The sequence below is a fragment of the Salmo salar genome, chromosome 02 (assembly GCF_965601325.2).
Source record: "Salmo salar chromosome 02, fSalSal1, whole genome shotgun sequence".
In the NCBI taxonomy this organism is placed as follows: domain Eukaryota; kingdom Metazoa; phylum Chordata; class Actinopteri; order Salmoniformes; family Salmonidae; genus Salmo; species Salmo salar.
This window is the reverse complement of record NC_138292.1, coordinates 88,561,754-88,633,842: the sequence shown is the minus strand read 5'-3', so window position 1 is coordinate 88,633,842 and position 72,089 is coordinate 88,561,754. Positions and strand designations below refer to the sequence as shown.

The window sequence follows — 72,089 nt, the reverse complement described above, 5'->3', positions numbered from 1 at the left end:
CTTTGCTCACTATTTTCGCTCCTGGCTAAAACTACATCCATAACTATCGGTTTCCTCATTAGCACGGAGGAGTTTCTGCAATCAAATTGCATGTGCATCGCCTTCGTGCCGCAATTTTATTAAACACAGAAAGGGGCCTATATTGGAGACCAAAAGTCGTCTGCCACACTGCTTAGAGTTTCAACAACATGAATAACTTATTTCTAGCCTACGATCATCGATGTCACTACTAATGTGAAAACAAGACAAAATATGTCTGTTCTTGCTCATTTTAAGACAAATGTCAAGTAATCATTACATTCATTACAGACGTCAATTGTTGTACAACATCGTGGCTGCGCTGTTGGCATCACTTTTACAGTGGATTACCGCTGTTGTGGGCCATTAATCATCTGTCTGACTTTGTTCACACAGGAGAGAGACGTGACTATCGTGGATCCTCTGGGGAGCCTCAACAACCTCATGATGCTGACGAGGCAGAGAAGAGTTTCTCCAGATCAGAACACCTCAAGAAACACCTGCAGAGATCCACAGGGAAGATATCTCACTGCTGCTCTGACTGTAGGAAGAGATTCACCTCCTCATCAGGCATTACAATTCATCAGAGAATCCACACAGGAGAGAAACCTTATATCTGTGATCAATGTGGGAAGAGTTTTGGTCAATCTGGTAGTACACCAGAGAACACACACAGGAGAGAAATCTCATAGCTGTGACCAGAGATAATTTGATAAAAGATCTCTGATCAAATATCAGAAAATACATGAAGGAGTTGTTTCATGATATCAATTAATTAATGTCACAATGTAGAATGTTTTAACATTGTATGAGTATTTTAATGATGTTACAATGTACAATTAACGTTTGTCCCCAGTTCTATTGATTTCAACATGATATGGATATTAGCCTCAGGGGGAAAATCCAGGCTCTGAATTGAAAGAGTTACTATTTATGTGATTTAACAAAAAGTGACTAACAAAAAAAGCGTTGTGTTACACTTACCACAAAATGTAGCTAGCTGTTTACCACGTTGTTGACCCACTGGAATCACAATGCAACACTTCAAAATGTAGCTAGCTGTTTTCGACAAATTGTCCTCTAACCAGTGATGTACACATTATTCCCAGATTCCGTGTGGTTTTTGAGCTGTTAGTTTTAACAGGACGTGCAACCTCATCTTCCTCCTCTCGGCACAATTGATTTCAACATGATAGCGATGAGTTATGACAAATAAGTGTTGCGTTCCTTTGTTTAGTGACCCCTAAATTTAAATGCATCACTCCAAAATGTAGCTGACTGTCTTCTGCAGGTTGTCCTCTAACCAGTGAGGTAAAATATATCTCCCATTTCCATGTTTGTTTAGTTTCAACAGCACGTACAACCTGATTTCCCCCCCTAATTGATATCAGTGATTTATTGCTACTTGTCAAAACAACAGCGTTTTTGGTGCTTGTGCAGTTTATAAGGTGCTTGTTTAAGTAATATGATTATTGTGGCAGATGTTTTCAATATCTCACAAACTGTTTCTGCATATTGGTTATTGATTTGGACACGTTCAAACTGTGTTTTGAAATTGGGCTATCCCACCGAGCATAATGTCATTGAAAATAAGACTATGCAACCAAATATTTCATATTTACATTTCATGTAACATTTAGTAATGATAATTATTCAGGCAACCAACTGACAATTTATGGGTACAATTATATTGACATTGTTGCCCTGCTTTTAGAATATCAGGGTTCATTCTCACATGTGCCAACCCAAATGTACTAGAGCATGACATTGGGGACTGGGCCCCGATCCAACAACATGCCTATCTAGTGAACCCCTGCAGTGAGGTGGAAAGTTACTACGGATATTGCAGGAGTTTCCTCTTGAAATCAGACATGTCCGTGGTAAGGACAACTTGGTTGTCTCAAGGGTGGGCAGTCAAAAAGTTTGTGTTTTGCGTTTAGCCAGTGAGTTGCCATGGATCACAATTTATTTTGGCTGCACGTTTATCCGTATTGGAGATGAGTTTTGTTTGGGCTCGTTCCAAGGGGACGAGAGTTCTAGAAGCTAATGAGTTTTAGGAAGACGAGAGTTCTAGTGGGGAAAAAACATTTTTTCTTATTTTTAATTGTTGACAGCCAGTAGACACCATGTTTATATTAGTGAAGGTGAAGCATTGTAATTGATTATAATGTGAAATGGAAGTTGTTTTCTGTTGATGGTGAGCAAACTTTTAAGGTGTTAGTCTTTGGTTTTTCCATTTTATGTTTTGAGGTTGGACTTTAGCACGTCTAGCTCGTTAGCAGGTATAGCTCGTTATTCTTCCGTTTTTTTTATTCTCTTATGATTGTGTACAAAATATTTATATTTATTTTCTTTGTTTTTTCCTGTGAAGCCCTTGTGTTGCATCCATGTCTGACATGTGCTGTATAAATAAAGCTTGATTTGAAGAAATTAACCCAATGACCAATCAACAGACTTTTGGTCCCTGCTAGTATGGAAAAACAATATCAATCTCACTTTTCCAGCCTGCTGAAGGCGTGGTGGAGTGGTAAACACCACCCCCGGCTCTACCAGGGGCTTGAGGTGGTCTCCATAGCTCTGCTTATGTCATGTTCTGTGGCCTTGCTGTTCCATTTCTTGACTGCCCCTGTAACACAGAAACACATTTAGTCATATTATATAAAACACTCCAAGTAATGGATATGGAGCATCTATGGCCTCAGTTACACCTGGCACCTAAATGTGGCTTCTGTCATCTGATCGCATTAGGTTTAGATCTACCAGGATGGGCCTTTGACATAGTCTGGAGACAGTCAGGCCACTGAATATGCATAAGCAATATCAAAAGATGAGTGGGGAAAAGTACATTTTACACAAGTGACCTTCATAATAAATCCAATCAAATGTTATTTGTCACATACATGTGTTTAGCGGGGGTAGCGAAATGCTGGTGTTCCTAGCTCCAACAGTGCAATAATATCTAACTAAATGCTTGTGTTCCTAGCTCCAACAGTGCAGTAATATCTAACTAAATGCTTGTGTTCCTAGCTCCAACAGTGCAGTAATATCTAACTAAATGCTTGTGTTCCTAGCTCCAACAGTGCAGTAATATGTAACTAAATGCTTGTGTTCCTAGCTCCAACAGTGCAGTAATATCTAACTAAATGCTGGTGTTCCTAGCTCCAACAGTGCAGTAATATCTAACTAAATGCTGGTGTTCCTAGCTCCAACAGTCCAGTAATATCTAACTAATTGCTTGTGTTCCTAGCTCCAACAGTGCAGTAATATCTAACTAAATGCTGGTGTTCCTAGCTCCAACAGTGCAGTAATATCTAACTAAATGCTGGTGTTCCTAGCTCCAACAGTCCAGTAATATCTAACTAAATGCTGGTGTTCCTAGCTCCAACAGTGCAGTAATATCTAACTAAATGCTGGTGTTCCTAGCTCCAACAGTGCAGTAATATCTAACTAAATGCTGGTGTTACATCCCTGCCTGGTATGGCAACTGCTCTGCCTTCGACCGCAAGGCAATACAGAGGGTAGTGCATACAGCCCAGTACATCACTGGGGCCAAGCTTCCTGCCATCCAGGACCTCTATACCAGGCGGTGTCAGAGGAAGCCCCCCCCCACTCTCTGTTATCATCTATGCATAGTCACTTTAATAACTCTACCTACATGTACATATTCACCGTCTCACCTCATACTGTATTGGAGCAGCAGCGGCTGACTGCCCAGTTCAACATCAGTTCACCGTCTCACCTCATACTGTATTGGAGCAGCAGCAGCTGACTGCCCGGTTCAACATCAGTTCACCGTCTCACCTCATACTGTATTGGAGCAGCAGTAGCTGACTGCCCGGTTCAACATCAGTTCACCGTCTCACCTCATACTGTATTGGAGCAGCAGCAGCTGACTGCCAAGTTCAACATCAGTTCACCGTCTCACCTCATACTGTATTGGAGCAGCAGCAGCTGACTGCCCAGTTCAACATCAGTTCACCGTCTCACCTCATACTGTATTGGAGCAGCAGCAGCTGACTGCCCGGTTCAACATCTGTTCACCGTCTCACCTCATACTGTATTGGAGCAGCAGCTTGAGATTCCATCTTAATTCTCTAACTTTATAGAAAAAGGTTTATTCAATAAATCTAGCAACTCCTCTCATACTGGGAAGAAAAAAAAAATTCAGGCCTTAAGGGCAGTTTTATTTCAAATGTAGAACCTGGATGGAGAAAATCCAATAAGCGTTTTATAGTTTCATCCGTAGGGTAACTTACCCTAAAGTGGACACACTCACATCAGTTTCTGAGACAACTGCCCAGACTTTGTAGACTGTTTAATAATGCTTAAACCTCATCTTTATCAAATGATCCATTAAAGATACCAACTCAAAACATACGTTCGTCTACATATGGGTTGTTTAAATTGTATCTAATTATATTCCCAGTATTACTTAATCAAATTTCTACTAATCATTATACACACATACAATTCATCATATTTTCATATATTCACAGAATCCACATAAAATGTAAGAAATTCTCAGGTAGTCACGACAACCATTCCATTTGATTTTTCAAGGACTCTCCACAGCTACGAAGCAGCTCTCCATAAATACTCCCAGCAGAACAAAAAATAAACTTTTGTTTCCCAGACAATGACCACACACCCTTGACTGCAGTTCACAATGTCCACAGCCTTTAAATGTTCTTCTATTTTTCTGTCTTATTGGATCATGTTGTCAGGCATGGTTTGTCTGACAGATGTTATTTTTATGTAAAATATTCTGTAACAAGTGTTGTTTTTGTGCTCAATGGTGGATCTATGGTGGATCTATTCATAATTATTTAAGAGTGGTCTCTCTAACCTCCCAGAGACCACGGCAAAATCAAGCCTCCCAGGAACTATAGACCTTCCGCTGCTTTCTAAAATATTATCCCGCTTATTATCCACATTTCAATCATCTGATTAAGCATATTTCTATATGTTACTATCCAGACGACAGATTAAGACTCATTTCCAGTCACAACTCTCATAACACAGTCACACAATACTATTCTCAAACATAACTAATTAATTAGTTGATTTTCAACAATATTTTAACCTGCAGGAATATTTTCACATTTCTGTGTCATGGTTAGTTCCTAGAATAATGTAACTCATACATTTACATCTTTCAATACTTATAAAATGGGGTCCAGGTTTATAACAATTACAGGTTTAAAACAATTACAGGTGCACCTTACTATCTTATAAATGGTCTTCACTAGTAAACACAGATTATAGTTTTCATCCAGTTCCCACAGATAGCAGCCTCAGAGCCTCCCTGTTTACACCTCCACATAGGAATACACACTCAGAGCCTACTGACTGGGCCCTGTTTACACCTCCAAGGTGCCCCCCTCACACAGGAATACACACTCTGAGCCTACGAGGGTTTTATAAAAACTACACTTTGCGTGTTTCGCTCACCTCTTTTTTAAAAAAAAACTAGGTTTGAGATGTGGTATTCACTCGGCTCGCTGCCTCTCAGGTCAAAGGTGGGTCCATCTGCTCCGTTCCCAAAGTGTGGTCTCCCTGAGATCCCAAGTTAGAGGGATCCCTCGTGCACTATTTACCCAGGTCGTCAGGAGCAGTAGCCAAGTGTAGATTAACATCCCCAAATGTGGTTAATTTCTTTCATATCAAATGTAGAGACAAACTTATCACACAAGTCAGAGTTATTCTGAAACTAAATCTTTATTCACTTAATAATAAGGGAGCAGATCAATACAACACACACATATAAAGTGAATCAATTGAGTGCTCTACGATAATGATGGCTGGTCGACGAATCAACCCCAGATGATTTGTTGAGAGCCACGAGACAAAAGTACAAAGGTCTTTTACAGCCAAGATACATCCCTTTCAATCTACATGACAAACAACAGATGTATAGAATGGGTCACAAGATTAATGATTTGTATGAAAGATAATTATAATTCACAGCAGACAGTATCTGCTGTAAAAACAGTACTCTTTGTGTAGAGACCAGGGTCTGGCCCTGGGGTCATCTCTCCCTGGTACCATATAGAACAGAAACATTAACTCATGCTCTGGAATGCGGTCTCTTTAGGTTTTATCACCCAAAAGACATTGTAAATCTCCTGTCAGTGTTTTCTCCCAGAGGCCCATCCTCAGTAGAACACACAGGCACAATAGTTCTTAGAACCCTCTATTCTGTTGCATAAAACAACCATTTGATGCAATAAAAGTATTATAACATAATCTTGCAATTTTGCTCTCAGTGTCTACTGAAAGTTGACTAGTAACAACAACTGGGACATAAAAGACACCCACCATGAGACCCACTAAATCTGCCCAAGAAGAGGCAAACAAAAGAAAAACCCACACCAAACTTAAAGACAGGAAGCAAACCAAAAAGGTGGAGCAACTAAAGGTGCTGACTCTCCACATCTATCAAGACAACTGGAGCACAGGGCCAGACACTCTTAAATAGAACCTGGACCAGCTCAGGTGAAACACCTTCCCACTAACAAGATGGACAAGCCAGCACAGGTGTAACACATACTGACTAAAGAGGTGACACCAATCAGTCCACCCTACGTGCTAACGAGCTATATGTGCTAATGAGCTAGATGTGCTAACGAGCTATACGTTGCCTTCTTTGGGTACAGCAAGCACAGTTGACCCCCCTCCCTCTGCACCATCCCCTGACCTCTATACTTCTGACACCAGGCTCTGTGAGAGCGGTCGTAAATTCCTATGAGGAAATTCTCTCCTCATGGCCACAGTATAGAGAACAAAGGATTCTTCCACCTCACAGAATTGGAGAACCGAACGACATTTATGTTCTGGAGAAGGTATAAAAGATTGGTGAAGAATCCAGCTACGAACTGGTCCGTTTGGTACAATTTTGTGAAACTCATGAGAGACAATACGGCCATATTACCATAATAATGTTTATATACTAGCCTCAGCTATGAGACTTACATCTAAATGGTTGTATAAAATTAATAAATAAGGATAAAGCTATTTGGAATATGTTGGGATGCTTGTAAGATGTTAATGTGAGAGAATTGTATTTTCTGTTTAAAGTTTTACAAAGTCATCGGCACGCCCCCATGAACAGACGAGACCTGGCATCATGAGACAGCTTTTTCTGTCATTCCGAATAAAACCCCCACCCAGGGTTTCTATCACCAGACCAGGCCTCCACTCCATTACGAGTTGGCTAATAGGTTTGACCATGCATCCCTCTACTGAACTTTAACCATACCACGTGGTTAAACTATTAGACTATCGATACAGAATAATAACAAGTCTTTGATATTAATTACTAGTCTGCAGCTAGGAATTCAGTATCATTGAACGCGAAGACCGATGAAACATCCATTCTATAACAATATTAATGAATGTCACTTTGAAATATCCATTCTAACCGAGAGAGAGAGAGAGAACGCGAGGACAAAACTCTCCAACAGAACAGAACTTTTCAACAAAGATCCCGACGACACACTGAGCGTAAATATATATATTTATTGCAATTGTTCCCGAATGAGTGAGCGTTCATGTGCAAAGGATTAGCATTTCAATTGTTAATTTTTATCAACTCTGTAGTGCCTTCTCAGCTGACCCACACTCCCCTTTTGTCTAACAAGCCGCCATGCCGGTTTAGCCCACTAGGGCACATTCTCCTATCATTTCCTTGTAACCATATCTGTCTGTTTTGCATTTCTGTTGAATTATTTAGATTAGTAAATAAATGACAATTGCTGTATGGATGACTCATAGTGAAGACTGGGTTTGTGCAGATAACCAACAATTTACGACGTTTGGAATGAGATTGACGTGAGGTAAATAATAAGTCATTAAATCAGAAGACTCATAGATGAGATATTATGATATCTGAAAGTTATATTAGGAAAATTATAACTTTGTAATCTGAATATTTTCCTTGGTGCCCCAACCTTCTAGTTAATTACAGTTACACGATTAATCAGTTTAATCCGTAATAATAATTAGAGAGTTATTTGATAAACATGTCTTCAAGTTAATGATGCCAAAGACACAACAACGTGCTAACGAGCTATACGTGCTAACGAGCTATACGTGCTAACGAGCTATACGTGCTAAAGTCCAACCTCAAAACATAAATGGAAAAACCAAAGCCTGTAACACCTACCCCATTAAGACAACAAATATATCCTATATTTTTGTTGGACAAGTTTGCTCACCACCAACAGAAAGCAACTTCCATTTCACATTATAATCAACTACAATGCTTCACCTTCACCAATACAAACATGGTGTCTACTGGCTGTCAACAATTAAAACAAGAAAAAAACCTGTATTTCTAAATAATAATATACAATTGTATAATCTTTTTCAATTTTTTCTTTCTATAGAATAAAACTCACTAGCTTCTAGAACTTTCATCTTCCTAAAACTTACTAGCTTCTAGAACTAGCTCCTTAATATCCATAGTAACTTTCCACCTCACCGCAGAGCTTCTCTCTCTTTTCAGGGTTCACTAGATAGGCATGTTGTTGGATCGGGGCCCAGTCCGTCCCCAATGTCATGCTCTATTACATTTGGGTTGGCACATCTGAGAATTAATCCTGATATTCTAAATTGTCAGTTGGATGCATAAATAATTATGTATACTAAATGTTACATGAATTGTAAATATTAAATATCAAAACCAAATGTACACTCCTTTGTTAATATGTGTTGGCAATAATTAACTTAATGGTGAGGCATGCTTCTTCAGTAGTGGAATAAAGACAATTAGCATTTTAATGTTGTAAAGAAATACTGAAGTGATGAGGGATTGTTAATAAAATTGATTATAGACTAATATATTATACTGCATCCATGTGTATAGGCAGCAAGTACGTTGAAATTAAGTTGTTTTCAAGTCATTGAAAAAAACAACCCGAAAATACATATTTTTAACTTTCAACTAAAACCGAACGTATATTGGACTTCGGGCATAGTCTTCTTCTCAACGTATTTTCAATTACATTTTGCTAGGTGGGATATTTCATTGATATCATGAAACAACTCCTTCATGTATGTATTTTCTGATGGTTGATCAGAGATCTTTTATCGGAGAATCTCTTGTCACATTGACCACAGCTATAAAGTTTCTCCCCTGTGTGTGTTCTCTGGTGTATAGTCAGATAGCCAGATGTACTAAAACTCTTCCCACATTGATTACAGGTAAACAATTTCTCCCCTGTGTGTGTTCTCTGGTGTATTGTCAGATAGCCAGATGTACTAAAACTCTTCCCACATTGATTACAGCTAAAAGGTTTCTCTCCTGTGTGTGTTCTCTGGTGCACTGTCAAATGGCCAGATTGACCAAAACTCTTCCCACATTGACCACAGCTATAACGTTTCTCTCCTGTGTGTGTTCTCTGGTGCACTGTCAAATGGACAGATTGACCAAAACTCTTCCCACATTGTCCACAGCTATAACGTTTCTCTCCTGTGTGTGTTCTCTGGTGCACTGTCAAATGGACAGATTGACCAAAACTCTTCCCACATTGATTACAGCTATAAGGCTTCTCTCCTGTGTGTGTTCTCTGGTGTACAATTAGATGGCTAGATGTATTACAACTCTTCCCACATTGATCACAGATAAAATATTTATCTACTGTGTGTGTTCTCTGGTGTGTAATTAGATGGCTAGATGTAGTACAACTCTTCCCACATTGATTACAGCTATAAGATTTCTCTCCTGTGTGTATTCTCTGGTGCACTGTCAAGGAGTTTGACACAGTAAATTTCTTCCCACATTGATCACAGCCAAAAGGTTTCTCTCCAGTGTGAATTCTCAGGTGTACTTTCAGTGCATCTGATCTTGAGTAACTCTTCCCACAATCAAAACAGTGGTGAGCTTTCTCTCCTGTGTGTACTCGCTGGTGTATTTTAAGTTCCGATGAAGATTTGCAGTAAGATTTCTTCCCTGTGGGTCTCTGCTGGTGTTTCTTGAGGTGTTCTGATCTGAAGAGACTCTTCTCTGCCTCGTCAGGTTCATGATGTTGTTTAGACTCCCCAGAGGATCCAAGATAGTCACGTCTCTCTCCTGTGTGAACAACAAAGTCAGACAGATGGTTAAAGGCTCACAACAGCAGACACCCATTGTTTATTTGAGGTAAAACGGGATGCCCAGAGCTTACCCATGAAGTTGTACAACAATTGACGTCTGTTAAATTATTTGACAATTAAGACAGTAAAGTTAGCAACAAGTAATGTTGTCTTGTTTTCACATTAGTGGTAGCTAGAAATAAGTTAATAAAGTTGTTGAAATCCCAAGCAGTGTGCCAGACGACTTTTGGTCTCCAATATAGGCCCCTTTCTGTGTTCAATAAAATCGGGGCATGAGGGCAAAGCACACACAATTTGATTGCAGAAACACCTCCCTACTAATGAGGAAACCACTAGTTATGGATGTAGTATATCTGGTAATGAGGAAACCGCTAGTTAAAATGTAGTATATCTGGTAATGAGGAAACCACTAGTTATGGATGTAGTATATCTGCCTGGAGCAAAAATGGTGAGCGAAGATTTTAGTTTTCCACAACTTATTCTGAATATTACAGCGCACTATCATCGCAAGATCAGGAGTGCTACTCAAGGAAACTCACATTAAGTTCTGTGTCGCTATTTACTAATTCACCACCGTGGTGGAAAACTCAGGGGAGTTCTCATAGGCTGACAGCAAAAATAGCCTCCATTTATATGTTGCTTATGAGTGTATTTCACATTACTTTTGGATTATAATTGTAAGGCTCGTTTGAATGTCCTGATTAATATGTTTGTGTTATTGTCGCAAATCAACTGATTTATACTTTAAAAAACACTTCAACCAGTAAAATGCTCTATGGCTAGCTTTCCCATCAGCCTGACAATGAGGGTTTGTACACTAAGTGTTTAACAAATTGGCCCATAACTTCACCAAACAATAACATAGACCTACTGTAGAACCCATAACTTCACCTAACAACAACATAGACCTACTGTAGGACCCATAACTTCACCTAACAATAACATAGACCTACTGTAGGACCCATAACTTCACCTAACAATAACATAGACCTAGGACTATAAATCATTTAATATTTCAGGTGAAACATGGAAACTATAATGTCTTTGTCATGACATTTCATAACCTGATCACCAGATAATTTTGTGAATAATCCCACTAGGCTACTCTGTAATGTGTTGTCATTCTAAATGTCCTGAATAAAGGAAAATAGCTCTGTGTGTTGTACAATAGCCTATCCATCAAAGAACAGTTCTCTACACATTATGAGCTAAGTATCTCTGTGTCCAAACAGACTAACGAGACCCTACTGGAAATAAATCAGACAATAACACATTATAAATATCAATTTGTTAGGGATGTTGGATCCAACATGGAGCATGGCATAACTGTCTTTACCAGAGTAATGAATGAAGAAGCACTTTGGTTGTTGTTGCGTGTCGTGATGTTTGTCATGTGACTGTCATTCAGAAAATGATTTCCTGGATCAGCTGATGATAGTTGAACATGTGACTGTAACTAAACAGCTTAAGTATTATGTGTAATTATTGAAGAACCACATTAATGACAGTATCCATTTGGTTGTTGTCAATAAAGTTAAGGTGACTCTCGGTTAGAACCACTGGATTTAGCAAACCCCTACAGATACTAAATGAAACAGCCTATGGCAGACCACCCAGACCTGACCTCTTCAAGACGTGTCAGTTTTGTCAATTTATTCATTGTCTTTTGTTTGAAACACTCCCGTCAATGTTGAGTAAGGACCCACACCTGATTACACATATAGAATTAGGACTAGTCTGCCTGGCCAAATGTGCCCATTTGGGGATGTCTAATATTACTTCTGATTTTCTTAATGCACCACCACTAATGAGCTGTGGAGCTTCTCAAAGTAATTTTTCTTCACCTCAAACAGCAAGTAAACAAAGTCTAATCAAAATCAATTGCGAATGACAATAGTTCCTCAAAGTAATTTCTTAAAATATTTCCAGCTCTCACCCTTTCGATAACCACTCGGCATAAAAGGGAAAAATGTAATGCTCTGATCCAGTGGAAATGTCATAAAATACCTGATTACTTCTAATCCCTTGAACAAATAGCCTACAGCTGTGTCTGTCCCAAACTAACTGACCGGGAAACTCTGAGGGCCCAGAATATGTTATACTATGTTGCAAGCTTGCTATCACACGACCAAGTTGATAGTTGATACAATGTTTCAGGTTTGTTGTAGACAGGCCATGTGCAGCAAATGTGATTTCTAGGAAATGTATTTTTATCAGGATATTTTCTACCTGCAGGCTGCAATGTTTTTATTTGTTGGCTTTATGTAGGCTATTTTTACATGGTTGGCAATGGCAATAAAAGTTACTTTTAGATTTGTATAATTTTAATTTAGAGAGAATGTTGATGAATCACAGACAATGACTTTGAGATACTATTATAAATTAAATGAAACTGTTCCACAAAAATGTGCATGTGAACAATAACAATAACATACACCTACTGTAGGACCCATAACTTCACCTAACAATAACATACACCTACTGTAGGACCCATAACTTCACCTAACAACAACATAGACCTACTGTAGGATCCATAACTTCACCTAACAACAACATAGACCTACTGTAGGACCCATAACAACTCCTAACAACAACATAGACCTACAGTAGGACCCATAACTTCACCTAATAACATAGACCTACTGTAGGACCCATAACTTCACCTAATAACATAGACCTACTGTAGGACCCATAACTTCACCTAACAATAACATAGACCTACTGTAGGACCCATAACTTCACCTAACAACAACATAGACCTAGTACTATAAATCATTTAATATTTCAGGTAAAACAAGGAAACTAAAATGTCTTTGTCATGACATTTCATAACCTGACCACCAGATAATTTTGTGAATAATCCCACTAGGCTACTCTGTAATGTGTTGTCATTCTAAATGTCCTGAATAAAGGAAAATATCTCTGTGTGTTGTACAATAGCCTATCCATCAAGGAACAGTTCTCTACACATTATGAGCTAAGTATCTCTGAGTCCAAACAGACTAATGAGACCCTACTGGAAATCAAGTAGACAATAACACATTATAAACATACATTTGTTAGGGATGTTGGATCCAACGTGGAGCACGGCATAACTGTCTTTACCAGACTAATGAATGAAGAAGCACTTTGGTTGTTGCATGTCGTGATGTTTGTCATGTGACTGTCATTCAGAAAATGATTTCCTGGATCAGCTGATGATAGTTGAACATGTGACTGTAACTAAACAGCTACAGCATTAAGAATTATGTGTCATTATTGAAGAACCACGTTAATGACAGTATCCATTTGGGTGTCGTCAATAAAGTTAAGGTGACTCAGATCCATTGGATTTAGCAAACTCTGAAATGATTTAGGATTTCTGTGCCCATGAAAACTGTTTTCCCAGCGTAACATAAGGAGACACTAAATGTTACGTAGTTAGAGAGCATTTCAGAGATCTGAATACAAAAAAAACTGTCCGCCAGCAAGATCCAGTATTTAAGTTCAAGTTCATCACATGACAAGCGTAACGTTATGACTATAACTACTGTTCCCTGAAGGAGGTAAACTAGGTACAACATACAATTTATTTTTAAATCAGGATATCTTCTACCTACAGAACGCAATGTTTTTATTTGTTGGCTTTATGTAGGCTATTTTTACATAGTTGGCAATGGCAATAAAAGTTACTGATAGACTTGTATAATGTTCATTTAGATTTAGATACAATGTAGATTAATCACAGACAATGATTTTTCGATAATATTATAAATTAAATGAAACTGTTCCAGTAAAATGTGAATATGAAAATTAATAGAAACGCAGATCGGTAGAAATGGTAAGATACCGCTGGTGTGGTCTATTACCGAAAACTTCAGGAGCATAAAGGCAGCGGAGGAGGGGGGGGTTTCGGGAAGAGTTCTCTTTCTTCTGGTTAGGTTATCTTGACGACTGGCTCCATCTAGTAACTGGTGTATCTGTAATTATTTAATCAAACAGCGTGCTTAAAGCATCAGACAAGTTCTGTACATATAGTTGATTTTATTAAAACACATGGGGCGATTGGTAGAAAGAACAGATGACTCTTGGTTGACCAATAATTATTTTAGTTGGGGACAGCACTAGAACATGATTTAAGGGATCCCGAGTGGCGCAGCGGTCTAAGACACTGCATCTCAGTGCTTGAGGCATCACTAGACACCCTGGTTCAAATCTAGGCTGTATCACAACCAGCCTTGATTGGGAGTTCCATAGGGCGGCGCACAATTGGCCCAGCGTCGTCCGGGGTAGGCCGTCATTGTAAATAAGAATTTGTTCTTAACTGAGTTGCCTAGTTATATAAAGGTATCAATTTCAAACATATTAAAATAGTTTTTTACGATAAACCAGTTTTTTTACAAATCCATCAAGGCACCAACTTTGAGAAGGGTTTAAAACAAAGATTTCAAACCAATTCATGAATGAAATGTAATCTCGGTAAGATGTCTGAACTTCTTAACGAGGTCGCTAGGTTTTGGGTTACGGTTGATACAATAGCTTTCTCTATGAATTTGAGTGGTTACATTTCTCCTTCCCCCATCCCTCAGCTGTTTACAAAACCAAGTATCTGGGCAGCCATTTTGTTTCTGTTTAAAAAAGACACACAACAATCAACCAATCTGCAGTTGAAACAATAACAAAGCAGTAATTGGATGCAAGGACTGACCATCCATGATATCAACATTATAGTTTTAACAATGTTTTGAGGCTATACAGTGTTGATTTACATTGTTTCTAAACATTGGAGTAAAAAAAGCTTATTTGGGGTTGTGATGGAGTACAACAGTTGAACTAAACTCATGAGGCATGTGTTATATTCTTCAAGAATATGAATCAATAGCTATAAATAAATAATTTAAAAGTCCAAAAATGGATGTAGTAATTGCAGATTTCCCCTTTAACACCAAACATCAGTTCAACAACTGCAAAGTTTGTGCCTCTGTTTTTAAGACAGTACTTACTAGTGTTAATTAGGGAACGGTTTCTCAAAACCATCTTATGGCTAAGTTCACCGTTAGAACCATTGGATGCCTTAAGATGCGTTTGGGAAACCGGGCCCAGATATCCAGTTTCCTCCTCTTCTTCCACCTCCTTTTTGGATGTGACAGTCATCTCCCCCTCCTCCTCTTTCACTCCAAAAACTGCATCCTCCTCTTTTTCTGCCTCTTCTTTTACTGTAACATCCTCCTCCTCTTTCACTCTGAACGCGTCTTCCTCTTCTTTCACTGAAACGTCTTTCTCTTCTTCTTTCACTGTAACAGCCTCACCCTTTACTTGTTTTTGTATTGAAACAGCCTCCTCTTCTTCCTCCTCTTTCACGACAGCTTCTTTCTTCGTCCAGCAGACCTCTTCTACTTTAGCAGGAGGAGAGTAGTTTAGTGAACTCATGTTCGGGGATGTTAGCTAGCTAGGCTAATGCTAACTTAACCAGCCCGCTTGCTGACTAATAACAACAACACCATCTATATTACATTAAATCGGATAACATAATAGACAACGGAAGTGGGTTGAAAACACAGTGGCTAATATACACGAAAGCGTCTAAAGAGCTTTATTGGTTCGGCTATTTTGTCTAGCAAGCTACCTAGGTGGCTGATTAACTGTTGCTGCTGTTGAAAGAAGCGTTCCGTCCACTACATTATACGTCACACCAACAGCATTGCCTTAAATTCCCACACCGCCATCTGCTGACTGGAGTGGGTAACGCAGTTGAGTAAAATGTATATTTAATTTTCAGACAACAAGTTAAAGGGTAGGAACCAGTGTAACAACACAGTGTGGTTAAAGACTTAGTAACCTAGTTGTATTGAAGATCTATAAGCACAAACAGTTATGTTTTTGAATGATCACATATGTATTAATTTATTTCGGGATTCTGGGTAATCCACAGCAGATTTATGGGGAGTTGCTGTGGTTGAGTTGAAAATGGAATGGTCCCGGGATAGAAATGTATAAAGTTGACATTACATCATAAAATCCACCTTTTACATTGTACATTAGTAGTTTCTGTTTCTGTTGTTGGTTTGGTGTCAAATAAACCAGTCTTTATATGTTATTTGCTGAATCTCAGTTTTCCATGTGGGTTTTATGCTAAAGTTCCCTCTTTCAAGTTGGAAACTAACTGGAAAATTCATTAGGTAGCTAACTGAACTGGCATCTTCTTTAGGAGTGCTATTTATATCCTGTTAACTATTGATCATTCATCCACACTGTATCTTCTTTAGGAGTGCTATTTATATCCTGTCGACTACTGATCATTCATCCACACTGCATCTTCTTTAGGAGTGCTATTTATATCCTGTCTACTACTGATCATTCATCCACACTGCATCTTCTTTAGGAGTGCTATTTATATCCTGTCGACTACTGATCATTCATCCAGACTGTGTCTCATCAATGCAGGTAATTTATGACAAATGTATAAAGTATATGTTTTATAAACTCATGAACACAAGCCAGTTTATTAGCCCGGTTTTGTCAGTTTAGGTGGATAATACTTCTTCCAGCTACAATAGTCATTTACAACATTAACAATGTCGACACTGTTTTCTGATCAATTTGATGTTATTTTAATGGACTTTTTTTTCTTATTTTCTTTCAAAAACAAGGACATTTCTAAGTGACCCCAAACTTTTGAACGTTAGTGTACATCTACATGATGTATTGTTACACTATGTAGGAGCAGTATAGACTTAGTCTGTTCATTATATACATCTACATGATGTATTGTTACACCATGTAGGAGCAGTATGGAGGTACAGTGGGGGACAAAATTCTTGACACCCTTGATAAAGATGAGCAAAACGACTCTATAAAATAAATAATTAAAATACTGAGCTATATTGTGTCAAAAATAAAGGGAAATTATATTATTTTACACTAATACAATTGCTCAGAGAAAGAGATTTAGTTTAACATGTAATTCTCAAAAGGTAGGGGTCTGAATTATTGCCACCATGTTTTCAATACTCCAGCACCCTCCCCTTGGGAGACTAACGACACTGAAATGTTTTATGAGATTAGAGAACACATTGGGTGGGATCTTAAACCATTCCTCCAAGCAGAATCTCTCCATGTCCTTGATTTATTTTGTCTGCGCTTCTGGACTGCCCTGTTCAATTCAAACCACAGGTTTTCAATGGAGTTCAAGTCCGAAGACTGAGATGGCCATTGAAAATGTTGATTTTGTGCAAAATTAACAATTTCTTCGTGGATGTTGATGTGCCTTGCTGGAGATCCACTTATGGCCAAGTTTCAGCCTCCTAGCAGAGAGGGAAACAGGTTATGGACTAAAATATCCTGGTAGTGGGTAAAGTTTATTTATTTATTTTATACATACATTATTGTTCATCTTTATCAAGGGTATCAATAACTAGGTGCTTATTTTGATATCTAGTTATTTGACTGAGTCAGACATACAGATGTGGAGTAGATGTAGAGTTTGTTTTAAATTGTCATAAAAAAATCTGAACTAATCAACAACACTTGTTGCTCTTTGTACGTGTTGATATAATATTCTTATTTAATGGAGAGAAAAAAACGTTTCCCTAAACCGCTTTATAATATTATAATTCCATGAAGAAGAAAAAAAGTTTTCACTCCTCAACTGCGTTTCCTCCCTCCAGACAGCAGATGGCGATATGTGTCTTTCATGCAATGTTTCTAGTGTGACGTATAATCTAGTGGACGGAACGCTTCTTCAACAACTGCAGCCACCTCGGTAGCTCGCTAGCCGACAAAGTCGGAACATTCAAGTTCTTTAGACAATTTCGTGGTTTAATTGCCACTCTGATTTAAACATACTTATGTGGAAACAACTAGCTACCCCATTTAATGTAATATTTACGTTGTAAGTCAACTAGCTGGCTGGTTAAGTTAGCACTAGTCTAGTCGCTAATGCTAACTAGCTATTATTCCCGACCATGAGTTCACTAAGCTACTCTCCTCCTGCTAAAGAAGAGGAGGTCTGCTGGACGGAGAAAGAAACTCTCGTGAAAGAGGAGGAGGCTGTTACAATACAAAAACAAGTAGAGGGTGAGGATGTTACAGTGAAAGATGAAGAGAAAGACGTTACAGAGAAAGACGCCTTCAGAGTGAAAGAGGAGTAGGATGCAGTTTTTGGAGTGGAGGATGAAGTGAAAGAAGATGAAGACGTTTTTGGAATGAAGGATGAAGAGGGGGAGATTACTGTCACATTAGAGGAGGACGAAGAAGAGAAGACTGGTGATCTGATTAACACCAGTAAATACAGTGAGTACTATCTTATAAAACAGGGACATTGATCTGATTAACACCAGTAAATACAGTGAGTACTTTCTATAAAACGAGGACATTGATCTTTTTTTTTCACCTTTATTTAACCAGGTAGGCAAGTTGAGAACAAGTTCTCATTTACAATTGCGACCTGGCCAAGATAAAGCAAAGCAGTTCGACAACATACAACAACACAGAGTTACACATGGAGTAAAACAAACATACAGTCAATAATACAGTAGAAAAATAAGTCTATATACAATGGGAGCAGATGAGGTGAGATAAGGGAGGTAAAGGAAAAAGGCCGTGGTTCAAAGTAAAAACAATATAGCGAGTAAAACACTGGAATGGTAGATTTGAAGTAGAAGAAAGTGCAAAGTAGAAATATAAATAATGGGGTGCAAAGGAGCAAAATAAATACAGTAGGGGAAGAGGTAGTTGTTTGAGCTAAATTATAGATGGACTATGTACAGGTGCAGTGATCTGTGAGCTGCTCTGACAGCTGGTGCTTAACCTGTTAGGGCTAGGGGGCAGTATTGACACGGCCGGATAAAAAACGTACCCGATTTAATCTGGTTACTACTCATGCCCAGTAACTAGAATATGCATATAATTATTGGCTTTGGATAGAAAACACCCTAAAGTTTCTAAAACTGTTTGAATGGTGTCTGTGAGTATAACAGAACTCATATGGCAGACAAAAACCTGAGAAGATTCCTTACAGGAAGTGCCCTCTCTGACCAGTTCTTGTTCTTCTTGGCTCTGTTTATTGAAAACTGAGGATCTTTGCTGTAACGTGACACTTCCTACGGCTCCCATAGGCTCTCAGAACCCGGGAAAAAGCTGAATGATATCGATGCAGCCCCTGGCTGAAAAACATTAGCGCGTTTGGATAGTGGCCGGTCAGAGTACTATGAGACTCAGGCTCGTGCACGAGGGGATCCCATGCTTTTATTTTCTCTCTCTTTGAACGTAAACACGCTTTCCCGGTCGGAATATTATCGCTTTTTTACGAGAAAAATGGCCTAAAAATTGATTTTAAACAGCGGTTGACATGCTTCGAAGTACTGTAATGGAATATTTAGAATTTTTTGGTCACGAAATGCGTCGTGCACATGACCCTTATTTACACTTCGAATAGTGTCTTGAACGCATGAACAAAACGCCGCTATTTGGATATAACTATGGATTATTTTGAACCAAACCAACATTTGTTATTGAAGTAGAAGTCCTGGGAGTGCATTCTGACGAAGAACAGCAAAGTTAATAACATTTTTCTTATAGTAAATCTGACTTTGGTGAGTGCTAAACTTGCTGGGTGTCTAAATAGCTAGCCCTGTGATGCCGGGCTATCTACTCAGAATATTGCAAAATGTGCTTTCACCGAAAAGCTATTTTAAAATTGGACATAGTGAGTGCATAGAGGAGTTCTGTATCTATAATTCTTAAAATAATTGTTATGTTTTTTGTGAACGTTTATCGTGAGTAATTTAGTAAATTCACCGGAAGTTTGCGGGGGGTATGCTAGTTCTGAACGTCACATGCTAATGTAAAAAGCTGGTTTTTGATATAAATATGAACTTGATTGAACAAAACATGCATGTATTGTATAACATAATGTCCTAGGTTTGTCATCTGATGAAGATCATCAAAGGTTAGTGCTGCATTTAGCTGTGGTTTGGGTTTATGTGACATTATATGCTAGCTTGAAAAATGGGCGTCCGATTATTTCTGGCTGGGTACTCTGCTGACATAATCTAATGTTTTGCTTTCGTTGTAAAGCCTTTTTGAAATCGGACAGTGTGGTTAGATTAACGAGAGTCTTGTCTTTAAAATTGTGTAAAATAGTAATATGTTTGAGAAATTGAAGTAATAGCATTTCTAAGGTATTTGAATAACGCGCCACAGGATTCCACTGGCAGTTACGTAGGTGGGACGATTTCGTCACACTGGCCCTAAAGAAGTTAAAGCTAGTGAGGGAGATAAGTGTTTCCAGTTTCAGAAATTTTTGTCGTTCGTTCCAGTCATTGGCAGCAGAGAACTGGAAGGAGAGGCGGCCGAAGGGGGAATTGGCTTTGGGGGTGACCAGAGATATACCTGCTGGAGTGCGTGCTACAGATGGGTGCTTCTATGGTGACAAGCGAGCTGAGATAAGGGGAAACTTTACCTAGCAGGGTCTTGTAGATGACCTGGAGCCAGTGGGTTTGGCGACGAGTATGAAGCGAGGGCCAGCCAACGAAAGCGTACAGGTCGCAGTGGTGGGTAGTATATGGGGCTTTGGTGACAAAACGGATGGCACTGTGATAGACTGCATCCAATTTATTGAGTAGGGTATTAGAGGCTATTTTGGAAATGACAACGCCGAAGTCGAGGATCGGTAGGATGGTCAGTTTTATGAGGGTATGTTTGGCAGCATGAGTGAAAGATGCTTTTTTGCGAAATAGGAAGCCAATTCTAGATTTAACTTTGGATTGGAGATGTTTGATGTGAGTCTGGAAGGAGAGTTTACAGTCTAACAAGACATCTAGGTATTTGTAGTTGTCCACATATTCTAAGTCAGAAGCATCCAGAGTAATGATGCTGGACGGGCGGGCAGGTGCAGGCAGCGATCGGTTGAAGAGCATGCATTTAGTTTTACTTGTATTTAAGAGCAGTTGGTGGCCACGGAAGGAGAGTTGTATGGCATTGAAGCTCGTCTGGAGGGTTGTTAACACAGTGTCCAAAGAAGGGCCAGAAGTATACAGAATGGTGTCGTCTGCGTAGAGGTGGATCAGAGACTCACCAGCAGTAAGAGCGACATCATTGATGTATACAGAGAAGAGAGTCGGCCCAAGAATTGAACCCTGTGGCACCCCCATAGAGACTGCCAGAGGCCCGGACAACAGGCCCTCTGATTTGACACACTGAACTCTATCAGAGAAGTAGTTGGTGAACCAGGCAAGGCAATCATTTGAGAAACCAAGGCTATTGAGTCTGCCGATGAGGATGTGGTGATTGACAGAGTCGAAAGCCTTGACCAGGTCAATGAATACGGCTGCACAGTATTGTTTCTTATCGATGGCGGTTAAGATATCGTTTAGGACCTTGAGCGTGGCTGAGGTGCACTTGCTGTTTGAGGTGAAGAAACATTTGCTTTGAGAAGCTCCACAACTCATTAGTGGTGGTGCATTAAGACAATCAGAAATACTATCAGACATCCCCAAATGGGCACATTTATAGGCCTACATTTGCACACAGGCCAATTAGACTAGTCCTACTTCTATATGCGTAATTAGGTGTGCGTCCTTACTCAACATTGACAGGAGTGTTTCAAACAAAAGACAATGAATAAATTTACAAAACTGACACATCTTGCGGGGTCAGGTCTGGGTGGTCTGCCAGGGGCCGTTTCATTTAGTATCCGTTTGGGTCGGCATGGGGAATGATTGTATTTTCCCATAGTATGTTGTACCGAAGTTGACCGACGGAAAGGGAGTGTAACTTTATGACTTGTTGGATTCGGGCTAAACTTTGAACATTGAGATATTAAGGACATGAGAGATCAGACACAGAATATATAACGGAGTGAGATCTGTAGGAAGACAGAGTGGCTGTGGAATGTGCTGGGTGGACGGGAGGAGATAACAGGATTGCTATAGGGGAAGCGGATGGACATCTGTGGATTAGGCGAAGGAGGGGTTGAGGTCAGGAGGTCAGGTCAGATCCCCTGAAGGGAGTAATACGGGTTTAGTATCCTGTTACCCTCTTCCTGTCGAACCAGAAGATGTAAGGAGAAGGAGGCGTGTTCAAAGTGGGGTATATATACTTGTGATGGTGAGAACATGTTTTGTCTGAATTACAGTTGTAACGACCGTTTGGGAAGAATTAAACTTGGTTAAGCTTCTCTAGTGTCTGTGAGTTATTTACTCTGAAAAATTAGAACCTAACACTATAATTAGTGTTCCCTAAAGGAGGGAAACGAGGTACAACACCTGTTTGGCCCCACCCCTTCCTGGGTCGGTGAAGAGTGGTATTAAATTTAAGGAATAAACCCGAGCCTCACGCTCATCACCTGTGGAAGGCGGGGCTTCCAGCGAGGGCTGAATGAAAATGCACTCGACCTACGTATCGTTTAGTGGATCCTTATGTTATGCTGGGAAAACAGTTTGTGGGCACAGAAATACTAAATCATTTCAGAGTTTGCTATATCCAATGTTTTTTAACTGAGTCATCTTCTAATCCAAGATGGCGTAACAGTATGACGTGATTGTTGTTGTAAATGTAGTTTTTTTCGTCTTTTTTTGTATATATTGCAAAATATTTCAATCTCTTTTTCCATGTTTAAATTAAATGTACCTTCTGGCAATCTGCCTCACCCAATGTGATACGGATCTGCTATTTTTTAGACCTTATAGCTAGAACCTCCATCAGAAGCTAGCCATCAGGAGCTAACCAGCTAATTAGCTTCTAGCTATTTAGTCATTTTTAGCCACTGCTTTACCTTTTTAGCTCAGACACCAGCCGCTTTTTTCCTGGATAATACCTGCCAGTCTTCACAGCGCGATATCAACCCTGAGCATATCGGACTGTTTTTCTCCACTACATCACCGTATTCCTGCCATAAGCTCTGGACCATTACACTGGATAATCACAGCTAGCTAGCTGCTACCGAGTGGCCCAGCCTCGAAGCTAGCCTTGAGCCAGGCCCATCTCCCGGCCTGCTCAGTGGACCCTATGATCACTCGGCTACACAGCTGATGCCTCCCGGACTCTTCACTAAGACGACTAGAAGCCACTACATCACCGGATTCCTGCCGTAAGCTCTGGAACTTTGCACTGGAGTGGCTATAGTGGCTAACGCCCTTGTCCTAAAGCTAGCACCAGTTAGCCTTGAGCCAGGTGCATCTCCCGGCTAGCAAACAAAATTACTCCAGCTACAATACCTCTTTTGCCAATTGGCCTGGACCCTTTGTCAACATGGAGCCCCGCCAATCCATTACGACTGGTCTGCCGACGTAATTCCGTCCGATGTGCCCTCAACCGGCCTTTGCAGGACGTCGGTGATGCCCTTGTCCCGAAGCTAGCACCAGTTAGCCTCGAGCCAGGCACATCTCCCGGCTAGCGTAGTAACAACTACCTAACGGCTTCCCTGTTTCATATATTCCTGTTCACTGGACCTTATGATCACTTGGCTACATAGCTGATGCCTGCTGGATTGTTCATTAATCACGGGTCTCCATTTTGTTTATTTTGTTTATCTGTCGGCCCCAGCCTCGAACTCAGGCCCTGTGTGTAGTTAACTGACCCTCTCTGCCCATTCATCGCCATTTTACCTGTTATTGTCTTAGCTGATTAACTGTTGTTGTCTTACCCGTTGTTGTCTTAGCTAGCTATCCCAATCAACACCTGTGATTGCTTTATGCCTCGCTTTATGTCTCTCTCTCTCTCTTTATGTCTCTCTTTTATTTTACTGTGGAGCCCCTAGTCCCACTCAACATGGCTCAGAGAGCTCTTTTGTCTCACCTCCCACACATGCGGTGACCTCACCTAGCATAACTGGTGCCTCCAGAGATGCAACCTCTCTTATCGTCACTCAATGCCTAGGTTTACCTCCACTGTACCCACACTCTACTCCTCTGTTCCTCGGGTGATGTAGAGGTTAACCCAGGCCCTGTGTGATGTCCTAGCTGTGTCTGAATCCTGGCTTAGGAAGGCAACCAAAAATTCTGAAATTTCCATCCCCAACCACAACATTTTCAGTCAAGATAGAACTGTCAAAAAGAGAGGAGTTGCAATCTACTGCAGAGATGGCCTGCAAAGTTCTGTCATACTTCCCAGGTCCATGCCCAAACAGTTCGAGCTTCTAATTAAAAAAATGAATCTCTCCAGAAATAAGTTTCTCACTGTTGCTGCCTGTTATAGACCCCCTCAGCTCCCAGCTGTGCCCTTGACACCATATGTGAATTGATTGCCCCCTATCTATCTTCAGAGTTCGTTCTATTAGGTGACCTAACCTGGGATAGGCTTAACACCCCGGCCGTCCTACAATCCAAGCTAGATGCCCTCAATCTCACCCAAATTATCAAGGATTCCATCAGGTACAACCCTAAATCTGTAAAAATGGGCACCCTCATAGATATTATCCTGACCAACTTGCCCTCCAAATACACCTCTGCTGTTTTCAATCAGGATCTCAGCGATCGTTGTCTGCATCTGTTATGGGTCCGCGGTCAAACGACCACCCCTCATCACTGTCAAACGCTCCCTAAAACACTTCTGCAAGCAGGCCTTTTTAATCGACCTGGCCCGGGTATCCTGGAACGTTTTTGACCTCATCCCGTCAGTAGAGGATGCCTGGTTGTTCTTTAAATAAGCATGCCCCTTTCAAAAAATGTAGAACTAAGAACAGATATAGCCCTATGTTCACTCCAGACCGGACTGCCCTCGACCAGCACAAAAACATCCTGTGGCGTACTGCACTAGCATCAAATAGTCCCCACGATATGCAACTTTTCAGAGAAGTCAGGAACCAATACAGACAGTCAGTTAGGAAAGCAAAGGCTAGCTTTTTCTAACAGAAATTTGCATCCTGTAGCTCTAACTCCAAAAAGTTCTGGGACACTGTAAAGTCCATGGAGAATAAGAGCTCATCCCAGCTGCCCACTGCACTGAGGCTAGGAAACACTGTCACCACCGATAACTCCACGATAATCGAGAATTTCAATAAGCATTTCTCTACGGCTGGCCATGCTTTCCTCCTGGCTACCCCAACCACGGCCAACAGCTCCGCAGCTACTTGCCCAAGCCTCCCCAGCTTCTCCTTCACCCAAATCCAGATAGCTGATGTTCTGAAAGAGCTGCAAAACCTGGACCCGTACAAATCAGCAGGGCTAGACAATCTGGACCCTCTCTTTCTAAAATGATCTGCCGCCATTGTGGCAACCCCTATAACTAGTCTGTTAAACCTCTCTTTCGTATCGTCTGAGATTCCTAAAGATTGGAAAGCTGCTGCGGCCATCCCCCTCTTCAAAGAGGGTGACACTCTAGACCCAAACTGTTACAGACCTATATCCATCCTGCCCTGCCTTTCTAAAGTCTTCGAAAGCCAAGTTAACAAACAGATCACTGACCATTTCGAATCCCACCGTACCTTCTCCACTGTGCAATCCGGTTTCCGAGCTGGTCACGGGTGGACCTCAGCCACGCTCAAGGTACTAAACGATATCATAACCTCCATCGATAAAAGACAGTACTGTGCAGCCGTCTTCATCGACCTGGCCAAGGCTTTCGACTCTGTCAATCACCGTATTCTTATTGGCAGACTCATCAGCCGATAAGAACAACCGATCAATCAACAACCGATTGCTGCCTACACCCGCCCGACTAGCATCACTACTCTGGACGGTTCTGACTTAGAATATGTGGACAACTACAATACCTAGGTGTCTGGTTAGACTATAAACTCTCCTTCCAGACTAATATTAAGCATCTCCAATCCAAAATTAAATCTAGAACCGGCTTCCTATTTTGCAACAAAGCCTCCTTCACTCACGCTGCCAAACATACCCTCGTAAAACTGACTATCCTACCGATCCTTAACTTAGCCGATGTCATTTACAAAATAGCCTCCAACACTCTACTCAGCAAACTGGATGCAGTCTATCACAGTGCCATCCGTTTTGTCACTAAAGCCCCATATACCACCAACCACTGCGACCTGTATGCTCTTGTCATCTGGCCCTCGCTACATATTCGTCGCCAAACCCACTGGCTCCAGGTCATCTATAAGCCTTTGCTAGGTTAAGCTCCGCCTTCTCAGCTCACTGGTCACCATAGCAACACCCACCCATAGCACGCGCTCCAGGTGGTATATCTCACTAGTCATCCCCAAAGCTAACACCTCCTTTGGCCGCCTTTCCTTACAGTTGTCTGCTGCCAATGACTGGAACGAATTGCAAAAATCGCTGAAGTTGGAGACATATATCTCCCTCACTAACTTTAAGCATCAGCTATCTGAGCAGCTTACCGATCGCTGCAGCTGAACACAGCTCATCTGTAAATAGCCCATCCAACTACCTACCTCATCCCCATGTTTTTATTAACTTTTTTTGCTCTTTTGCACACCAGTATTTCTACTTGCACATCATCATCTGCTCATCTATCACTCCAGTGTTAATCTGCTAAATTGTGATTACTCTGCTACTATGGCATATTTATTGCCTTACCTCCGTACTCCATTTGCACACAATGTATGTAGATATTTCTATTGTGTTATTGACTGTACGTTTGTTTATCCCACGTGTAACTGTTGTTTTTGTCGCACTGCTTTGCTTTATCTTGGCCAGGTCACAGTTGTAAATGAGAACTTGTTCTCAACTGGCCTACCTGGTTAAATAAAGGTTAATATATATATATATATATATATATAGTAACTTTATTGACAACACCCAAATGGTTACTGTCATTAACGCGGTTCTTCAATAATTACACATAATTCTTAATACTGTAGCTGTTAGTCACATGTTAAACTATCATCAGCTGATCCAGGAAATCATTTTCTGAATGACAGTCAAATGACAAACATCACAACATGCAACAACAACCAAAGTGCTTCTTCATTCCTTACTCTGGTAAAGACAGTTATGCCGTGCTCCACGTTGGAGCCAACATTCCTACTTAGCTCATAATGTGTAGAGAACTGTTCCTTGATGGATAGGCTATTGTACAACACACAGAGATATTTTCCTATATTTGTTGTTAGGTGAAGTTATGGGCCAAATAAACAGTGTTCAAACAGTGTACAAACCCTCATTGTCACCTTGATGGAAAAGCTAGCCAAAGAGCATTTTTTCTGGTTGAAGTGTTTTTTTTAAGTACAAAGCGGTTGATTTGCGACTATAACACAAACATATATTAAGCAGGAGATTCAAATGAGCCTTACAATTATAATCCAAAGTAGTGTGAAATGTACTCATAAGCAACCTGGAAATGGAGGTTACTCCCCTGAGTTTTCCCCCATTCACATTCAGAATACATTGTGAAAAACTAAAATCTTTTCTCACCATTTTTGCTCCAGGCAGATATAGTACATCCATAAGTATCGGTTTCCTCATTAGTGGGGAGGAGTTTCTACAACCAAACTGCATGTGCATCGCCCTCATGCCGCAATTTTAGCAAACACAGAAAGGGGCCTATATTGGAGACCAAAAGTCGTCTGGCACACTGCTTAGAGTTTCAACAACATCAATAACTTATTTCTAGCCTACAATCATCGATGTTACTACTAATGTGAAAACAAGACAAAATATGACTATTCTTGCTCATTTTAAGACAAATGTCAAGTAATCATTACATTCATTACAGACGTCAATTGTTGTAGAACATCATGGCTACGCTGTTGGCATCACCTTTTACAGTGGATTTCCGCTGTTGTGGGCCTTTAACCATCTGTTTGACTTTGTTGTTCACACAGGAGAGAAACCTCACTATCCTGGATCCTCTAGGGAGCCTCAACAACCTCATGATGCTGACAGGGCAGAGAAGAGTCTCTCCATATCAGAACACCTCAAGAAACACCAGCGGAGAACCACAGGGAAGAGATCTCACCGCTGCTCTGACTGTGGGAAAAGATGCACCTCATCAGGCATTAAACTACACCGGAGAATTCACACAAGTGATAATTCTTACTGCTGCTCTGATTGTGGGAAAATGTTTAAATTTTCATCAGAACTTAAAATACACTTGAGAAATCACACAAGAGAGAAACCTTACTTCTGCTCTGACTGTGGGAAGAGTTTTCCTCTGTCAACCAGCCTGATATCACACCAGAGAACACACACAGGAGAGAAATCTTATAGCTGTGATCAATGTGGGAAGAGTTTTTATAAATCTAGTTATGTTATTATACACCAAAGAACACACACAGGAGAGAGAACTTACAGCTGTGATCAATGTGGGAAGAGTTTTGCTAGGGTAATCGCCCTGATAGGACACCAGAGAATACACACAAGAAAGAAATCATATAGCTGTGATGCATGTGGGAAGATTTTTACTAAGTCTAGGTGTCTTGTTGTACACCAGAGAACACACACAGGAGAGAAATCTTATAGCTGTAATCAATGTGGGAAGAGTTTTGTTTCATCTGGGGGCCTGACAGCACACCAGAAGACACACACAGGAGAGAAACCTTATAGCTGTGCTCAATGTGGAATGAGTTTTACTAAATCTAGCATGCGGACTAGACACAAAAGAACACACACAGGAGAGAAATCTTATAGCTGTAACCAATGTGGGAATAGTTTTACTTGGCTAAGCAGCCTGACTAGACACCAAAGAACACACACAGGAGAGAAATCTTATAGCTGTAATCAATGTGGGAAGAGTTTTGTTTCATCTGGGGGCCTGACAGCACACCAGAAGACACACACAGGAGAGAAACCTTATAGCTGTGCTCAATGTGGAATGAGTTTTACTAAATCTAGCATGCGGACTAGACACAAAAGAACACACACAGGAGAGAAATCTTATAGCTGTAACCAATGTGGGAATAGTTTTACTTGGCTAAGCAGCCTGACTAGACACCAAAGAACACACACAGGGGAGGAACTTTTTAGCTGTGATCAATGTGGGAAGAGATACTCTGATAAAAGATATCTGATCAAACATCAGAAAATACATGACGGAGTTGTTTCATGATATCAATTAATCAATGTCACAATGTAGAATGTTTAAACATTGTAGTAGGAGTATTTTAATTAAGTCACAATCTAGAACCCTAAACATTTTCCCCCGTTCTATTGATATTAGCCTCAGGGGGAAAATCCAGGCTCTGAATTGAAAGAGTACTATTTATGTGATTTAACAAAAAGTGACTAACACAAAAAGAGTTGTGTTACACTTACCATGTTGGTGACCCACTTGAATTAAAATGCAACACTTCAAAATGTAGCGAGCTGTTTTCTACAAATTTTGCTCTAACCAGGGTTGTACACACTATTCCCAGATTCCGTGTGGTTTTTGAGCTGTTAGTTTTAACAGGACATGCAACCTCATCTTCTTCCTCTCGCACAAATTATTTTAGCGATGAGTTATGACAAATAAGTGTTGTGTTCCTTTGTTTAGCGACCCCTACATTTAAATGCATCAGTCCAAAATGTAGCTGACTGTCTTCTGAAAGGTTGTCCTCTAATCAGTGAGTTAACAGATATCTCCCATTTCCATGTGTTTTTTTTAGTTGTGTTAGTTTCAACATCCCGTACAACCTGATTTCACCCCTAATCGATATCAGTGATTTATTGCTACTTGTCAAAACAACAGCGTTTCTCGTGCTTGTGCAGTTTATAAGGTGCTTGTTTTTAAAAAGTAATATGATTATTGTGGCAGATGTTTGTGTATGCAGTATGGCCCATTTTATGTTTAGGTTTTCAATATATCACAAACTGTTTCTGCATATTGGTTATTGATTTGTTCACATTAGGACTGTGTTTTGACATTGGGCTATCCCACCTAGCAACATGTAATTGAAAATACTTTGAAAAAAGGACTATGCAACCAAATATTTCATATTTACATTTCATGTAACATTTAGTAATGCTATTTATTTATGCAACCAACTGACAATTTTATTGACATTGTTGCCCTGCTTTTAGAATATCAGGGTTCATTCTCACATGTGCCAACCCAAATGTACTAGAGCATGACATTGGGGACTGGGGCCCGATCCAACAACATGCCTATCTAGTGAACCCTGAGAAGAGAGAGAAGCTCTGCAGTGAGGTGGAAAGTTACTATGGATATTGCAGGAGTTTCCTCTTGAAATCAGACATGTCTGTGGTAAGGACAACTTGGTTGCTGATTGTCTCAAGGGTGGGCAGTCAAAAAGATTTGTGTTTTGCGTTTGGCCAGTGCGTTACCATGGATCACAATTTATTTTGACACGTTTTTCCGTATTGGAGATTAGTTTTGTTTGGGCTCATTCCAAGGGGACGAGAGTTCTAGAAGCTAGTGAGTTTTAGGAAGACGAGAGTTCTAGAAGCTAGTGAGTTTTAGGATTCTATAGGAGAAAAAAAATAACACGATTGTATATTATTATTTAGAAATACGTGTTTTTTCTTGTTTTTAATTGTTGACAGCCAGTAGACACCATGTTTATATTGTAGAAGGTGAAACATTGTAGTTGATTATAATGTGAAATGGAAGTTGTTTTCTGTTGTTGGTAAGCAAACTTGTCCAACAAAAACATTGGATATATTTGTTGTCTTAAGGGGGAAGGTGTTTCAGGCTTTGGTTTTTCCATTTATGTTTTGAGGTTGGACTTTAGCACGTAGGAAAGGGGGATACCTAGTCAGTTGTACAACTGAAATGTGTCTTCGGTGCACTGATTGGTGTTAGCTCGTTAGCACGTCTAGCTCGTTAGCACGTAGGACACACTGATTGGTGTCACCTCGTTAGTCAGTATGTGTTACACCTGTGCTGACTTGGTCATCTCGTTAGTGGGAAGGTGTTTCACCTGAGCTGGTCCAGGTTCTATTTAAGAGTGTCTGGCTCAGTGCTCCAGTTGTCTTGATACATGTGGAGAGTCAACATCTTTAGTTGCTCCACCTTTTTGGTTTGCTTCCTGTCTTTAAGTTTCGTGTGGGTTTTTCTTTTGTTTTCCTCTTCTTGGGCAGATTTAGTGGGTCTCATGGTGGGTGTCTTTTAGGTCCCAGTTGTTGTTACTAGTCAACTTTCAGTAGACACCCCCATAGTGTCTATCAGAACCCCTCCTAAAACCCCACCTGTTTAGTTGTGGTTGTTGTCAGTGACTCTTTGTTAGTTCCTCTTCTGTTTGAGCAACATTTTAGATTTTTCTTGCTGGGAAACGTAACAACAAACAATGTAGTAAAACAAGCTGATATATTGTGTTGGATGTTGCATCCAATTGTTAATATTTTAATCAATGGCATTTCCTTAGTATGTTCATTAGTCTTTCAGTTGTTAATCTTGTTTTTTATCCTCCGTTTGTTGTGTACTAAATATTTGTTTTTTTCCCCCTGTGAAACCATTGCGTTGCATCCATGTCTGAAATGTGCTGTATAAATAAAGCTTGATTTAAACATATTGTAAAACAAATGAATCCAATGACTGACCAATCAAGACTATTTCCAAACCAATGAACAAATGTGTAAAAGCAACACATTTCTTGGTCCATCTTAATATGAAAAACAGTATCAATCCCACTTTTCCAGCCTGCTGAAGGTGTGGTGGAGTGGTAAACACCACCCCCGGCTCTACCAGGGGCTTGAGGTGGTCTCCCACAGCTCTGATTATGTCATGTTCTGTGGCCTTGCTGTTCCATTTCTTGACTGCCCCTGCAACACAGAAAGAAACACATTTAGTAATATTATATAAAAAACTCAGGGCCGGTTTCACAGACAAGGCTTAAGCTTAGTCCCAGACTAAAATGCTTGTTTGAGCCGTCTTAAGTCTGTGCAAGTCGCTTTGAGTTATCTTAAAATAGTCGTTGATTTAGCCTGTTCTGGACTAATCAAAGCCGATTGCAAGAGGGAGGATTAGAGCTACTCTAGGACTAAATTGAAGATTAAATTAATCTTTCAAAGAGGCAGGTTTAACTTCTGCTTAGTGCTGTTTGTGAGGGAGCCTGGACTATGTGGAATGTCTAAATGAAGACCAACATGCACTACAGAGGCCAGCCAGACCAGTACTTGTGGATAGGAGTAATCCATTACATTACTTTGAGACCGCTTTCGTATGTACAAAGAAAATGCATTGGAGATAATATCTCTGCTTGAGCCTCGACTTTCCTCTCTGTCTCAAAGAGGAAGGCCTTCACCCAATTCTCTCCAAGTTCTGATCACTGAGGGTTTTGGCATCTGGAATCTTTCATTGTGAAACTGGTGATTTGTGTGGTGCCAATGAAGCAACTGTGTGTTTAATAGTTCACAAAGTCTGCAGGAGGAGTCTTTACATCTAGTTTCCTGATGCTGCAGGCCAAGCCAACTATAAAGTCTGCAGGAGGAGTCTTTACATCTAGTTTCCTGATGCTGCTGGTCAAGCCAACTATAAAGTCTGCAGGAGGAGTCTTTACATCTAGTTTCCTGATGCTGCTGGCCAAGCCAACTATAAAGTGCAGTTCTCTGAATATGGGCAGTTCCCAGGAGTGATTGGCTGGTTAGATGGATGTCATGTTCCCATCAAGTGTCCATCAGCTCCTGATGCTGAGGAGTACCGTAACCATAACAACTGGTTTTACATCAACTCCTGATGCTGAGGAGTACCGTAACCATAACAACTGGTTGCCATCAACTCCTGATGCTGAGGAGTACCGTAACAATAACAACTGGTTTTCCATCAATGTTCAGGGTGGATGAACTCCTCATTTATAGTTGTCAAACATTGTTGCCTGTTGGAAAGGTGCAACTCAGGATGGAAGGATTTCCCTTAACACTTCATTGGTCTCAGTTTCAGAGGACAACATAGTGGACAACTACTTGGTGACAGTGGATATTAGGGTGAGAAACATGGTCTACTAATAGTTACTACATAGTAATATGGTCTACTAATAGTTACTACATAGTAACATGGTCTACTAATAGTTACTACATAGTAACATGGTCTACTGATAGTTACTACATAGTAACATGGTCTACTAATAGTTACTACATAGTAACATGGTCTACTAATAGTTACTACATAGTAACATGTCTACTAATAGTTACTACATAGTAATATGGTCTACTAATAGTTACTACATAGTAACATGGTCTACTAATAGTTACTACATAGTAACATGGTCTACTAATAGTTACTACATACTAACATGTCTACTAATAGTTACTACATAGAAATATGGTCTACTAATAGTTACTACATAGTAACATGGTCTACTAATAGTTACTACATAGTAACATGGTCTACTAATAGTTACTACATAGTAATATGGTCTACTAATAGTTACTACATAGTAACATGGTCTACTAAGAGTTACTACATAGTAACATGGTCTACTAAGAGTTACTACATAGTAATATGGTCTACTAATAGTTACTACATAGTAATATGGTCTACTAATAGTTACTACATATTAATATTGTCTACTAATAGTTACTACATAGTAATATGGTCTACTAATAGTTACTACATAGTAACATGGTCTACTAATAGTTACTACATAGTAATATGGTCAGAGGATATTAGGATGAGAAACAGATGTGCTCATGGCTGAGGTTAACTTCTTTGTTCTCTGTTGAAAGGTGGTGTTAGCATCTTCTCTCAGGGATGTTATAGCAGATGTGGAGGGTTCACACTCACTGTGTACTGGCTCTTTCAACCTGTTCACATTCCACCCTCACTGTGTACTGGCTCTTCCAACCTGTTCACATTACACCCTCACTGTGTACTGGCTCTTCTAACCTGTTCACATTATACCCTCACTGTGTACTGGCTCTTCCAACCTGTTCACATTACACCCTCACTGTGTACTGGCTCTTCCAACCTGTTCACATTACACCCTCACTGTGTACTGGCTCTTCTAACCTGTTCACATTATACCCTCACTGTGTACTGGCTCTTCCAACCTGTTCACATTACACCCTCACTGTGTACTGGCTCTTCCAACCTGTTCACATTACACCCTCACTGTGTACTGGCTCTTCCAACCTGTTCACATTCCACCCTCACTGTGTACTGGCTCTTCCAACCTGTTCACATTACACCCTCACTGTGTACTGGCTCTTCCAACCTGTTCACATTACACCCTCACTGTGTACTGGCTCTTCCAACCTGTTCACATTACACCCTCACTGTGTACTGGCTCTTCCAACCTGTTCACATTACACCCTCACTGTGTACTGGCTCTTCCAACCTGTTCTCATTCCACCCTCACTGTGTACTGGCTCTTCCAACCTGTTCACATTCCTTTCCTCTGGAAAAAGAACATGGTTAGACGCACAAATAAACTCATATGGTCCTTAGAATGAAGAAGAATAAAGATTGACACAGACAGTGGAATATATTTACCAAAGGAAGTAACCAATTTACTGTCTTTGGTACATGTACCATTTGTGCTCAGTTCTTCATCTGAACTGTCCAAATGCTCATCATCTGGTATACCATCCAGAGGTTGGTCATCATCCGGTATACCATCCAGAGGTTGGTCATCGTCCGGTATACCATCCAGAGGTTGGTCATCGTCCGGTATACCATCCAGAGGTTGGTCATCATCCGGTATATCATCCAGAGGTTGGTCATCATCTGGTATACCATCCAGAGGTTGGTCATCATCTGGTATACCATCCAGAGGTTGGTCATCATCTGGTATACCATCCAGAGGTTGGTCATCGTCCTGTATACCATCCAGAGGTTGGTCATCATCTGGTATACCATCCAGAGGTTGGTCATCGTCCGGTATACCATCCAAAGGATGGTCATCATCTGGTATACCATCCAGAGGTTGGTCATCATCTGGTATACCATCCAGAGGTTGCTGCTGCTCTATTATTCCAGACAGGAAGTCACTCAATTCATCAGTGTTGTGTTGTTTTGGTGGTCCACCACCAGTAGTAAATCTCTCTCTTCTGATCTCTGCTTTCTCTCTTTTTAAACCCAGTTTAAGGTTCTTCCACAGAGTCTGTAAAAGGCAGATATAATTTAATAATAGAAGTGATGTCACAAAAATATGAATATGAGAAATGTGAAATCCTGATAATAATGTAGATATCTCACCTCTAGTTGTTCTTTCTTCTTGTAATCCTGATAATAATGCAGATATCTCACCTGAAGATGTTGTTTCTTCTTGTAATCCTGATAATAATGCAGATATCTCACCTCTAGTTGTTGTTTCTTCTTGTAATCCTGATAATAATGCAGATATCTCACCTCTAGTTGTTGTTTCTTCTTGTAATCCTGATAATAATGCAGATATCTCACCTCTAGTTGTTGTTTCTTCTTGTAATCCTGATAATAATGCAGATATCTCACCTGAAGTTGTTGTTTCTTCTTGTAATCCTGATAATAATGCAGATATCTCACCTGAAGTTGTTGTTTCTTGTAATCCTGATAATAATGCAGATATCTCACCTGAAGTTGTTGTTTCTTGTTGTAATCCTGATAATAATGCAGATATCTCACCTCTAGTTGTTGTTTCTTCTTGTAATCCTGATAATAATGCAGATATCTCACCTCTAGTTGTTGTTTCTTCTTGTAATCCTGATAATAATGCAGATATCTCACCTCTAGTTGTTGTTTCTTCTTGTAATCCTGATAATAATGCAGATATCTCACCTGAAGTTGTTGTTTCTTCTTGTAATCCTGATAATAATGCAGATATCTCACCTGAAGTTGTTGTTTCTTGTAATCCTGATAATAATGCAGATATCTCACCTGAAGTTGTTGTTTCTTGTTGTAATCCTGATAATAATGCAGATATCTCACCTCCAGTTGTTGTACTCTTCTTGTGGTAACATTTCCATTGAATTCACTGCAAATTGCAGCCCAACCCTCTTGTTCTACTGCTCAGTAGCAGCAGTGTGGTTTTACCTTCAATAACTGGATGGTTTGACATTTGTTTTGGAGTGTTTTTTCATGCACACTAAAGTTTTTTTGAACAAATTATTTTTGCCTCTGCCATTGTTTCGTCTCAAGATTCACACCAGTATTGGTGTTTTCTATTCCGGATTTTAATGAGCACCACTAGACCAACAGCATGTGTTCATACTGAACCTAATCAGGATTAAACCAGGTGTTCATACTGAACCTAATCAGGATTAAACCAGGTGTTCATACTGAACCTAATCAGGATTAACCCAGGTGTTCATACTGAACCTAATCAGGATTAACCCAGGTGTTCATACTGAACCTAATCAGGATTAACCCAGGTGTTCATGCTGAACCTAATCAGGATTAACCCAGGTGTTCATACTGAACCTAATCAGGATTAATCCAGGTGTTCATACTGAGCCTAATCAGGATTAACCCAGGTGTTCATACTGAACCTAATCAGGATTAACCCAGGTGTTCATACTGAACCTAATCAGGATTAACCCAGGTGTTCATACTGAACCTAATCAGGATTAACCCAGGTGTTCATGCTGAACCTAATCAGGATTAAGCCAGGTGTTCATACTGAACCTAATCAGGATTAATCCAGGTGTTCATACTGAGCCTAGTCAGGATTAACCCAGGTGTTCATACTGAGCCTAATCAGGATTAACCCAGGTGTTCATACTGAACCTAATCAGGATTAACCCAGGTGTTCATACTGAATCTAATCAGGCTTAACCCAGGTGTTCATACTGAACCTAATCAGGCTTAACCTAGGTATTCTCATTTAGGCTTACTTACCTTACTCCAGTCTCCGACAAACTAAGCCAAATTTAAGCCACGTTCAGGAAAGCTACTTAAATGTCCTAGTTTAATTAGTCCTTCCTTAATCTAAGCCCTGCACGGTCTGAATGAAACCTAATGTCCAGTGGGATTGATCTGTTTGATCCAATTGTTTGTTTCAGTTTACAGTTGTTGAATCCTTTGACGTATTGTTGATTTCAAAACTTTTCAGTTTCAAACAATGCACTGGGTTGGTTGAAAAGTGATACTGTTTTGACATAGTGGAAGATACACTGAATTGATAATGTTTTTCATTCTAAGATGGACTAAAATATGTGCTCATTTGTTATGCAAGAGGGCGGCAGGTAGCCTAGTGGTTAGAGCTGACAAGGTAAAAATATGTTGTCCTGCCCCTGAACAAGGCAGTTAACCCACTGTTCCCTGGTAGGCCGTCATTGTAAATAAGAATCTGTTCTTAACTGACTTCCTAGTTAAATAAAGGTTAAATAAAATACAAATTAAAATGAAGTCTGTTGATTGTCAGTCATTGGGTTAATTTCTTTTGCAATATGTTCAAATCAAATCAAGCTTTATTTATACAGCACATTTCAGACATGGATGCAATGCAATGGCTTCACAGGAATAAAAAAAAAATATTTACTACACAACAAACATAAGAGAATAAAAAACAAAAGATGAACAACTGAAGGACTAATGAGCGTCCTACGTGCTAACGAGCTAGACGTGCTAAAGTCCAACCTCAAAACATAAATGGAAAAACCAAAGCCTGTAACACCTTCCCCTTTAAGACAACAAATATATCCTATATTTTTGTTGGAAAAGGTTACTCACCACCAACAGAAAACAACTTCCATTTCATATTAAAATCAACTAAAATGCTTCACCTCCACCAATATAAACATGGTGTCTACTGGCTGTCAACAATTAAAACAAGAAAAAAACGCACATTTCTAAATAATAATAATATACAATCGTATCTTTTATCCTTTTTTCTTTCTATAGAATCCTAAAACTCACTAGCTTCTAGAAGTCTCGTCTCCCTAAAACTCACTAGCTTCTAGAACTTTCGTCTTCCTAAAACTCACTAGCTTCTAGAACTCTCCTCCCCTTGGAACGAGCCCAAACAAAACTCATCTCCAATACGGAAGAACGTGCAGTCAAAATAAATTGTGATCCATGGAAACGCACTGGCTAAATGCAAATATTTTTGACTGCCCATCCTTGAGAAAATCAGCAACCAAGTTGTCCTTACCACAGACATGTCTGATTTCAAGGGGAAACTCCTGCAATATCCGTAGTAACTTTCCACTTTACTGCTGAGCTTCTCTCTCTTTTCAGGGTTCACTAGATAGGCATGTTGTTGGATCGGGGCCCAGTCCCCAATGTCATGCTCTAGTACATTTGGGTTGGCACATCTGAGAATGAACCCTGATATTCTAAAAGCAGGGTAACAATGTCAATATAATTGTACCAAAAATTGTCAGTTGGTTACATAAATAATTATGATTACTACAGTGGGGGGAAAAGTATTTGATCCCCTGCTGATTTTGTACGTTTGCCCACTTACAAAGAAATGATCAGTCTATAATTTTAATAGTAGGTTTATTTGAACAGTGAGAGACAGAATAACAACAAAAAAATCCAGAAAAACGCATGTCAAAAATGTTATAAAATGATTTGCATTTTAATGAGGGAAATAAGTATTTGACCCCTCTGCAAAACATGACTTAGTACTTGGTGGCAAAACCCTTGTTGGCAATCACAGAGGTCAGACGTTTCTTGTAGTTGGCCACCAGGTTTGCACACATCTCAGGAGGGATTTTGTCCCACTCCTCTTTGCAGATCTTCTCCAAGTCATTAAGGTTTCGAGGCTGACGTTTGGCAACTCGAACCTTCAGCTCCCTCCACAGATTTTCTATGGGATTAAGGTCTGGAGACTGGCTAGGCCACTCCAGGACCTTAATGTGCTTCTTCTTGAGCCACTCCTTTGTTGCCTTGGCTGTGTGTTTTGGGTCATTGTCATGCTGGAATACCCATCCACAACCCATTTTCAATGCCCTGGCTGAGGGAAGGAGGTTCTCACCCAAGATTTGACGGTACATGGCCCCGTCCATTGTCCCTTTGATGTGGTGAAGTTGTTCTGTCCCCTTAGCAGAAAAACACCCCCAAAGCATAATGTTTCCACCTCCATGTTTGACGGTGAAGGTGGTGTTCTTGGGGTCATAGGCAGCATTCCTCCTCCTTCAAACAGGACGAGTTGAGTTGATGTCAAAGAGCTCCATTTTGGTCTCATCTGACCACAACACTTTCACCAGTTGTCCTCTGAGTCAGTCAGTTGTTCATTGGCAAACTGCAGACGGGCATGTACAGTGCCTTGCGAAAGTATTCGGCCCCCTTGAACTTTTCGATCTTTTGCCACATTTCAGGCTTCAAACAAAGATATAAAACTGTAATTTTTTGTGAAGAATCAACAACAAGTGGGACACAATTATGAAGTGGAACGAAATTTATTGGATATTTCAAACTTTTTTAACAAATAAAAAACGGAAAAATTGTCCGTGCAAAATTATTCAGCCCCTTTACTTTCAGTGCAGCAAACTCTCTCCAGAAGTTCAGTGAGGATCTCTGAATGATCCAATGTTGACCTAAATGACTAATGATGATAAATAGAATCCACCTGTGTGTAATCAAGTCTCCGTATAAATGCACCTGCTCTGTGATAGTCTCAGAGGTCCGTTTAAAGCGCAGAGAGCATCATGAAGAACAAGGAACACACCAGGCAGGTCCGAGATACTGTTGTGGAGAAGTTTAAAGTCGGATTTGGATACCAAATTTTTTCCCAAGCTTTAAACATCCCAAGGAGCACTGTGCAAGCGATAATATTGAAATGGAAGGAGTATCAGACCACTGCAAATCTACGAAGACCCGGCCATCCCTCTAAACTTTCAGCTCATACAAGGAGAAGACTGATCAGAGATACAGCCAAGAGGCCCATGATCACTCTGGATGAACTGCAGAGATCTACAGCTGAGGTGGGAGACTCTGTCCATAGGACAACAATCAGTCGTATACTGCACAAATCTGGCCTTTATGGAAGAGTGGCAAGAAGAAAGCCATTTCTTAAAGATATCCATAAAAAGTTTTGTTTAAAGTTTGCCACTAGCCACCTGGGAGACACACCAAACGTGGAAGAAGGTGCTCTGGTCAGATGAAACCAAAATCGAACTTTTTGGCAACAATGCAAAACGTTATGTTTGGCGTAAAAGCAACACAGCTCATCACCCTGAACACACCATCCCAACTGTCAAACATGGTGGTGGCAGCATCATGGTTTGGGCCTGCTTTTCTTCAGCAGGGGCAGGGAAGATGGTTAAAATTGATGGGAAGATGGATGGAGCCAAATACAGGACCATTCTGGAAGAAAACCTGATGGAGTCTGCAAAAGACCTGAGACTGGGACGGAGATTTGTCTTCCAACAAGACAATGATCCAAAACATAAAGCAAAATCTACAATGGAATGGTTTACAAATAAACATATCCAGGTGTTAGAATGGCCAAGTCAAAGTCCAGACCTGAATCCAATCGAGAATCTGTGGAAAGAACTGAAAACTGCTGTTCACAAACGCTCTCCATCCAACCTCACTGAGCTCGAGCTGTTTTGCAAGGAGGAATGGGCAAAAATTTCAGTCTCTCGATGTGCAAAACTGATAGACATACCCCAAGCGACTTACAGCTGTAATCGCAGCAAAAGGTGGCGCTACAAAGTATTAACTTAAGGGGGCTGAATAATTTTGCATGCCCAATTTTTCAGTTTTTTTATTTGTTAAAAAAGTTTGAAATATCCAATAAATTTCGTTCCACTTCATGATTGTGTCCCACTTGTTGATTCTTCACAAAAAAGTACAGTTTTATATCTTTATGTTTGAAGCCTGAAATGTGGCAAAAGGTCGAAAAGTTCAAGGGGGCCGAATACTTTCGCAAGGCACTGTATATGTATTCTTGAGCAGGGGGACCATGCGGGCGCTGCAGGATTTCAGTCCTTCACGGCGTAGTGTGTTACCAATTGTTTTCTTGGTGACTATGGTCCCAGCTGCCTTGAGATCATTGACAAGATCCTCCCGTGTAGTTCTGGGCTGATTCCTCACCGTTCTCATGATCATTGCAACTCCACGAGGTGAGATCTTGCATGGAAACAAACCCAGGCCGAGGGATATTGACAGTTCTTTTGTGTTTCTTCCATTTGCGAATAATCGCACCAAATGTTGTCACCTTCTCACCAAGCTGCTTGGCGATGGTCTTGTAGCCCATTCCAGCCTTGTGTAGGTCTACAATCTTGTCCCTGACATCCTTGGAGAGCTCTTTGGTCTTGGCCATGATGGAGAGTTTGAAGTCTGATTGATTGTTTGCTTCTGTGGACAGGTGTCTTTTTTACAGGTAACAAGCTGCGGTTAGGAGCACTCCCTTTAAGAGTGTGCTCCGAATCTCAGCTCGTTACCTGTATAAAAGACACCTGGGAGCCAGAAATCTTTCTGATTGAGAGGGGGTCAAATACTTATTTCCCTCATTTAAATGAAAATCAATTTATAACATTTCTGACATGCGTTCTTCTGGATATTTTTGTTGTTATTCTGTCTCTCACTGTTCAAATAAACCTACCATTAAAATTATAGACTGATCCTTTCTTTGTCAGTGGGCAAACGTACAAAATCAGCAGGGGATCAAATACTTTTTTCCCCCACTGTAAATGTTTCATGAAATGTAAATATGAAGTATTTGGTTGCATAGTCTTATTTTCAACGTCTTTTCAATTACATTTTGCTAGGTGGGATAGCCCCAATGTCAAAACACAGTTTTAACATGTACAAATCAATAACCAATATGCAGAAACAGTTTGTGATATATTGAAAACCTAAACATAAAATGGGCTATACTGTATACACAAACATCTGCCACAATAATCATATTACTTGCAGTTTTTTTTAAAACAAGCACCTTATAAACTGCACAAGCACCAGAAACGCTGTTGTTTTGACAAGTAGCAATAAATCACTGATATCGATTAGGGGGGAAATCAGGTTGTACGGGATGTTGAAACTAATAACTAAAACAAACACATGGAAATGGGAGATATATTTTACCTCACTGGTTAGAGGACAACTTGCAGAAGACAGTCACCTACATTTTGGACTGATGCATTTCAATTTAGGGGTCGCTAAACAAAGGAACGCAACACTTGTTTGTCATAACTCATCGCTAAACTAATTTGTGGGAGAAGAGGTTGCAAGCTGGGAATAATGTGTGCATCCCTGGTTAGAGGACAATTTGTAGAAAACATTTTGAAGTGTTGCATTTTGATTCAAGTGGGTCACCAACATGGTAAGTGTAACACAACTTTTTTTTTTGTTGTCAATTTTCGTTAAATGACATAAATAGTACTCTTTCAATTCAGAGCCTGTATTTTTCCGTGAGGCTAAAATCCCTATCAAGTTGAAATCAATAGAACAGGGGGCAAACGTTTAGGGTTCAACACTGTGACATTATAAAAATATTCCGACTATAATGTTTAAACATTCTACATTGTGACATTAATTCATTTATATCATGAAACAACTCCTTCATGTATGTATTTTCTGATGTTTGATCAGAGGTATTTTATCAAATTATCTCTGGTCACAATGATCACAGCTGAGGTGTCTCTGTATGTGTTATATGGTGTGTAGTCCACTTGCTAGACTAGTAAAACTTTTCCCACATTGAGCACAGCTATAAGGTTTCTCTCCTGTGTGTGTTCTCTGGTGTGATATCAGGCTGCTTAGCTGAGTGAAACTCTTCCCACATTGATCACAGCTATACGATTTCTCTCCTGTGTGGATTCTCTGATGAATTTTAATGCCTGATGATGAGGTGAATCTCTTCCCACAGTCAGAGCAGCAGTGAGTTCTCTTCCCCGTGGATCTCTGCAGGTGTTTCTTGAGGAGTTCTGATGTGGAGAGACTCTTCTCTGCCTCGTCAGCACCATGAGGTTGTTGAGGCTCCCCAGAGGATCCATGATAGTCACGTCTCTCTCCTGTGTGAACAACAAAGTCAGACAGATTCCTGTTCCCACGAAAGCTAAGAACTAAATGATTATTGCCCCGTTGCACTCATTTCTGTCATCATGAAGTGCTTTGAGAGACTAGTCAAGGATCATATCACCTCCACCTATCCGATACCCTAGAGCCACTCCAATTTGCTTACCTCCCCAATAAGTCCACTGATGATGCAATCGCCATCGCACTGCACACTGCCCTGTCTCATCTGGACAAGAGGAACACCTATATAAGAATGCTGTTCATTGATTACAGCTCAGAATTGAATACCATAGTACCCTCCAAACTAGTCATTAAGCTCGAGACCCTGGGTCTTGACCCCGCCATGTGCAACTGGGTCCTGGACTTTCTGACCGGCCACCCCAGGTGGCAAAGGTAGGAAACAATATCTCCACCCCGCTGATCCTCAACACTGGGTCCCCACAAGTGTGCGTTCTCAGCCCTCTCCTGTCCTCCCTGTTCACCCATGACTGCGTGGCCATGCACGCCTCCAACTCAATCATCAAGTTTGCAGGCAACGCTACAGTGGTCGGCTTGATTATCAACAACGACAAGACGGCCTACAGGGAAGAGGTTAGGGCCCTTGGAGTGTGGTGTCAGGAAAATAACCTCTCACCCAACTTCAACAAAACAAAGGAGATGATCGTGGACTTCAGGAAACTGCAGAGGGAGCACCCCCCATCCACATCGACGGGACAGTAGTGGAGAAAGTGGAAAGTTTTAAGTTCCTCGGCGTACACATCACAGACAAACTGAAATGGTCCACCCACACAGACAGCGTGGTGAAGAAGGCGCAACAGTGCCTCTTCAACCTCAGGAGGCTGAAGATATTGGGCTTGTCACCAAAAACACTCAAACTTTTACTGATGCACAATCAAGAGCATCCTGTCGGGCTGTATCACCGCCTGGTATGGCAACTGCACCGCCCTCAACCGCAAGGCTCTCCAGAGGGTGGTCCGGTCTGCACAACGCATCACCAGTGGCAAACTACCTGCCCTCCAGGACACCTACACCACCCGATGTCACAGGAAGGCCAAAAAGATCATCAAGGACAACAACTACCCGAGCCACTGCCTGTTCACAATGTTATCATCCAGAAGGCGAGGTCAGTACAGGTGCATCAAAGCTGGGACCGAGAGACTGAAAAAACAGCTTCTAGCTCAAGGCCATCAGACTGTTAAACAGCCATCACTAACCTTGAGTGGCTGCTGCCAACATTCAGACTCAATCTCTGGCCACTTTAATAAATGGACTTAATAAAAGGTATCACTAGTCACTTTCAATAACGCCGCTTTAATAATGTTCACATATCATACATTACTCATCTCATATGTATATACTGTATTCTATACCATCTACTGCATCTTGCCTATGACGCACGGCCATTGCTCATACATATATTTTTATGTACATATTCTTATTCATCCCTTACATTTGTGTGTATAAGGTAGTTGTGAATTTGTTAGATTACTTGTTAGATATTACTGCACTGTCGGAACTAGAAGTACAAGCATTTCGCTACACTCGCATTAACATCTGCTAACCATGTGTATGTGACAAATAAAATTTGATTTGACCTGACCCCGCAAGATGCGTCAGTTTTGTCAATTCATTCATTGTCTTTTGTTTGAAACCCTCCTGTCAATGTTGAGGAAGGACGAAGATGCACTCCTGATTACACATATAGAAGTAGGACTAGTGTACCTGACAATAGTTCCTCAAAGTATTTTCGTTAAATATTTCCAGCTCTCACCCTTTCGATAACCACTCAGCATAAAAGGGTAAAATGTAATGCTCTTATCCAGTGGAAATGTCACAAAATACCTGATTACTTCTTATTCTTTGTACAAATAGCCGACAGCTGTGTCTGTCCCGAACTCACTGCCCTGGAAACTCTGAGGGCCCCAAATATTTTATACAATGTTGCAAGTTTCGGAGGACCCAGTTGATAGTTGATACAATGTTTCAAGTTCGTGGTAGACAGGCCATGTGCAGCCAATGTGATTTCTAGGATAATTGTTTTTATCAGGATATTTTCTACCTGCAGGCTGCAATGTTTTTATTTGTTGGCTTTATGTAGGCTATTTTTACTTAGTTGGCAATGGCAATAAAAGTTACTTATAGATTTGTATAATTTTCATTTAGATTTAGATAGAATGTAGATTAATCACAGACAATAATTTCGAGATACTATTATAAACTAAATGAAACTGTTCCATGAAAATGTGCATATGAAAATCCTAACTGGCACACATATTGGTAGAAATGGTCAGATAAATTTGCACTCCAACTGGAAAAGGTTGCCGACTGCTAGTGTAGTCTATTACTGAAAACTTCAGGAGCATAACGGCAGAATTTACGAAGTACAGCCGCGGGAGGAGGAGTGGGGTTTCCTTCTAGTCAGGTTACGTTGACGACTGGATCCCTCAAGTCAGGTTATAGTGACGACTGGCTCCCTCTAGTCAGGTTATAGTGACGACTGGCTCCCTCTAGTCAGGTTATAGTGACGACTGGCTCCCTCTAGTCAGGTTATAGTGACGACTGGCTCCCTCTAGTCAGGTTACAGTGACGACTGGCTCCCTCTAGTCAGGTTACAGTGACGACTGGCTCCCTCTAGTCAGGTTACAGTGACGACTGGCTCCCTCTAGTCAGGTTATAGTGATGACTGGCTCCCTCTAGTCAGGTTATAGTGACGACTGGCTCCCTCTAGTCAGGTTATAGTGACGACTGGCTCCCTCTAGTCAGGTTATAGTGATGACTGGCTCCCTCTAGTCAGGTTATAGTGATGACTGGCTCCCTCTAGTCAGGTTATAGTGATGACTGGCTCCCTCTAGTCAGGTTATAGTGACCACTGGCTCCCTCTAGTCAGGTTTTAGTGACGACTGGCTCCCTCTAGTCAGGTTACAGTGATGACTGGCTCCCTCTACTCAGGTTACAGTGATGACTGGCTCCCTCTAGTCAGGTTACAGTGATGACTGGCTCCCTCTAGTCAGGTTATAGTGATGACTGGCTCCCTCTAGTCAGGTTATAGTGATGACTGGCTCCCTCTAGTCAGATTATAGTGACGACTGGCTCCCTCTAGTCAGGTTACGTTGATGACTGGCTCCCTCTAGTCAGGTTACAGTGATGACTGGCTCCCTCTAGTCAGGTTATAGTGATGACTGGCTCCCTCTAGTCAGGTTATAGTGACGACTGGCTCCCTCTAGTCCATTTATAGTGTCGACTGGCTCCCTCTAGTCAGGTTACGTCGACGACTGGCTCCCTCTAGTCAGGTTATAGTGATGACTGGCTCCCTCTAGTCAGGTTACGTTGACGACTGGCTCCCTCTAGTCAGGTTACGTTGACGACTGGCTCCCTCTAGTCAGGTTATAGTGATGACTGGCTCCATCAAGTCAGGTTATATTGACGACTGGTTCCCTCTAGTCAGGTTACGTTGACGACTGGCTCCCTCTAGTCAGGTTACGTTGACGACTGGCTCCCTCTAGTCAGGTTACGTTGACGACTGGCTCCCTCTAGTCAGGTTATAGTGATGACTGGCTCCCTCTAGTCAGGTTACGTTGACGACTGGCTCCCTCTAGTCAGGTTATAGTGATGACTGGCTCCCTCTAGTCAGGTTACATTGACGACTGGCTCCCTCTAGTCAGGTTATAGTGATGACTGGCTCCCTCTAGTCAGGTTACATTGACGACTGGCTCCCTCTAGTCAGGTTATAGTGATGACTGGCTCCCTCTAGTCAGGTTATAGTGATGACTGGCTCCCTCTAGTCTAGTTATAGTGATGACTGGCTCCCTCTAGTCAGGTTACAGTGATGACTGGCTCCCTCTAGTCAGGTTACAGTGACGACTGGCTCCCTCTAGTCAGGTTATAGTGACGACTGGCTCCCTCTAGTCAGGTTATAGTGACGACTGGCTCCCTCTAGTCAGGTTATAGTGATGACTGGCTCCCTCTAGTCAGGTTATAGTGACGACTGGCTCCCTCTAGTCAGGTTATAGTGACGACTGGCTCCCTCTAGTCAGGTTATAGTGACAACTGGCTCCCTCTAGTCAGGTTATAGTGACGACTGGCTCCCTCTAGTCAGGTTATGTTGACGACTGGCTCCCTCTAGTCAGGTTATAGTGACGACTGGCTCCCTCTAGTCAGGTTATAGTGATGACTGGCTTCCTCTAGTCAGGTTATAGTGATGACTGGCTTCCTCTAGTCAGGTTATAGTGATGACTGGCTCCCTCTAGTCAGGTTATAGTGATGACTGGCTTCCTCTAGTCAGGTTATAGTGATGACTGGCTCCCTCTAGTCAGGTTATAGTGACGACTGGCTCCCTCTAGTCAGGTTATAGTGATGACTGGCTCCCTCTAGTCAGGTTATAGTGATGACTGGCTCCCTCTAGTCAGGTTATAGTGACGACTGGCTCCCTCTAGTCAGGTTATAGTGACGACTGGCTCCCTCTGGTCAGGTTATAGTGACGACTGGCTCCCTCTAGTCAGGTTATAGTGACGACTGGCTCCCTCTAGTCAGGTTATAGTGATGACTGGCTCCCTCTAGTCAGGTTATAGTGACGACTGGCTCCCTCTAGTCAGGTTATAGTGACGACTGGCTCCCTCTAGTCAGGTTACGTCGACGACTGGCTCCCTCTAGTCAGGTTATAGTGATGACTGGCTCCCTCTAGTCAGGTTATAGTGACGACTGGCTCCCTCTAGTCAGGTTATAGTGACGACTGGCTCCCTCTAGTCAGGTTATAGTGACGACTGGCTCCCTCTAGTCAGGTTATAGTGATGACTGGCTCCCTCTAGTCAGGTTATAGTGATGACTGGCTCCCTCTAGTCAGGTTACGTTGACGACTGGCTCCCTCCAGTCAGGTTATAGTGACGACTGGCTCCCTCCGGTCAGGTTATATTGATGACTGGCTCCCTCCAGTCAGGTTATAGTGATGACTGGCTCCCTCTAGTCAGGTTATAGTGACGACTGGCTCCCTCTAGTCAGGTTATAGTGACGACTGGCTCCCTCTAGTCAGGTTATATTGAAGACTGGCTCCCTCTAGTCAGGTTATAGTGATGACTGGCTCCCTCTAGTCAGGATATAGTGATGACTGGCTCCCTCTATTCAGGTTATAGTGATGACTGGCTCCATCTAGTCAGGTTATAGTGATGACTGGCTCCCTCTAGTCAGGTTATAGTGATGACTGGCTCCCTCTAGTCAGGTTATAGTGACGACTGGCTCCCTCTAGTCAGGTTATAGTGATGACTGGCTATCTCTAATCAGGTTATAGTGATGACTGGCTCCCTCTAGTCAGGTTATAGTGATGACTGGCTCCCTCTAGTCAGGTTATAGTGACGACTGGCTCCCTCTACTCAGGTTATAGTGACGACTGGCTCCCTCTAGTCAGGTTATAGTGACGACTGGCTCCCTCTAGTCAGGTTATAGTGACGACTGGCTCCCTCTAGTCAGGTTACAGTGATGACTGGCTCCCTCTAGTCAGGTTACAGTGATGACTGGCTCCCTCTAGTCTAGTTATAGTGATGACTGGCTCCCTCTAGTCAGGTTATAGTGATGACTGGCTCCCTCTAGTCAGGTTACAGTGACGACTGGCTCCCTCTAGTCAGGTTATAGTGACGACTGGCTCCCTCTAGTCAGGTTATAGTGACGACTGGCTCCCTCTAGTCAGGTTATAGTGATGACTGGCTCCCTCTAGTCAGGTTATAGTGACGACTGGCTCCCTCTAGTCAGGTTATAGTGACGACTGGCTCCCTCTAGTCAGGTTATGTTGACGACTGGCTCCCTCTAGTCAGGTTATAGTGATGACTGGCTCCCTCTAGTCAGGTTATAGTGATGACTGGCTCCCTCTAGTCAGGTTATAGTGATGACTGGCTCCCTCTAGTCAGGTTATAGTGATGACTGGCTCCCTCTAGTCAGGTTATAGTGATGACTGGCTCCCTCTAGTCAGGTTATAGTGATGACTGGCTCCCTCTAGTCAGGTTATAGTGACGACTGGCTCCCTCTAGTCAGGTTATAGTGATGACTGGCTCCCTCTAGTCAGGTTATAGTGATGACTGGCTCCCTCTAGTCAGGTTATAGTGACGACTGGCTCCCTCTAGTCAGGTTATAGTGATGACTGGCTCCCTCTAGTCAGGTTATAGTGACGACTGGCTCCCTCTAGTCAGGTTATAGTGACGACTGGCTCCCTCTAGTCAGGTTATAGTGATGACTGGCTCCCTCTGGTCAGGTTATAGTGACGACTGGCTCCCTCTAGTCAGGTTATAGTGACGACTGGCTCCCTCTAGTCAGGTTATAGTGACGACTGGCTCCCTCTAGTCAGGTTATAGTGACGACTGGCTTCCTCTAGTCAGGTTATAGTGATGACTGGCTTCCTCTAGTCAGGTTATAGTGATGACTGGCTCCCTCTAGTCAGGTTATAGTGATGACTGGCTCCCTCTAGTCAGGTTATAGTGATGACTGGCTCCCTCTAGTCAGGTTATAGTGACGACTGGCTCCCTCTAGTCAGGTTATAGTGATGACTGGCTCCCTCTAGTCAGGTTATAGTGATGACTGGCTCCCTCTAGTCAGGTTATAGTGACGACTGGCTCCCTCTAGTCAGGTTATAGTGATGACTGGCTCCCTCTAGTCAGGTTATAGTGACGACTGGCTCCCTCTAGTCAGGTTATAGTGACGACTGGCTCCCTCTAGTCAGGTTATAGTGATGACTGGCTCCCTCTAGTCAGGTTATAGTGACGACTGGCTCCCTCTAGTCAGGTTATAGTGACGACTGGCTCCCTCTAGTCAGGTTATAGTGACGACTGGCTCCCTCTAGTCAGGTTATAGTGACGACTGGCTCCCTCTAGTCAGGTTATAGTGACGACTGGCTCCCTCTAGTCAGGTTATAGTGACGACTGGCTCCCTCTAGTCAGGTTATAGTGACGACTGGCTCCCTCTAGTCAGGTTATAGTGACGACTGGCTCCCTCTAGTCAGGTTATAGTGACGACTGGCTCCCTCTAGTCAGGTTATAGTGATGACTGGCTCCCTCTAGTCAGGTTATAGTGACGACTGGCTCCCTCTAGTCAGGTTATAGTGATGACTGGCTCCCTCTAGTCAGGTTATAGTGACGACTGGCTCCCTCTAGTCAGGTTATAGTGATGACTGGCTCCCTCTAGTCAGGTTATAGTGATGACTGGCTCCCTCTAGTCAGGTTATAGTGACGACTGGCTCCCTCTAGTCAGGTTATAGTGACGACTGGCTCCCTCTAGTCAGGTTATAGTGACGACTGGCTCCCTCTAGTCAGGTTATAGTGACGACTGGCTCCCTCTAGTCAGGTTATAGTGACGACTGGCTCCCTCTAGTCAGGTTATAGTGACGACTGGCTCCCTCTAGTCAGGTTATAGTGACGACTGGCTCCCTCTAGTCAGGTTATAGTGATGACTGGCTCCCTCTAGTCAGGTTATAGTGACGACTGGCTCCCTCTAGTCAGGTTATAGTGACGACTGGCTCCCTCTAGTCAGGTTATAGTGACGACTGGCTCCCTCTAGTCAGGTTATAGTGACGACTGGCTCCCTCTAGTCAGGTTATAGTGACGACTGGCTCCCTCTAGTCAGGTTATAGTGACGACTGGCTCCCTCTAGTCAGGTTATAGTGACGACTGGCTCCCTCTAGTCAGGTTATAGTGACGACTGGCTCCCTCTAGTCAGGTTATAGTGACGACTGGCTCCCTCTAGTCAGGTTATAGTGACGACTGGCTCCCTCTAGTCAGGTTATAGTGACGACTGGCTCCCTCTAGTCAGGTTATAGTGACGACTGGCTCCCTCTAGTCAGGTTATAGTGACGACTGGCTCCCTCTAGTCAGGTTATAGTGACGACTGGCTCCCTCTAGTCAGGTTATAGTGACGACTGGCTCCCTCTAGTCAGGTTACGTTGACGACTGGCTCCCTCTAGTCAGGTTATAGTGACGACTGGCTCCCTCTAGTCAGGTTATGTCGACGACTGGCTCCCTCTAGTCAGGTTATAGTGACTGACTGGCTCCCTCTAGTCAGGTTATAGTGACGACTGGCTCCCTCTAGTCAGGTTATAGTGACGACTGGCTCCCTCTAGTCAGGTTATAGTGACGACTGGCTCCCTCTAGTCAGGTTATAGTGACGACTGGCTCCCTCTAGTCAGGTTATAGTGATGACTGGCTCCCTCTAGTCAGGTTATAGTGACGACTGGCTCCCTCTAGTCAGGTTATAGTGACGACTGGCTCCCTCTAGTCAGGTTATAGTGACGACTGGCTCCCTCTAGTCAGGTTATAGTGATGACTGGCTCCCTCTAGTCAGGTTACGTTGACGACTGGCTCCCTCTAGTCAGGTTATAGTGACGACTGGCTCCCTCTAGTCAGGTTATAGTGATGACTGGCTCCCTCTAGTCAGGTTATAGTTGACGACTGGCTCCCTCTAGTCAGGTTACGTTGACGACTGGCTCCCTCTAGTCAGGTTATAGTTGACGACTGGCTCCCTCTAGTCAGGTTATAGTGACGACTGGCTCCCTCTAGTCAGGTTATAGTGATGACTGGCTCCCTCTAGTCAGGTTATAGTGACGACTGGCTCCCTCTAGTCAGGTTATAGTGACGACTGGCTCCCTCTAGTCAGGTTATAGTGACGACTGGCTCCCTCTAGTCAGGTTATAGTGATGACTGGCTCCCTCTAGTCAGGTTATAGTGACGACTGGCTCCCTCTAGTCAGGTTATAGTGACGACTGGCTCCCTCTAGTCAGGTTATAGTGACGACTGGCTCCCTCTAGTCAGGTTATAGTGATGACTGGCTCCCTCTAGTCAGGTTATAGTGACGACTGGCTCCCTCTAGTCAGGTTATAGTGATGACTGGCTCCCTCTAGTCAGGTTATAGTGACGACTGGCTCCCTCTAGTCAGGTTACGTTGACGACTGGCTCCCTCTCGTCAGGTTATAGTGACGACTGGCTCCCTCTGGTCAGGTTATGTCGACGACTGGCTCCCTCTAGTCAGGTTATAGTGACGACTGGCTCCCTCTAGTCAGGTTATAGTGACGACTGGCTCCCTCTAGTCAGGTTATAGTGATGACTGGCTCACTCTAGTCAGGTTATAGTGATGACTGGCTCCCTCTAGTCAGGTTATAGTGACGACTGGCTCCCTCTAGTCAGGTTATAGTGATGACTGGCTCCCTCTAGTCTGGTTATAGTGATGACTGGCTCCCTCTAGTCAGGTTACGATTGACGACTGGCTCCCTCTAGTCAGGTTATAGTGACGACTGGCTCCCTCCGGTCAGGTTATATTGATGACTGGCTCCCTCCAGTCAGGTTATAGTGATGACTTGCTCCCTCTAGTCAGGTTATAGTGACGACTGGCTCCCTCTAGTCAGGTTATAGTGGAGACTGGCTCCCTCTAGTCAGGTTATAGTGACGACTGGCTCCCTCTACTCAGGTTATGTTGACGACTGGCTCCCTCTAGTCAGGTTATAGTGATGACTGGCTCCCTCTAGTCAGGTTATAGTGATGACTGGCTCCCTCTAGTCAGGTTATAGTGACCACTGGCTCCCTATAGTCAGGTTATAGTGACGACTGGCTCCCTCTAGTCAGGTTACAGTGATGACTGGCTCCCTCTAGTCAGGTTACAGTGATGACTGGCTCCCTCTAGTCAGGTTACAGTGATGACTGGCTCCCTCTAGTCAGGTTATAGTGATGACTGGCTCCCTCTAGTCAGGTTATAGTGATGACTGGCTCCCTCTAGTCAGGTTATAGTGACGACTGGCTCCCTCTAGTCAGGTTACGTTGTCGACTGGCTCACTCTAGTCAGGTTACAGTGATGACTGGCTCCCTCTAGTCAGGTTATAGTGATGACTGGCTCCCTCTAGTCAGGTTATAGTGACGACTGGCTCCCTCTAGTCAGGTTACGTTGACGACTGGCTCCCTCTAGTCAGGTTATAGTGACGACTGGCTCCCTCTGGTCAGGTTACGTCGACTACTGGCTCCCTCTAGTCAGGTTATAGTGACGACTGGCTCCCTCTAGTGAGGTTATAGTGACGACTGGCTCCCTCTGGTCAGGTTATAGTGATGACTGGCTCCCTCTAGTCAGGTTATAGTGATGACTGGCTCCCTCTAGTCAGGTTATATTGACGACTGGCTCCCTCTAGTCAGGTTATCGTTGACGACTGGCTCCCTCTAGTCAGGTTATAGTGACGACTGGCTCCCTCTAGTCAGGTTATAGTGATGACTGGCTCCCTCTAGTCAGGTTATAGTGACGACTGGCTCCCTCTAGGTCAGGTTATAGTGACGACTGGCTCCCTCTAGTCAGGTTATAGTGATGACTGGCTCCCTCTAGTCAGGTTATAGTGATGACTGGCTCCCTCTAGTCAGGTTATAGTGACGACTGGCTCCCTCTAGTCAGGTTATAGTGATGACTGGCTCCCTCTAGTCAGGTTATAGTGACGACTGGCTCCCACAAGTCAGGTTACGTTGACGACTGGCTCCCTCTAGTCAGGTTATAGTGACGACTGGCTCCCTCTAGTCAGGTTACGTCGACGACTGGCTCCCTCTAGTCAGGTTATAGTGACGACTGGCTCCCTCTAGTCAGGTTATAGTGACGACTGGCTCCCTCTAGTCAGGTTATAGTGATGACTGGCTCCCTCTAGTCAGGTTACGTTGACGACTGGCTCCCTCTAGTCATGTTATAGTGACGACTGGCTCCATCCGGTCAAGTTATATTGATGACTGGCTCCCTCCAGTCAGGTTATAGTGATGACTGGCTCCCTCTAGTCAGGTTATAGTGACGACTGGCTCCCTCTAGTCAGGTTACGTTGACGACTGGCTCCCTCTAGTCAGGTTATAGTGACGACTGGCTCCCTCTAGTCAGGTTATAGTGATGACTGGCTCCCTCTAGTCAGGTTATAGTGATGACTGGCTCCCTCTAGTCAGGTTATAGTGACGACTGGCTCCCTCTAGGTCAGGTTATAGTGACGACTGGCTCCCTCTAGTCAGGTTATAGTGATGACTGGCTCCCTCTAGTCAGGTTATAGTGATGACTGGCTCCCTCTAGTCAGGTTATAGTGACGACTGGCTTCCTCTAGTCAGGTTATAGTTACGACTGGCTCCCTCTAGTCAGGTTATAGTGATGACTGGCTCCCTCTAGTCAGGTTATAGTGACGACTGGCTCCCTCTAGTCAGGTTACGTTGACGACTGGCTCCCTCTAGTCAGGTTATAGTGACGACTGGCTCCCTCTGGTCAGGTTATGTCGACGACTGGCTCCCTCTAGTCAGGTTGTAGTGACGACTGGCTCCCTCTAGTCAGGTTATAGTGACGACTGGCTCCCTCTAGTCAGGTTATAGTGATGACTGGCTCACTCTAGTCAGGTTATAGTGATGACTGGCTCCCTCTAGTCAGGTTATAGTGATGACTGGCTCCCTCTAGTCAGGTTATAGTGATGACTGGCTCCCTCTAGTCAGGTTATAGTGACGACTGGCTCCCTCTAGTCAGGTTATAGTGACGACTGGCTCCCTCTAGTCAGGTTATAGTGATGACTGGCTCCCTCTAGTCTGGTTATAGTGATGACTGGCTCCCTCTAGTCAGGTTACGATTACGACTGGCTCCCTCTAGTCAGGTTATAGTGACGACTGGCTCCCTCCGGTCAGGTTATATTGATGACTGGCTCCATCCAGTCAGGTTATAGTGATGACTGGCTCCCTCTAGTCAGGTTATAGTGACGACTGGCTCCCTCTAGTCAGGTTACGTTGACGACTGGCTCCCTCTAGTCAGGTTACGTTGACGACTGGCTCCCTCTAGTCAGGTTATAGTGACGACTGGCTCCCTCTAGTCAGGTTATAGTGATGACTGGCTCCCTCTAGTCAGGTTATAGTGATGACTGGCTCCCTCTAGTCAGGTAATAGTGAAGACTGGCTCCCTCTAGGTCAGGTTATAGTGACGACTGGCTCCCTCTAGTCAGGTTATAGTGATGACTGGCTCCCTCTTGTCAGGTTATAGTGATGACTGGCTCCCTCTAGTCAGGTTATAGTGACGACTGGCTCCCTCTAGTCAGGTTATAGTGACGACTGGCTCCCTCTAGTCAGGTTATAGTGATGACTGGCTCCCTCTAGTCAGGTTATAGTGATGACTGGCTCCCTCTAGTCAGGTTATAGTGACGACTGGCTCCCTCTAGTCAGGTTATAGTGACGACTGGCTCCCTCTAGTCAGGTTATAGTGATGACTGGCTCACTCTAGTCAGGTTATAGTGATGACTGGCTCCCTCTAGTCAGGTTATAGTGACGACTTGCTCCCTCTAGTCAGGTTATAGTAATGACTGGCTCCCTCTAGTCTGGTTATAGTGATGACTGGCTCCCTCTAGTCAGGTTACGTTGAAGACTGGCTCCCTCTAGTCAGGTTACAGTGATGACTGGCTCCCTCTAGTCAGGTTACAGTGATGACTGGCTCCCTCTAGTCAGGTTACAGTGATGACTGGCTCCCTCTAGTCAGGTTATAGTGACGACTGGCTCCCTCTAGTCAGGTTATAGTGACGACTGGCTCCCTCTAGTCAGGTTATAGTGACGACTGGCTCCCTCTAGTCAGGTTATAGTGACGACTGGCTCCCTCTAGTCAGTTTATAGTGATGACTGGCTCCCTCTAGTCAGGTTATAGTGACGACTGGCTCCCTCTAGTCAGGTTATAGTGATGACTGGCTCCCTCTAGTCAGGTTATAGTGATGACTGGCTCCCTCTAGTCAGGTTATAGTGATGACTGGCTCCCTCTAGTCAGGTTATAGTGATGACTGGCTCCCTCTAGTCAGGTTATAGTGACAACTGGCTCCCTCTAGTCAGGTTATAGTGACGACTGGCTCCCTCTAGTCAGGTTATAGTGACGACTGGCTCCCTCTAGTCAGGTTATAGTGGAGACTGGCTCCCTCTAGGCAGGTTATAGTGACGACTGGCTCCCTCTGGTCAGGTTACGTCGACGACTGGCTCCCTCTAGTCAGGTTATAGTGACGACTGGCTCCCTCCAGTCAGGTTATAGTGACGACTGGCTCCCTCTAGTCAGGTTATAGTGATGACTGGCTCCCTCTAGTGAGGTTACGTTGACGACTGGCTCCCTCTAGTCAGGTTATAGTGAAGACTGGCTCCCTCCGGTCAGGTTATATTGATGACTGGCTCCCTCCAGTCAGGTTATAGTGATGACTGGCTCCCTCTAGTCAGGTTATAGTGACGACTGGCTCCCTCTAGTCAGGTTACGTTGACGACTGGCTCCCTCTAGTCAGGTTATAGTGATGACTGGCTCCCTCTAGTCAGGTTATAGTGACGACTGGCTCCCTCTAGGTCAGGATATAGTGACGACTGGCTCCCTTTAGTCAGGTTATAGTGATGACTGGCTCCCTCTAGTCAAGTTATAGTGATGACTGGCTCCCTCTAGTCAGGTTATAGTGACGACTGGCTCCCTCTAGTCAGGTTATAGTGATGACTGGCTCCCTCTAGTCAGGTTATAGTGATGACTGGCTCCCTCTAGTCAGGTTATAGTGACGACTGGCTCCCTCTAGGTCAGGTTATAGTGACGACTGGCTCCCTCTAGTCAGGTTATAGTGATGACTGGCTCCCTCTAGTCAGGTTATAGTGATGACTGGCTCCCTCTAGTCAGGTTATAGTGACGACTGGCTCCCTCTAGTCAGGTTATAGTGACGACTGGCTCCCTCTAGTCTGGTTATAGTGATGACTGGCTCCCTCTAGTCAGGTTACGTTGAAGACTGGCTCCCTCTAGTCAGGTTACAGTGATGACTGGCTCCCTCTAGTCAGGTTACAGTGATGACTGGCTCCCTCTAGTCAGGTTACAGTGATGACTGGCTCCCTCTAGTCAGGTTATAGTGATGACTGGCTCCCTCTAGTCAGGTTACGTTGAAGACTGGCTCCCTCTAGTCAGGTTACAGTGATGACTGGCTCCCTCTAGTCAGGTTACAGTGATGACTGGCTCCCTCTAGTCAGGTTATAGTGATGACTGGCTCCCTCTAGTCAGGTTATAGTGACGACTGGCTCCCTCTAGTCAGGTTATAGTGACAACTGGCTCCCTCTAGTCAGGTTATAGTGACGACTGGCTCCCTCTAGTCAGGTTATATTGATGACTGGCTCCCTCTAGTCAGGTTATAGTGATGACTGGCTCCCTCTAGTCAGGTTATAGTGACGACTGGCTCCCTCTAGTCAGGTTATAGTGATGACTGGCTCCCTCTAGTCAGGTTATAGTGATGACTGGCTCCCTCTAGTCAGGTTATAGTGATGACTGGCTCCCTCTAGTCAGGTTATAGTGAAGACTGGCTCCCTCTAGTCAGGTTATAGTGACGACTGGCTCCCTCTAGTCAGGTTATAGTGACGACTGGCTCCCTCTAGTCAGGTTATAGTGACGACTGGCTCCCTCTAGTCAGGTTATAGTGGAGACTGGCTCCCTCTAGTCAGGTTATAGTGACGACTGGCTCCCTCTAGTCAGGTTATAGTGACGACTGGCTCCCTCTAGTCAGGTTATAGTGATGACTGGCTCCCTCTAGTCAGGTTACGTTGACGACTGGCTCCCTCTAGTCAGGTTATAGTGACGACTGGCTCCCTCCGGTCAGGTTATATTGATGACTGGCTCCCTCCAGTCAGGTTATAGTGACGACTGGCTCCCTCTAGTCAGGTTATAGTGACGACTGGCTCCCTCTAGTCAGGTTACGTTGACGACTGGCTCCCTCTAGTCAGGTTATAGTGACGACTGGCTCCCTCTAGTCAGGTTATAGTGACGACTGGCTCCCTCCAGTCAGGTTATAGTGACGACTGGCTCCCTCTCGTCAGGTTATAGTGACGACTGGCTCCCTCTAGTCATGTTATAGTGATGACTGGCTCCCTCTAGTCAGGTTATAGTGATGACTGGCTCCCTCTAGTCAGGTTATAGTGACGACTGGCTCCCTCTAGTCAGGTTATAGTGACGACTGGCTCCCTCTAGTCAGGTTATAGTGATGACTGGCTCCCTCTAGTCAGGTTATATTGATGACTGGCTCCCTCTAGTCAGGTTAAAGTGACGACTGGCTCCCTCTAGTCAGGTTACGTTGACGACTGGCTCCCTCTAGTCAGGTTATAGTGATGACTGGCTCCCTCTAGTCAGGTTATAGTGATGACTGGCTCCCTCTAGTCAGGTTATAGTGACGACTGGCTCCCTCTAGTCAGGTTATGTTGACGACTGGCTCCCTCTAGTCAGGTTATAGTGATGACTGGCTCCCTCTAGTCAGGTTATAGTGATGACTGGCTCCCTCTAGTCAGGTTATAGTGACGACTGGCTCCCTCTAGTCAGGTTATAGTGACGATATAGGCAGTCATTGTAAATAAGAATTTGTGCTTAACTGACTTGCCTAGTTAAATAAAGGTTACATTTAAATTAATTTAAAAAAAGTGTTTCATGACAAACCATTTTTTACAAATCCGTCAAGGCACCAACTTTGAGAAGTGTTTAAAACAAAGGTTTCAAACCAATTCATGAATGTAATTGAATCTAGTTATGTTTTGCCTTTAATGTAATTGCGCGAAAAAATTTGCTGAATATTATAAAATGACTTATCAACAGCTGTAATAATTTGACCCCCATAAGAAATCACTGGCAATTCTAGAATATACTATATAGCCTAGAAACCTGGTTAAACTATCATTATGACATCATTGATGAATTCTAGAATATACTATATAGCCTAGAAACCTGGTTAAACTATCATTATGACATCATGGATGAATTATACAATATACTATATATCCTAGAAACCTGGTTAAACTATCATTATGACAATATGGATGGCCAGTCCTTGTATTCAGAGTGTGGTGAATTCAGGGGGTAGCCCTGAGCTGAACTCAAACCTGGGTCCACTGACTGTCAAGTCAACACCTTATAACTGTTACACCAAGATGTCTGAACTTCTTAAAGAGGTCGCTAGATGTTGGGTTACGGTTGATACAATAGCTTTCTGAATTTGAGAGTGGTTACAATTCTCCTTCCAACATCCCTCAGCTGTTTACCAAACCAAGTCTCTGGGCAGCCATTTTGTTGCTGTTTAAAAATCCCACACAACCCAGCAATCTGCACTTCAAACAATAACAAATCTGTCATTCCACCACTGTTTTGGTAATAAGATGATTTTGGGGTTGGAGAAATGTAACTACAGACAGACAGACCTATGGACGCAAGGACTGACTATCCATGATATAAACATTATAGTTTTAACCATGTTGAGGCTATACAGTGTTGGTTTACATTGTTTCTAGACATTGGAGTAAAAAAACTTATTTGGGTTCTGATGGGGTACAACAGTTGAACTAAGCTCATCATATTTCCCCTTTAACACCAAACATCAGTTCAACAACTGCAGAGTTTGTGCCTCTGTATTTAAGACAGTACTTACTAGTGTTAATCAGGGAACGGTTTCTCAAAACCACCTTATGGCTAAGTTCACCGTTAGAACCATTGGATGCCTTAAGATGCGTTTGGGAAACCGGGCTCAGATATCCAGTTTCCTCCTCCTTTTTCGATGTAACAGTCATTTCCCCCTCCTCCTCTTTCACTCCATAAACTGCATCCTCCTCTCCTTTTACTGTAACATCCTCCTCTTCTTTCACTCTGAACGCATCATTTTCTTCTTTCACAGTAACAGCCTCACCCTCTACTTCTTGTTTTACTGTGATATCCTCCTCCTCTTACACGATAACTTCTTTCTCCGTCCAGCAGACCTCTTCTTTAGCAGGAGGAGAGTAGCTTAGCGAGCTCATGGTCGGGGATGTTAGCTAGGCTAATGCTAACTTAACCAGCCCGCTAGCTGAATAATAACAACAACACCGTAAATATGGAATGAAATCGGATAACTAACTAGACAACAGAAGTGGGTTTCAAACACAGTGGCTAATATACACGAAAGCATTTAAAGAGCTTTATTGGTTCAGCTATTTTAGCTAGCAAGCTACCGAGGTGGCTGATTAACTGTTGCTGCTGTTGAAAGAAGCGTTCCGTCCACTACATTATACGTCACACTAACAGCATTACCTGAAATTCCCACACCGCCATCTGCTGACTGGAGTGGGTAACGCAGTTGAGTAAAATGTTTATTTTTTATTTTCAGACAAAAAGTTAAAGGGTAGGAATCAGGGACGTGGCTAGTCCTAAAATATTCATTACCCCCCCCCCCCCCCCCCCCAAATAAATCAATATCAGTCAATATATTTTTTCTGTGATTTATTTTTTCGTCAACCGTTCCATCGCATCTTAAACTTCTTACCGGGCCGGCACTAGGACCGGGGGAGGCTGCTGCTGCTGCACTAGTGACTGTTAGACTTTCTTCAGCAAAGATGGCGGACAGAAATACTAGGAGAGAGGGGTACCCCTACACAAAACTGAACTGGATCAAAGATGGCGGACAGAAATACTAGGAGAGAGGGGTACCCCAACATTGAACTGAACTGGATCAAAGATGGCCGACAGAAATACTAGGAGAGATGGGTACCCCTACATAGAACTGAACTGGATCAAAGATGGCGGACAGAAATACTAGGAGAGAGGGGTACCCCTACACAGAACTGAACTGGATCAAAGATGGCTGAAAGAAATACTAGGAGAGAGGGGTACCCCTACACAGAACTGAACTGGATCAAAGATGGTGGACAGAAATACTAGGAGAGAGGGGTACCCCTACACAGAACTGAACTGGATCAAAGATGGTGGACAGAAATACTAGGAGAGAGGGGTACCCCTACACAGAACTGAACTGGATCAAAGATGGTGGACAGAAATACTTGGAGAGAGGGGTACCCCTACACAGAACTGAACTGGATCAAAGATGGCTGAAAGAAATACTAGGAGAAAGGGGTACCCCTACACAGAACTGAACTGGATCAAAGATGGCTGAAATAAATACTAGGAGAGAGGGGTACCCCTACACAGAACTGAACTGGATCAAAGATGGAGGACAGAAATACCAGGATGGAAGCAAATGTAAGGGATTATAACGTCATAACGAATCATGCAGAAACATGTACAGTTGACAGGAATGTTAGTTAATGTAGAGACACACGATTATGCATTTTTCTATCATGAAGTTCATTTACGAAAATCGCGATTTAGCAGGCTAGCTGACTAGCTAACATTAGCCAGCTAGCTAACTAGCTAACATTAACCAGTTAGCTGACTAGCTAACATTAGCCAGCTAGCTGACTATCTAACATTAACCAGCTAGCTGACTATCTAACATTAACCAGCTAGCTGACTAGCTAACATTATCCAGCTAGCTGACTAGTGTTGGGTTGCGTCAATTCGAATCTGGTATCAGAACAAAATAGTCAGCACATAGTAACTTCTGATTTCTTTGTACTTTAATTAATGCAAACACTTGAATGGTAAATATGTTGTTCGTATATACGGGCTCACTGTAACACCACGCAGGGCAGACAGAGAACTGGAATGACATCACAAGACTTATTCCAGCCTATCGTTGGCGTGCAGGTTGGTCCCAACCTCTAGACGCACTCCTGCTTCCTGGCGTAGCTATTGTCTCTGGCGGATGTCTCATCTTGTGACTGCACAATGCACAGTTCTCTAAAAACCCTTACACCACCCTGCATATACATTTCACCCATATCCTGTTATTGCTATTATTCTACAGAAAATCCTGTTTCTACAGCATCAGCATTCTTTCCACATGACCCACCATCACATGAGCCACTTCCTCTAACATATAGCAGTATTCAATTATCTATAGTTTATATACTTATTATTATAGCATCTGTGTTATATTATATAGGTTATGCAAACAAATTGTTATATTATATAGAATATGCATGCATACAGTTGGTCAAACCCTAACACTAGCTAACATTAACCAACTAGCTGACTAGCTAACATTAGCCAGCGAGCAGACTAGCTAACATTAACCAGCTAGCTGACTAGCTAACATTAGCCAGCTAGCTGACTAGCTAACATTAACCAGCTAGCTGACTAGCTAACATTAACCAGCTAGCTGGCTAGCTTTATGGGTGTTGTGACATGAGTTTGAAATTGTCATTCTGGTTGTTTTAGGGACTCCTGAAACAACCAGTGAACCAGGCTGTTGTTTTGTGAAACAGTGGATGTATAGAATCTAGCTAGTTGAAGAATTCACTGCAAATTGAATGTACAATTGTGTAAGCTTGCCTTGCTGATATTTGCCATCCAGATAGATGAAATAACGTAGCTAGCTATGTTCTTGCTTATTGTGCAGTGGATGATTAAAATACCTGTATGCCTATGGATGTGTAGCTAGCTATCTAGCCGATCTGTGTATGGACCCAAACGTTTGGTATACATATTAGTTCAGAACCTAGCTATGAACCTCAGCTATCATAGCCAGTTGTATCAATTTCAAAACAGCCTGAATTACATTAATGAAGCCTATGGACTGAGTAGAATATAATATCATGTTGTGCCAAGGATGCAAGTCATATATACATGTAGTTATTACCATGCATGAGATCCCCACATTGTAGCCTGTACATTTAATATATTCACTGATCATGTACTCTACCTTGGCAAATAAAGGTGCAGTTTAGGTATGAATGTCTTTGAGATTATTTTTCAGTCATATCCAATACCAGGAGTATCAAATTCCAGTCTTTGAATGACGCTGTGTCTGCATGTATGTATTACAATTGTACACTTCAACAGTGTTTACCAATCTTGGTCCTGGGACATCAATGTGTTCACATTGTAACTAATAGACTAGAAACAGGATTTAACTAGTTCATTCATATATATAGAAATATAATGTTAAAAACAGAACACTACACTTCCTATGCATCATGTAAATACTCTAACACTGGTTCATCTCAACATCTAATGCCCTTCATCTGCATTGATCTGATAAACACAGGATAGGTGGAGTATTTCATCAAATTAGACTTAATTTCAACCAGTAGAGAATGTGAAACGCTTTATTGAAAAGCTCATTATCCAAGTGTTATAAACACAAGTTTCAATCGGTACTTCAATGCACATCTGTTGTGCATTATAAAAACAGAGGAAGAAAGAGGAGGGGGCAAGAGAGGTGTAAAAGACAGAAAGGGAAAGAGGTAAGCACATAGGAGCAGGGAAGGCAGCACATGATTAATGAATCACAGTGCTACATAAATATTCTCTCAGTTCATCACAATTACATAATAGTGTCTCTCGTCGGCCCAAAGGTTCTTAAAAGCAGGTGAGGTGGCGATGATGGGACTGGGGGTTGGCATCCTCTCACATCAAAACATATCTGCAGACGAGAGACAGATGGAGAGAGAGCATGTTTAAGCCTTGTTTTTATTTTTTATTCTAAGCATCTCTTTAATAATACTTCCTGTTGACCTGACCAAGTGACCGCTCACCTCTGATCATGCTGTGCCCTCTATGTAGCCAGTTCAGATGCAGGAGGGGTTCACCGACACAGCTGATATAACCTAGAGGATTTAGGGAGAAGGAGAGAGACTGTTATTGAGAAAATAAGGTAGTTAAAGCGACAGTGTTCAACAGGAATCTGTGTGGCCTCACCTGGTGTCCACACCACACTAAGTGGCTGCAGAGTACTTTATGCTGAAAAACATGAACGGACACACAAGGACAAACAAGATAGTGTAGTTATAGAAATAACAAAGTGTCTTACTATTCTCCATGGTTGGCCCTCTTGCCTATTCTTTGAAGGTGGAAGGAGCCACAGTTATACACCTGAACCTGTTTACTGCACAACACAATCCATCAATCAGATTGATACATGAGTGTGTAGGTGTGGGTTATAGGGTGTCTAATTGTTCTACATTTTTTCAATATGGGTGATTTAAAATAGCCTGTTTTGTTTTTGTACAGACATCACACCCTTACCTAAACAGCACCCTCACATGAGAAGTAGAAATCAAAGGGAGAGAAACTGTGAATTGAATAACTGCAGTTGACATAGCTAAGTAAATGGAAGAATACTCTTACTGCAATGTGAATGGCTCTTAAAAGAGCCTTTGGTTGTGCATAGTGTAGTCTATGGTGTTGCCAGGGAACAGCACCCTCTTTGAAGAAGTAGGAGGTGAAGATCTCCTGCACACGGATTGCCTCTCTTGCTGCGTTGTTGGACCCCATCCTTGAAACATCCTGCAAAGCAGCAGACTTCTCCTCTGGGACATGGCGGCGAGCTGCAGATCCCCTCCTGGTCCTCGTGTCCATACTCATGAAGTTACGCAGGACACAGGTAGCCTTCACACACCTGAATTCCTCCAGGAGGCAGTCCCAGATGACCCTGGTCACCCAACCTCGCAGTGCCCTACACGTTAACTGTAGGCAATCGTTATGAAGGAATCTCAAGTTACAAGGTATCTGTAGGAATATGGAAGACAATGTAATTATTAGACTGTTACATCACCAGGTCATTGTGGATTACTAAAGTATAATATCCCTGATAACAAATCATGATAACATTGGATTGATAGATGCATGGGCACACATATGTACATGTGTAGCATGTGACAATAACAGCATCATATCAAGGATGGCATCACAAATGAACACATAAATACCACTTGAAGCTCGATGATGAGTTGATCATTTGAATCAGCTGTGCAGTGTGAAGGCAGAAACAACAATGTGCCCCTCTTTGAGTCCCCAGGACTGAGAACCACTGCTCTTCATTGGGACCTCTTCATATGTAGACTGGCTTTCATAGCGCTCTTTATCTGAGGACAAAAAACCTCACAAGAAACAGACTTCATTATAGTCAAATTACACCATACTGAATATTATGTTATTATTATCTTTGTCCTCACTTCTAGGGACAGGAACTACACAAAAGTACCTGCCCTATCCAGAATAGCCTCCTCTCTCACTGACAGTTGGGGCTGCTATCCTTTCACCCTCCTCCATGGCTGTTAGCTAGCTACCTACAAATGCATTTGGAGTTTGTTTTTTACAGTGATAAATACATAAAGACAGCTAGCTAATATGAAGTTAGGTAGTTGCTGATATTTAATTAACTTTGCTAGTTATCTATCTATACAGTATTTGAAGTTGGTTAGATAGCTAGCTCATTTAGCAGCTCATTTGAGTTAGCCTGCACTGTAGCTAGTTAGCTAATAATACATTGTATTTTTTTTAACATTTTCAAAATCTATTTACTTACTTACTTGAATAGGTTCTCCCAGCCATGTGGACAATTGGAAACAGGGCAGCAAAGTTTGTCACCAGAGCGTTTTAGAGGATATTACTATTGAACTATGTACCCATTTAATAACCAGACCTTCATACAAACTTGCACTGCTGAATTCTTGACGGAGTCACAATGGGCGGCCTAAGCGGCATCTAGTCCATCTGCTGACTGGACGCAGTTCAGTAAAATGTACATTTTATTTTCAGACAACAAGTTAAAGGGTAGGAAGCATGAGTTTTTACTCACCAGTGTAACAACACAGTGTGGTTAAAGACTTAGTAACTGAGTTGTAGTCACAATCTGGTTACCTACAAGTACAAACAGTTATGTTTTTGTTTTAAATTTACAAAATTAAAATGACATTTTAAATGTTTTCTTTACTCAAGTATGACAATTGGGTACTTTTTTCACCACTGTATTTTTTATAACGATCCCTTGCGTCATGCAGCCATTCCTCTGGGTAACCCCGCTGTCTGTAACACTCATCCAGCCGTTCCTCTGGGTAACCCCGCTGTCTGAAACACTCATCCAGCCATTCCTCTGGGTAACCCCGCTATCTGAAACACTCATCCAGCCGTTCCTCTGGGTAACCCGCTGCCTGAAACACTCATCCAGCCGTTCCTCTGGGTAACCCCGCTGTCTGAAACACTCATCCAGCCATTCCTCTGGGTAACCCCGCTGTCTGAAACACTCATCCAGCCATTCCTCTGGGTAACCCCGCTATCTGAAACACTCATCCAGCCGTTCCTCTGGGTAACCCCGCTGTCTGAAACACTCATCCAGCCGTTCCTCTGGGTAACCCCGCTGTCTGAAACACTCATCCAGCCATTCCTCTGGGTAACCCCGCTGTCTGAAACACTCATCCAGCCATTCCTCTGGGTAACCCCGCTGTCTGAAACACTCATCCAGCCATTCCTCTGGGTAACCCCGCTGTCTGAAACACTCATCCAGCCATTCCTCTGGGTAACCCCGCTATCTGAAACACTCATCCAGCCGTTCCTCTGGGTAACCCGCTGTCTGAAACACTCATCCAGCCGTTCCTCTGGGTAACCCCGCTGTCTGAAACACTCATCCAGCCGTTCCTCTGGGTAACCCCGCTGTCTGAAACGCTCATCCAGACAATCGGCTTGTTTGTCATAGTCACTCTGTGTACTACAAATCCTGTGTATGCGACTGTATTAGCTGATGGGGGGGCTCTTTTTTAGGGGTGTAGGGTGGAAGCTGTCTCCGCGTAACAGGGAATTCCTGTCCATCGGCTTCCTGTATAGGTCTGTGCTAAAGCCACACCCCTCCCTCTTAATCAAAATGTCCAGATAACTTGTTTCATGTGCATCAAAGGTGAGGGTGAATTTCAGATGTTCACTGCTTGTATTGATGAAGGAGTGGAATCGATGAAGTTCCTCTGCTGTCCCCTGGAATAGATGGAACACGTCTTCAATGAAGCCTTTTTCAGAGCCTGATGAGCTGCTAGAATAGATGGTTAGGGCTGACAATTACATTCTTCTCTAACAACCCCTCATACTGATTGGCATAATTAGATGCTATTTTTCAACTACAATGACCATAATGCACTGCACGCCTACTTGTCTTGTCTGTGTTTCTTTTACACCTGCTATGTAGAAGAGACACAATAATGCACAATGGTCAATGCTATCCGGTATACTTGGGACATCCCTACCCTAAACCATAACCTTAACCCCTACCTTAACCATTTTAAATGTCAACTTTAATGGGCTAGGGACGTCCCAAGGATGTGTCTCTACCTGAAAATACATGATCTAAGTGATTGATAGTTGGTATTCAGCAGTCATAAAGCGTTATTTACTTTAATGAACTACTAAAATAGTGATTTTGTCAGACAGCATAGACAGCAGCTCTACACTTTATTGACTGACTGATCCATTCATCCTTCCATCCCTCCTCAGCATTCCTCTCCTCTGAAGACCCAGTGAGGGTGGAGCTCAGTCAGAGAGTGTCACGTCCTGACCAGCAGATGGAGCTGTTGTTGTAGTTTTGGGGTCAGGACGTGGCAGTCTTGTGTGTGTGATTGTTCTGTGTTGGTCTTGTGACTCCTGATCAGGAACAGCTGGGGATCGTTGTTCCTGATTGGGAGTCATATATGTAGGATTATGTTTGTCACTTGGTTTTGTGGGTAGTTGTTTTTGCACTGCGTGTTGTGTGCCTGCAAAACTGTTCCTGTCATATATATTGTTTGAATTGTTAAGTGGATGCTCTACTCCTTTATTTTAATTAAAGATGAGTATTCACATACCTGCTGCGCCTTGGTCCATTTCTACAGAAGACAGCCGTTACAGAACTACCCACCACCAAAGGACCAAGCAGCAGAAGAGGAGGAAGCCACAGGAGAAGAAAATGGAAGAATGGACCTGGCAGGACGAAAGAAAATTCTGGGCGGACAAGTTAAGGGAGCTAAGGGAACCCGAGAGGCAGCCCCAAGATTTTTTTTGGGGGGGGCACACGGGTAGTTTGGCCAGGCCAGGGAAGAGCCGTAAGCCAGCTACTCGTGACTACAGGGAGGTGCGTACGAGGTGGAGGGCGTCATGTTACGCTGAGGTGCGCACCATCTCGCCTATACGGACGCACAGCCCACTTCGCCCAGTACCAGCGCCCCGCAGGTGCCAGGGCAAGGGGAGCATCGAGCCGGAAGGGGTGATGCCAACCCTGCACTCAAGACCGCCAGTGCGCCCTTTCGGTCCGGTGTTTCCCGCTAGACACACTAGCATGGAGGTGCGTGTCTCCAGGCTGGTACGTCCAATACCTGCCCCACGCATCAGGAGTCAACAGTCGTCATCAGAGCTGCCCGCCAGTCAACAGTCACCAGAGTTGCCCGCCAGTCAACAGTCGTCAGAGCTGCCCGCCAGTCAACAGTCGTCAGAGCTGCCCGCCAGTCAACAGTCGTCGGAGCTGCCCGCCAGTCAACAGTCGTCGGAGCTGCCCGCCAGTCAACAGTCGTCGGAGCTGCCCGCCAGTCAACAGTCGTCGGAGCTGCCCGCCAGTCAACAGTCGTCGGAGCTGCCCGCCAGTCAACAGTCGTCGGAGCTGCCCGCCAGTCAACAGTCGTCGGAGCTGCCCGCCAGTCAACAGTCGCCGGAGTGGCCGGACTGCGCTGAACTGCCGGAGTGGCCGGACTGCGCTGAACTGCCGGAGTGGCCGGACTGCGCTGAACTGCCGGAGTGGCCGGACTGCGCTGAACTGCCGGAGTGGCCGGACTGCGCTGAACTGCCGGAGTGGCCGGACTGCGCTGAACTGCCGGAGTGGCCGGACTGCCCTGAACTGCCGGAGTGGCCGGACTGCCCTGAACTGCCGGAGTGGCCGGACTGCCCTGAACTGGCCGGACTGCCCTGAACTGCCGGAGTGGCCGGACTGCCCTGAACTGCCGGAGTGGCCGGACTGCCCTGAACTGCCGGAGTGGCCGGACTGCCCTGAACTGCCGGAGTGGCCGGACTGCCCTGAACTGCCGGAGTGGCCGGACTGCCCTGAACTGCCGGAGTGGCCGGACTGCCCTGAACTGCCGGAGTGGCCGGACTGCCCTGAACTGCCGGAGTGGCCGGACTGCCCTGAACTGCCGGAGTGGCCGGACTGCCCTGTTCTGCCGGAGTGGCCGGACTGCCCTGTTCTGACGGAGTGGCCGGACTGCCCTGTTCTGCCGGAGTGGCCGGACTGCCCTGTTCTGCCGGAGTGGCCGGACTGCCCTGTTCTGCCGGAGTGGCCGGACTGCCCTGTTCTGCCAGAGTGGCCGGACTGCCCTGTTCTGCCAGAGTGGCCGGACTGCCCTGTTCTGCCAGAGTGGCCGGACTGCCCTGTTCTGCCAGAGTGGCCGGACTGCCCTGTTCTGCCAGAGTGGCCGGACTGCCCGGTTCTGCCAGAGGTGCCCGCCTGCCCTGATCTGCCAGGGTGCCCGGCCTGTCAGGATCAGCCCGAGTGGCCCGCATGCCTTCCGGCCCGGCCCGAGTGGCCCGCATGCCTTCCGGCCCGGCCCGAGTGGCCCGCATGCCTTCCGGCCCGGCCCGAGTGGCCCGCATGCCTTCCGGCCCGGCCCGAGTGGCCCGCATGCCTTCCGGCCCGGCCCGAGTGGCCCGCATGCCTTCCGGCCCGGCCCGAGTGGCCCGCATGCCTTCCGGCCCGGCCCGAGGGGCCCGCATGCCTTCCGGCCCGGCCCGAGGGGCCCTCCTGCTCTCCGGCCCGGCCCGAGGGGCCCTCCTGCCCCCCGGCCCGGCCCGAGGGGCCCTCCTGCCCCCCGGCCCGGCCCGAGGGGCCCTCCTGCCCCCCGGCCCGGCCCGAGGGGCCCTCCTGCCCCCCGGCCCGGCCCGAGGGGCCTCCTGTCCTCCGGCCCGGCTCGAGGGGTCCGTCTGCCTGGCGCAGCTATCGGCTCCACCGAAGTGGGCGACGCCGAGGGTGGAGCAGGGTCCACGTCCTGCACCGGAGCCACCTCCAGGATAGGTGGGTTGGGGAGGGAGGGTGTAGCACAGTGCCGTCGTTGACGGCAGCCACCCTCCCTTCCCTCCCTTATTGTTTAGGGGTTATTGTTTATGGGTTTTGTTGGGGATTTTGTTTGTTGGTGTTTTTTCGTTGTTAGGTGCATTCCGGGGTCTGCACCTTGAGGGGGGGGTACTGTCACGTCCTGACCAGCAGATGGAGCTGTTGTTGTAGTTTTGGGGTCAGGACGTGGCAGTCTTGTGTGTGTGATTGTTCTGTGTTGGTCTTGTGACTCCTGATCAGGAACAGCTGGGGATCATTGTTCCTGATTGGGAGTCATATATGTAGGATTATGTTTGTCACTTGGTTTTGTGGGTAGTTGTTTTTGCACTGCGTGTTGTGTGCCTGCAAAACTGTTCCTGTCATATATATTGTTTGAATTGTTAAGTGGATGCTCTACTCCTTTATTTTAATTAAAGATGAGTATTCACATACCTGCTGCGCCTTGGTCCATTTCTACAGAAGACAGCCGTTACAGAGAGCTGTTGAGGGACTGGTTAGGAAGAACACTTCTACAGCCAGAGAGGTAAGAGGTCACACATGGTTTAGATGGTAAATATTTATGTCCCCTTAGCGGTTCATCACGTCAGCAAAAGGGAATATGTTCCATCATCCATGTTTATTTACATTAGTGCAAATTGTCCACTGATATTGGTGTAATTTCTCACCCCTTTTGGCTGTATGAAAGTTAATTTCCCCTCAGACACACACATTTGTTCTTTGTTATTACCCGGGCCACTGCCTGTTCAGCCTGCTATCATCCAGAAGGCGAGGTCAGTACAGGTACATCAAAGCTGAGACCGAGTGACAGAAGCTGTTTTTCAATCTCAAGATCATCAGACTGTTAAAACCTCTCTAGGCTAGGCGGGACGAATTCGTCCCACCTACGTAACAGCCACTGCCAGCCTGTGGCGCGATTTTCAAAACCTTAAAAATCCTATTACTTCAATTTCTCAAACATATGACTATTTTACAGCCATTTAAAGACAAGACTCTCGTTAATCTAACCACACTGTCCGATTTCAAAAAGGCTTTACAACGAAAGCAAAACATTAGATTATGTCAGCAGAGTACCAAGCCAGAAATAATCAGACACCCATTTTTCAAGCCAGCATATAATGTCACCAAAACCCAGAAGACAGCTAAATGCAGCACTCACCTTTGATGATCTTCATCAGATGACAACCCTAGGACATTATGTTATACAATACATGCATGTTTTGTTCAATCAAGTTCATATTTATATCAAAAACCAGCTTTTTACATTAGCATGTGACGTTCAGAACTAGCATACCCCCCGCAAACTTCCGGGGAATTCGCTAACATTTTACTAAATTACTCACGATAAACGTTCACAAAAAGCATAACAATTATTTTAAGAATTATAGATACAGACCTCCTCTATGCACTCGATATGTCCGATTTTAAAATAGCTTTTTGGTGAAAGCACATTTTGCAATATTCTAAGTACATAGCCCAGGCATCACGGGCTCGCTATTTAGACACCCGGCAAGTTTAGCACTCACCATAATCATATTTACTATTATAAAAGTTTGATTACCTTTTGTTGTCTTCGTCAGAATGCACACCCAGGACTGCTACTTCAATAACAAATGTTGGTTTGGTCCAAAATAATCCATCGTTATATCCGAATAGCGGCGTTTTGTTCGTGCGTTCCAGACACTATCCGAAATAGTAAAGAAGTGTCGCGCGCATGGCGCAATTCGTGACAATAAAATTCTAAGTATTCCATTACCGTACTTCGAAGCATGTCAACCGCTGTTTAAAATCAATTTTTATGACATTTTTCTCGTAGAAAAGCGATAATATTCCGACAGGGAATCTCCTTTTCGGCAAACAGAGGAAAAAATCCCAAAGGCGGGGGCGGTCGGGGTCACGCGCATAAGCCAGTGTCCCTTGATCGGCCACTTGAGAAAGGCGATAATGTGTTTCAGCCTGGGGCTGGAATGACGACATTCTGTTTTTTCCCGGGCTCTGAGCGCCTATGGACGACGTGGGAAGTGTCACGTTAGAGCAGAGATCCTTAGTAAATGATAGAGATGGAAAAGAAGTTCAAGAAATGGTCAGACAGGCCACTTCCTGTAAAGGAATCTCTCAGGTTTTGACCTGCCATTTGAGTTCTGTTATACTCACAGACACCATTCAAACAGTTTTAGAAAATTTAGGGTGTTTTCTATCCATATGTAATAAGTATATGCATATTCTAGTTACTGGGTAGGAGTGGTAACCAGATTAAATCGGGTATGTTTTTTATCCAGCCGTGTCAATACTGCCCCCTATCCTAAACAGGTTAAATAGCATCACTAACACAGAGAGGCTGCTGCCTACATACAGACTTGAAATCATTGGTCACTTTAAGGAATGGAACACTAGTCACTTTAATAATGTTTACATATCTGGCATTACTCATCTCATATGTATATAGTGTATTCTATCCTATTCTACTGTATCTGTCTATGTATTACTCATCTCATATGTATATACTGTATTCTATACTATCTACTGTATCTGTCTATGCCGCTCTGACATTGCTCGTCCATATATTTATATATTCTTATTCCATTACTTAGATTTGTGTGTATTAGGTATTTGTTGCGAAATTGTTAGATATTAGAGCACT

The 72,089-nt window shown here is 43.2% G+C and overlaps 1 protein-coding gene across 1 annotated transcript; it reads left to right on the top strand.

Moving 5' to 3' along the window:
* Nucleotides 1-17,840: 17,840 nt before the first annotated feature.
* On the top strand, nucleotides 17,841-31,462 carry LOC145863020 (uncharacterized). Its single transcript, XM_082968125.1, has 2 exons — nucleotides 17,841-18,384; nucleotides 27,839-31,462. The coding sequence occupies exons 1-2, from the start codon at nucleotides 18,297-18,299 to the stop codon at nucleotides 29,059-29,061; spliced, it is 1,311 nt and encodes a 436-aa protein (XP_082824251.1). The 5' UTR covers nucleotides 17,841-18,296; the 3' UTR covers nucleotides 29,062-31,462.
* The last annotated feature ends 40,627 nt before the right edge of the window (nucleotides 31,463-72,089 follow it).

Excerpts from the sequence above, each read along its gene's own strand:
- LOC145863020 (XM_082968125.1), top strand. The coding sequence starts at position 18,297 with ATGAAGGATGAAGAGGGGGAGATTACTGTCACATTAGAGGAGGACGAA. Across the intron at positions 18,385-27,838 it reads GATTAACACCAGTAAATACA|GAGAGAAACCTCACTATCCT; the intron begins GTGAGTACTATC and ends TTGTTCACACAG.